Source organism: Oncorhynchus clarkii, chromosome 16, assembly GCF_045791955.1.
Source record: "Oncorhynchus clarkii lewisi isolate Uvic-CL-2024 chromosome 16, UVic_Ocla_1.0, whole genome shotgun sequence".
Lineage (NCBI taxonomy): Eukaryota > Metazoa > Chordata > Actinopteri > Salmoniformes > Salmonidae > Oncorhynchus > Oncorhynchus clarkii.
This window is the reverse complement of record NC_092162.1, coordinates 12,904,569-12,976,240: the sequence shown is the minus strand read 5'-3', so window position 1 is coordinate 12,976,240 and position 71,672 is coordinate 12,904,569. Positions and strand designations below refer to the sequence as shown.

At 42.2% G+C, this 71,672-nt stretch overlaps 3 protein-coding genes, 1 long non-coding RNA gene and 1 pseudogene across 8 annotated transcripts in view; 2 read left to right on the top strand and 3 right to left on the bottom strand.

Annotated features, from left to right (window-relative positions):
• Positions 1–16,120, bottom strand: part of LOC139367986 (polycomb group RING finger protein 5-B) — a 17,130-nt gene extending 1,010 nt beyond the window's left edge. The window contains exons 1-9 of one of the 3 annotated variants that reach the window (XM_071106439.1): positions 15,976–16,120; positions 14,607–14,935; positions 11,365–11,461; positions 10,924–10,979; positions 10,723–10,782; positions 9,995–10,140; positions 7,354–7,452; positions 6,318–6,407; positions 1–3,434 (exon numbers count right to left, since the gene is read on the bottom strand). The exon at positions 1–3,434 is cut by the window's left edge and continues 1,010 nt beyond it. In XM_071106439.1, coding sequence (XP_070962540.1) covers positions 3,387–3,434; positions 6,318–6,407; positions 7,354–7,452; positions 9,995–10,140; positions 10,723–10,782; positions 10,924–10,979; positions 11,365–11,461; positions 14,607–14,718 — 708 coding nt within the window. In that variant the 5' untranslated portion in view covers positions 14,719–14,935; positions 15,976–16,120 and the 3' untranslated portion in view covers positions 1–3,386. Of the gene's footprint in view, positions 3,435–6,317; positions 6,408–7,353; positions 7,453–9,994; positions 10,141–10,722; positions 10,783–10,923; positions 10,980–11,364; positions 11,462–14,606; positions 14,936–15,907 lie in introns of all 3 variants that reach the window. The other 2 variants (XM_071106440.1, XM_071106441.1) reach the window with 2 other exon arrangements.
• Positions 16,121–25,896: 9,776 nt separating this feature from the next.
• Positions 25,897–46,011, top strand: LOC139367983 (ankyrin repeat domain-containing protein 1-like). 3 transcript variants are annotated; one of them, XM_071106437.1, is made up of 9 exons: positions 25,897–25,991; positions 40,048–40,188; positions 40,466–40,594; positions 41,104–41,211; positions 41,328–41,426; positions 41,606–41,704; positions 42,099–42,197; positions 42,611–42,709; positions 42,951–46,011. In XM_071106437.1, the coding sequence occupies exons 1-9, from the start codon at positions 25,989–25,991 to the stop codon at positions 43,068–43,070; spliced, it is 897 nt and encodes a 298-aa protein (XP_070962538.1). In that variant the 5' UTR covers positions 25,897–25,988; the 3' UTR covers positions 43,071–46,011. The 3 variants fall into 3 exon arrangements, with proteins under 3 accessions (XP_070962538.1, XP_070962536.1, XP_070962537.1); XM_071106435.1 differs by lacking the exon at positions 25,897–25,991 and adding an exon at positions 37,133–37,156 and having other exon boundaries at positions 42,951–43,300; XM_071106436.1 differs by lacking the exon at positions 25,897–25,991 and adding an exon at positions 39,486–39,550 and having other exon boundaries at positions 42,951–43,300.
• On the bottom strand, positions 43,969–46,470 carry LOC139367984 (ribonuclease P protein subunit p30-like; annotated as a pseudogene).
• A 1,274-nt stretch (positions 46,471–47,744) lies between these two features.
• LOC139367985 (uncharacterized) lies at positions 47,745–48,514 on the bottom strand. Its single transcript, XR_011626907.1, has 3 exons — positions 48,063–48,514; positions 47,918–47,972; positions 47,745–47,810 (listed from the first exon to the last, which is right to left on the bottom strand). It is a non-coding gene; the product is annotated as an uncharacterized lncRNA (long non-coding RNA).
• A 116-nt stretch (positions 48,515–48,630) lies between these two features.
• On the top strand, positions 48,631–60,783 carry LOC139367458 (kinesin-like protein KIF20B). Its single transcript, XM_071105671.1, has 27 exons — positions 48,631–48,712; positions 48,983–49,097; positions 49,219–49,308; positions 49,403–49,540; positions 49,645–49,783; positions 49,968–50,152; positions 50,254–50,308; positions 50,455–50,664; positions 50,754–50,937; positions 51,027–51,173; positions 51,276–51,438; positions 51,534–51,752; positions 51,892–52,010; positions 52,106–52,235; positions 52,369–52,573; positions 52,660–52,721; positions 52,826–52,945; positions 53,090–53,240; positions 53,370–54,503; positions 54,623–54,756; positions 54,875–55,036; positions 55,932–56,087; positions 56,847–57,020; positions 59,503–59,568; positions 59,680–59,815; positions 59,923–60,056; positions 60,650–60,783. The coding sequence occupies exons 2-27, from the start codon at positions 48,987–48,989 to the stop codon at positions 60,755–60,757; spliced, it is 4,632 nt and encodes a 1,543-aa protein (XP_070961772.1). The 5' UTR covers positions 48,631–48,712; positions 48,983–48,986; the 3' UTR covers positions 60,758–60,783.
• The last annotated feature ends 10,889 nt before the right edge of the window (positions 60,784–71,672 follow it).

The window sequence follows — 71,672 nt, the reverse complement described above, 5'->3', positions numbered from 1 at the left end:
ATACATGGTATGTGAAGGGGAAAAAGCCTTTAAAACGTTTGTCTAATGATCCATCATCAGAAAGAAATGGTGAGGGTTATGGCGGGACCCTTTCACGCCAGCCTGGACAGTTTTTATAGGGCAGTGATAATACATTCATGTTAAGTCATCCAGTAGGACTTCCAGTATAGTAGTAAACAGTCTAAACAAATCTCCACTATGTACAAGTGAACCATAATGCCCAATACGTTTTACATAGTGCACAAAACAGACAGCTACACATTTCAGACAGTGTTGGCAATACTCCGCTTTTTCTAACCTTCTTCCAGCAAATCTAGTCTTACAGTACTCATATTGCATTATATGTGGTAATAACATCAAAATGGAATTGAAAGGAAGAATATAACTCATGTTTAGATAGGGATATGGTAGGCAGCCATAGCTTCCTTGTCCTTGTATATGGGCGATTCTACAGAAGTGGTGCAAATTGAAGTCCCATCCCCCAAAATATATTTTTTAAACAGTTAGGTCTCCAAACCTAGGACATTTATTTACATCATGATATGTTCTAATTCAATCCAAGGCAAAACAATTTAGTACAGTCATTGTTTAACCAGCTATTTCTATTGAGATGTGTTGTCCCAAACCCTGACTCCTCAACTCCATCTTTGAAAATAAAGCACATTTTTTATGCTACAATTTGAATAGAACATCGAGTTATTATATTATTACATTAAAAGATACTGATCTAATTAGTAGTTTTGTTTAATTTAACATTTCTTGTTCAAATAAATGCTGTCCCTCCTGTTGATGGCACTACTGAAACACACACATTTAACGACTGTAGAATGAATGTGCCTTAAACCACACCCTTACAAATATCACCAGGTGATGGGATTATTTTTACATTTGTAATTTCATATTTTTTTTTGCTTTATTTAACTAGGCAAGTCAGTTAAGAACAAGTTATTATTTACAATGATGGCCTACCCCGGCCAAACCCTGACGACGCTGGGCCAATTGTGCACCGCCCTACGGGATTCCCAATTACGGCCGGATGTGATGCAGCCTGGATTCGAACCAGCTACTGCAGTGACGCCTCTTGTATTGAAATGCAGTGTCTTAGCCCATCCCTCTCCAGCATGACCACATGGTGAGTAGTCTGTCCGCACACATTTTAGAGAAAACGAGTGAGCAAGTAAGTCATGTATTTTTAAGCAGTGTCACTGCCGAACATCTAGTGTAATCAATTAATATGTAAAGCACGGTTCTGCGATGTACATCTGCCCAAATGAAAGATAGCCAGCTATATGTTAGCTATGGCGATTCTTTAAAGTCCAAAATGTGTCAAAATTGTCCAAACCAAAACGGTTACGACCAAAATAATTGACACCATAAAGATATATAGAGTTCTCATCTTTGTATCTGTGCCATTATGGTATCTGTGACAGCCTCACTGGTGCTATCTCCATGTAAAGGTTTTATGCGTCATGTTCTACCAACTGAGGAAGAGAGGACCACCATGTGGGTAGTGGACATGTGCACACTTCAAGAAAAAGCGTAAAGTATTAAGATGCATAGCCAGGAGGGGGGCTCCAACCCCCCAAGAGCCAAAACACTGACATTTGGCCAAAACATAGACACCTTTAATGTGCTATACTGTATCCTACTATACTGTGTTATACTATAATGTACTGTGCTCTACTATACTGTACTCAAATTCATCCTACTTGAGTTTCTTACAATTCATTAAAGGGCTCATGAACTCAAAACCACATCAATTCAGGGTTATAGCCACCTAGTGTGTTCGCTCCATAGATCTCTATGATTGACACTTGACACAGAAACACCTGGTATTTTGCCAAAATAAAGATAGGTAAAGTGATCATTTAAACAACTAAAAACACAATTAAATTAGATGCAGGAAGTAATTCAATCAATCAACATTTCACAGAGAACAAACGAGATGATATTTATGTTTTTACTATTTTGTTATGCAAATTTAATCTGTAGTACGTTAATCAAATTGATCACTACTGTGCACGGTTCTCCCTTTACCGCAACTTGTTCACTAGGTTTCCATAGTTACATATTTAGTAGGGTGGTAAGGAATACAGGTCAAATATGCAATACAAAGTGTGCAAGTAGCATATACAGTATGTCTACCTGACATATGTTGGAAGACAAGTTTGGGGAAAAAAAATAGGATACAAATTCTTACAAAAATTCAGCCCCCGATTTGCACGTTTTCTGTAGAATGACCCATATAAGCTATAACATGGTGCTTTTGACTCCGCTAGGCTGAATGGGGCGGCAAAGTAGCCAAGTGGTTAGAGCGTTGTACTAGGAACCGGAAGGTTGCAAGTTCAAACCCCGAGCTGACGAGGTACAAATCTGTCGTTCTGCCCCTGAACAGGCAGTTAACCCACTGTTCCTATTTGTTCTTAACTGACCTGCCTAGTTAAATAAAGGTAAAATATAAATAAAGTACAAGGAATTTGAAATGAAGAGCAGTTTGGATTTTGCACTCCACTGAAAGAGAGACATGTGGGGAAAGGCACTACCATAGTTAAAGCAGCAATCATTAGTAGACAGTAACAATAACAAACCCTATTCCCCCTGTCCCTATTTCAGTAAAAGCTAAGGATGGGGCTGGAGAAATGCAACCACTCAAATTTATAGACAGAGCTATGGATGCAAGAACTGACCATCCATGATATTACAATTATAGTTTTAACCATGTTTTGAGGATATATACGGTTTGTTTACATTTACATTGGAGTAAAGCTTATATTTTGGGTTCAGATTGGGTACGACAGTTGAACTAAGCTCGTGAGGCATTTATAAGTTATATTCTTCAAGAATCAATGGGTATAGATGGTTAATTTATATGGCCAAAAATGGACGTTGCAACTGCTGATTGCCCCTTTAATGATTAAAAACAGAAGTAAGGGGAGAGGTCATGTAAGACACTAAATCCAGCATAGATAGGAGATAGAGGGAAATATTATGGGCCGTTTGCCAGTGTACAACTTTGTCTTGGAATATCTTTCTTGTGTTGCGTAACAGTGGATTACTAGTCATTTCACTTTGTATTATTCTGAACACTTTTGAGTGATGTGGACCAACAGGTCTTCACCCTTCAGTCAATTACATTTTGGTACTTTTCCAAGCATTAATACGCCATGATAGGCATGCATGTTCTTAAACCCTTGTTGCGCTTTAGAAAGATATCTGTGAAACTGGAAGATAACATACAAGAACAGAATGAGATTAGAGGCAATAACGGACTACTGCATGCAGATGATAGGAAGACGTGGTCCTTGTCTCTTGTGCCAGGCACATCCATTCATTGTGTAGTCTGTCAATGGGCTGTTAGTGCAGGAGTAGTCCCACGTCTCTCTCCGTCAACCAAAGTCTATCCGTGGACGATATTCTAGTACCATTGGGTAGGCCTGGAAGAGAGAGATGACATTGGTCACCCTTGGACAGAATCCACTACAATGGAGACAATCAGAGAGTAAGTAACGTAGACCTTCTAACATTGTAACAGCGGTGGGAAAAGTACCCAATTGTCATACTTGAGTAAAAACATTTTTTTTTTTTACAAATGAAGCATTGTGTTTAGTCAGTCCGCCAGATATGATGCAGTAGGGATGACCAGAGATTTTCCCTTTAAGAGCGTGAATTGGACAATTTTCTTGTCCAACCAGGCATTCAAAATGTAACAAGTACTTCTGGGTATCAGGGAAAATGTATGGAGTAAAGTACATTAATGTCTTTAGGAATGTAGTGAAGTAAAATTTCTCAAATATAAATAGTAAAGTACAGATACCCCAAAAAACGACTTAAGTAGTACTTTAAAGTATTTTTACTTAAGTACTTTACAACACTGCATTGTAAGAATAGCATATGAACAGTAGGCTTGCAGGGGGCCTTTCTACCTAGAACACAAAAACAACACAATCTGACGTGCCGCTTCATCTATATGGATTGTAGCTTCGTAGCCAGGATATGCTGCAGTGGAAGGAAAGGTATGAGAGCAGAGCAGAGGGAGCGTGATAAGGAGAGAAAAGTCTGATGCCAAAACAGGTGAAAGAGAAAGACACTCCACAGACACATCATATCAAGCCGGTCTATTTTTAGACAGGTCGGTAGACATGCAGCAGCGGTAGGCAGGAGACACCTACGTACAATCACTAAGAGAAGGGAAATTAGTCGGCCCACACTGACCCACTTTCTGGTCATTTGGTCCAGCGGAGGACAGGGATTCATTCTAGGCACAGAACTATCACCTATTCTACACAGTGGGACAATCTGCCCCAGATGCCAAATTTGGTCATGTGAGGTCAGTAATACTGTCATCTGATTTTTTTTTGGGGGGGGGGGGGGGGGGGGGTTCAACGTTGATCACTACATTAAATATTGTTCTTATAAGCTAGAGGACTTTACTGCTGCCTTCCTTGGATTCTGTTCTTGGAATCAGAACATTCTGCGTAAGGACTGAGGAGTGAAGACGAGGGTATTTTAAGCTTGCCAGAACCTGTCTTTAACACAAGCCTAAATTAGCAGAGTATCATTCAAAACAGGGAAATCAATTGAATGATTAAAACTGTACAGTTTACTTGGCCTTAGGGGTGTTGTATGTTGTAACTAAACCAGGGCTTAGTGCTGAATGATTAACCAAAATGTTGCTTTTTTTTTTTAAACAGATTGTCCCACTTTGACGGTTCATTTATTTTAATTTCACTTCGTTCTACTTTTTCATGTGAGCTCAATGCACAGTTTCTCTAGAGAGAAATCAGATCAAGCCCAAACTGTGCAATGTTGTAGGGAGTTGTAGTTTCCAACAGGCCAATATTCTACATAGTAGAAAACATGGTAATTAACTTAATGACCATAATCCATTGCGTGCCTACTTGTCCGGTCTGTGTATGGCAGACAGAGCGGGAGAGAGAAGAGGCGGAAGAAGAACGTGCGATGGAGAGGATAGAGAGCAGTTGTTTCGGGAAGTATCTCTACCTGAAAATACATGATCTTGGTGATTGATAGTAGGTATTCAGCAGTCATAAAAGTATGCCTTATTTACTACTAAAATATTGATTTTGTCAGACAGCATAGGCAGCAGCTCTATAGAGATGATCAATTGGAATGAAATAATGTCATCAAATAAAACCAATGTAAAATACACAACTAAAATACTTAATTGAAGTAATGTGAATAAATTATGGCTAATAATTACTACCATCATGGAACTTTTATTAATAGTTTTATTTTGTGTAGTTAGAGCATTCAACCCACATAATGCATAGTGCATTTCTTGTTTAAAATGATAGAATCCGAAAATCGGTGAATATTTTTTTAGAATTGAACTGAAACCGAACCGACCTCAAAAAGCACTAATCGCTCAGCACTATTAAAAGACCCCTCTATTGAGCCAGTGGTGATAAACTGGCTGTGGAAGGGTAGAGTGTCAGGCGATGAGCCCAGGAACAGGCACCCTGCTGGGGCAGCTGTCAGGGGCCTTCACTGCTTTCCTCACCTGTCTTCTTGGACGAATAGAGCGATTCATGACCTAACCCTGTGCTGCCGGAGCCCAGACCTGCCTATCTAAAAGTGACAATCTTGAGCAATGGAATGAGCAGCCAAGGCGCCCGGCTAGCAAAAGTGCTTATCAGGTCAAGCTGAAGTGTGTTAGTTAGTTAGCGTGTTAGTTAGCCTAGCACACATTGCAGTAGACTTGGGGGCGCTTGGTTAAGTTTAAGCATGGTTGACTGAAGTTCAAGTGAGGATATAGTGACCACAACATAGGCCTATCTTTTGTGAGGTGAACAAGAGGAAAGTGGATTAATTGAGGAAGAGAAGCAGCTATATTTCAACTGCATTTTACCATGACCTAGCAATACCTTACTAGCCTTGCAAATGTCTCCAATAGTGTATAGTACCATTACGACGCACTGTGAAACAACAACTTAATTCACCATTCCACTTTGCAGCCTTCTTTATTTCACGGAAGAGGCATCCAAACATGCTTTGATGTGAACCTATAGTACCAGACACATCTTACTGCTGGCCTGTAATAAGCTCTGCTAACCATGCCACTACTATTTCCTGCTTGATGTATCAGTTCACACAGTAGAGTGATGGTGGCATTTTAGACGGCTAACCAGCTAATCGGCTTAAAGCCAAGCACCGACTCTCATGGAGACTAGTATGACTACAGCACCGTCATTCAGCGGCCACAGCTTATCCCCTGGCGAGAACGGTATGGGGTTTAGCATCTTTATAAACGAGGGAAATGGGGGCGGGGGCATTGATATCACTGGGGGTTTACTTACGGTTTCACCGCGAAGTCTCCACCGCGTCATGTAGATGAACTCCATGGTGTGGTCTTTTCCCATGATCTCCCCGTTGCATAGGACGTCAAGCTGCAAGGGGACACGGAGGCTGGTGACTAAGAATTAGACTACTATGGGATGACAGTCAGCACAGGCTGCTAGAGAAGAGGACTAGAGTTATACATATCTCCCTTTCTCATACTGTTCAAACAAAAGAACAAGGACTCAAATATCTCAATGGAGAGAATGTGACAGACATTGTACATAGAGAAAGCTGGGTAACATTTTATAATAGCTTTCATTATTTATCCATTAGAAATGTGTATGAATGCTTTTAAATGCCTGCAAATGTTTATAAATGCTAGAAGGCAAATATACAGTTACTACTTCTAAATAGTTAGTGAAAGTGTTACTGTGTGTATGGCATCTATGCAATCTTAGTGCTCTGGAACCCACACTCTTAGAAAACAAAAAGGGTTCCAAAAGGGGTTTTCCCCATAGGAAATCAAGAGTTCTACCTGGATCCAAAAATGTTCTACCTGGATCCAAAAATGTTCTACCTGAATCCAAAAATGTTCTACCTGGATCCAAAAATGTTCTACCTGAATCCAAAAATGTTCTACCTGGATCCAAAAATGTTCTACCTGGATCCAAAAATGTTCTACCTGGATCCAAAAAGGGTTCTTCAAAAGGTTATCCTATGGGACAGCCGAAGAAGCCTTTTAGGTTTTAGAGCGTAGGTCTTTCCCAAAGAGCGCGGGTCTTTCCCAAAGAGCGCGGGTCTTTCCCAAAGAGCGCGGGTCTTTTCCAAAGAGTGCAGGTCTTTTTCTAAGAGTTTAGCGAGAGTAAGTACTGCTTGCCTGCGAACAAGGCCAGCCCTTTCCCCCTCAACACTAAAGACACAGGAGAGGCTGCTGGAGACTGCTTTATGTGAGGCCCACACAAAACGAATATTCAATAGCATGGGCTTAATATCGGTCATACAGTAGATACATATAAAAGGGAATAGAGCACGTACAAAAGCTTCGTTTGTTACCTCATAAGAACTTGGAAGCTTTAACTTCAAGCTGAGAAACTTCTTGATTGTTCCGACTGTCACTCGGGTCGAGCACCGTATAAATTTCTTCATTAAACCCTAGAGTGGAGGTTCAGAAGATGAATTCAATGATTCAGGCACATTTATTCAGAATTATGTGAAGAGCATGCAAAGCCATACATTTCAAAGAGCCATTTTCTGGTTAATTTATTTTTTATATTTATGAATGCATAATTAAGTTCAGTTAGTGCATTTAATACTAATAGCATCCCTTTGGCACAGAGAATCATTCTATATTATACCTCAATATGAAACCATTATGATCCTCGCTCCTCTCTACCCCCTGCTCTGCCCTCCTCTCCTCTCTCCCCCTGCTCTGCTCTCCTCTCCTCTCCTCTCTCTCTCCTCCCTCCTGCTCTCCAAACCACATATTTGCTGACCAGCTTTCAATGACAGCCCAGGAAATAAAGGATAACCACACAAAAAAAAAAATCACGTGAAAGAAACATGTGGTTTTCAGACACATGTGAACAAATCAGAAATATATATATATATATACACACGTGGTTTTCAGACAAGTCTGAAGTTTCACAGGTACATTGTTTTACGCTCATGTGAAGAAAAAAAATCCCCACGTGACATTTGTTTCCCACACGTTTATTTTTCACGTTTCATTTTCACCACTTCCAGCTACATCTGGTCTCCCATCCAGAGACCGACCCTGCTTATCTTCAGAGGCAACCCAGCACTGGGATGCAGGGTGCTATGCTGCTGGAATGAATGTGCCAAAACTTGCAACTGGAAAAAAAGACAGCGAAAGCAAAGGCCAGGGTAACATAACCAAAGATAGGGAACATTTCTGGGAAAAGGGAGACATTTTATTTAATCACATTGTCAGTTATTTTATTTTTTTATCACTGAAAAAAACTTTTTTTGCATCAATTTACAATTAATTTTGTTCTTGCATTTCAAAATGATTTCCTTGCAATATTTAGTTTTGCTGTCAACTTTGGGTTCCTGTTTTTCTTTAGATGTCATTCTTTTTTGTTTGAAATCCTAAGAATTTTTGTTCTGGACTTCAGTAGTTTTCCTTGATCTTATTGGCACAAAAGTAACTCACTCACTAGAGGATTGCACCATATAATAACACTATTACCCCCTGCCACAGTTTCAGTAAAAACCTGAGGGATGGGGCTGGAGAAATGAGACCACTCAAATCCATTGACTGCGCTATGGATGCAAGGACTGACCATCCGTGATATCAACATTATGGTTATAACCAGGTTTTTAGCCTTTACAGCGGTTGTTTACATTTACTTTGTTTACAAACAATGGAGTAAAACAAGTGTATATTTTGGGTTCTGGTGGGTACGACAGTTGAACTAAGCTCATGAGGCATTTATACATTTTATATTTAAGAATCAATGGGTTCGTATCATTAACTTAGAAGTCCAAAAATGTATGTGGCAACTAAGGATTGCCCCTTTAGCAAGCAGTGACCTTCATACAGCAGAACTATGTCTTCGTTTCAACGTGATCCATTAACCTGCCTACAAAACATTTATTCTGTCCACTGTTCTGTCAATGTCTTGCAAAATCATTCCCTTGTCCTGCATTTGGGCTGTTTAGATGTTCCAGATTCAGGGTTTTCCATTCATATTTCAAGGTAGCACGTTAGTAGGTGGGGTGCACCGATCGGTATCACCTCATTAGTAAGTACGTCTTACACCAGTGCTGGCTTGCCCATCTCGTTAGTCAGAAGGTGCTAGCCCAGGTGGTATTTAAGAGTGGCTGGGCCAGTGCTCCGGTGGTCCTTGAGAGAGTGGGAATGAGAGATGTTGGAAGTGCTTGAATGCGGAATAGCACTTCCTCTTTGAGTGTGATAAAAACAAAGCCTTTTATCATGTGTTCTCCCCTTTGGTTTGCTTAACTTGCCTTTAGCTCCATATTATAACTTGGTGTGGGTTTTTATTTTGGTTAGCCTTTTCTTGGACAAATTTAGTGGGCATAGTCAACGTTGCTAGTCAACGTTCAGTGGACAACCCCCGTGAGATTCTTTGAGAACCCCTACAGAAACCCTGTATCCGTTTTTTGTTTTGGTTGTCAGTGATTTGCTTTGTTAATTCCCTTTGTTGTGAGCGACATTTTGAGTTTGTATGGAGAATAACATTATTTCAACCCCACATGTGAAAGTGAGTTTTTCACCAGCATTTTACATGTGAAACTGCAAATGTGATTTTCATGTGAATGTTTTTCAGATGTAAAACTGCATATCCAATTTTCTTATGAGGTGAAAACATGTTATTCTCCTCACACGTGAAAAAGGTGGCGTTAACATGTGAAATCTAAATTGAATACAGTAAATACGGTTTCACGTGAGAAATTTAAGCTCAATGTGAAAAACAGCTATTTCACATGTGAAACTACACATTTAACATGTGCTTTCTTTGTTGTTGTAAGGGCACAGCATCATTGTCTATCTATATTCTATTCAACTCACATTCTGAGATGTTAGACAGTTAGAAGGACATAGTTAAAAGGACATCAACCTAAAAAAGTGGGAGGAATAATGTTAGGGAGACAGGGAAGAAAAAAAAAGAACAGAGCAGCAGGGAAGAGATACCTCTCCACCATGACTTACCTTAACAACGTTCTCTCCCACCAGGCTGCTGTTGCGTAGACAGTCAAGACAGATGGCTATCTGTGGGTCACTCCTGTGGTAGTCTCCATCCCCACCACCATCATCCTCGTCATCCAGCCTGGATCTCTTCGATCGGGGGCCGTCTTCTATGACAAAATAAATGGATAAGTATGTTACGTGTGAGCAAGAGAATATACAAGTTGAGCTTGTTTTCCTTGAATTCATATAAAACTGTGAAAAGACCATTCACAAAGGGCGGTTTTGATTGATACCGATGTCTTTTGCTTTTCACCTAGAAATGCAATATCATAAAAGGCCTTTGGGACAAACTGTCGATCGTCATATTGCCATGGGGATGGCATTTGTGTCTGGTGGACCGAATCCATCCATCTTTTTAGTCATTCTGTTGTTTCCATGTGATTTGTACATCATAAACAGGGGGATCTCATCAATGCCTTGTAGAGAGTGCTGTTAAAACGTCCCCCTTCCTCCTCCCCTTCTCTCCCTCTCTCAGCCTCACAGCCACCTACAGTCACTGCAACAATGCAACCTGAGTCACAACTCCTCTCTGTCTTTGTCTGCTCACTGATCTCTCCCCACATAGAGCCTCCTTACCCATCGCCTCAATAACCAATCACAGCCCACCTCTGCCCACCCGAGTGGGTTCATTCTGGTCCCTCCTGAGGAGGGTCTTGGTCTTCATGGATACACTAACACAGATCATTTACCTTCTCCATTCTCCTTCCACTTTCGACTCCTCCAGAACTCGATCTCCTGCTGTTGTTCTTCTAGTCAATAAACAAAAAGAGAATATATGAATACACAGGGTAGGGGTTATATCATTCAGGTCAAGTAGAAAACAGCTTGGCCTATGATCAAATGCAAGATTTATATCTGATGTTGGTGGATACTAAAATGACATCACTCACTTTCTCTCAGCCCAGGAACGAGTTTGAAAATTATTTCCTCTAAAGTGTTGTCCAACCTGGTGATAGAATGAGACGTAAAGGAAGAATACAAGTACACACACACTTATTCCCAGACATTGCATCTGTGGGCTGGGCACTGGGTGAGGTCTTCAGCTGTAACCTTGGCTCCAGAATGGTGTCCAGCTGTTGCCTGGATCTCACTCCATCGTCCCCCAGCCCAGCCCACACCAGTCTTACCATCTCACTAGTCGGGTGGACAACTAAAGGGTGTAAACTCAGATCTGCCAAATTCCGGCGCCAGTTCAGTAGTGCAAAGGCCAGCATGTTTTTACTTTACTGATGGTAATCTATTCAGTAGCATTCATTATCATCCTGTGATTCTCAATAGGGAAAATATAAATGCAGATGAGATTCTGTTAGATGTAAAATTGGGTGTATTACCTTAACATCTCCCGAGGGTTGGTTTCATGGACTTGGATGCCACATTTGGGGCAGTCGTTGCTGTCTTCAAAGTGTTGGACAATACAACTTTTACAAACTGTTGACAGATGAAAGGAGAGAGAGACAAAGAATAGGTCTGTATTTGGAGAAAATCAACCAAAGTAACTATGGATTTTTATCACACCATTCAGGTGGCAAAGAAATGCCAAGATGACTGCAGTTTCTCTTTTCACATCCATTTCTCTCAGATAACCTTCACAATAAAAGGATTATATGTTGAAAACCAGAAGGAATAGCATTATAATATCTAATTTCTAAAGTTTGAACTTGATACGCATCAGAGTATCTGTTGAGCCTCGAAGCATGACTAAAAACTCAGTCCTGCAGTTGAAATTGAAACTGTTGACTAGCAGGGAGATAAGGAAGTAGTGGGCATAGCCTGGCCGGTTCTAGATGCATCCATCACACTGTAGCCAATACGACAGAACACACAGACACACAGCAACAGCGGTGAATACCACAACACACACACTATAATGTATAGCTTTATCTTTCTTTGAAGAACACCTAATCCGATTCCATGCAATACTGAGCGGAGGATTAGGCCTATATCCTATGATGTGACGTCACCAAACAGAAAAAATTAATTCTAAAAAAATCAGATCAGCAATATCTGTCACAAGAGCAGAAATATAGGTCAGTCTGCACTCTAGCAATTTCCATGTAAACAGTATATGCTTATTCACTATGCACTGGCCTATAGCCTAGATCAACGTATAGTATTATACAGAGCCATGATTACGTTCCATCTCAAAAAACAGATAAAGCAACACGTTACGGCGACACTCCCCCATGTGACCTACTTGTTGTGTGTATATAATGACATGTATGTGTAACTGATAGATGCGCACACACACGTTACATGTTAATGTTTTTAAATGTACGTACAGTGACTATTTAGAGCCATTGACTTTTTTCCACATTTAGTTACATTACAGTCTTATTATTTTTACCCCTTTTCTCCCAAATTTCATGATATCCAAATTGGTAGTTAGTCTTGTCGAGAGCTTAATCCAGAAGCCAGCCTGTGTCGGAGGAAACCCCATACACCTGGCGACCGTGTCAGCGTGCATTGCACCCGGCCCGCCACAGGGGTCGCTAGTTCATGATATGACAAGAACATAGAGCTGGCCGCCTGGCCAAACTGAGCAATCAGGGGAGAAGGGCCTTGGTCAGGGAGGTGACCAAGAACCCGATGGTCACTCCGATAGAGGTCTAGAGCTTGTCTGTGGGGATGAGGGGATGAGAGAAACTTCCAGAAGGTCAATGATCTCTGCAGCACTCCACCAATCAGGCCAGACGGAAGCCACTCCTCAGTAAAAAGGTACATAACAGCCTGCTTGGAGTTTGCCTAAAGTCACCTAAAGACTTTCAGACCATGAGAAACAAGATTCTCTGGTTTGATGAAACCAAGATTGAACTCTCTGGCCTGAATGCCAGGAAACCTTCACTACGGTGAAGCATGGTGGTGGTAGCAGCATCATGCTGTGGGGGATGTTTTTCAGCGGCAGGGACTGGGAGACTAGTCAGCAGCGAGGTAAAGATGAATGGAGAAAAGTACAGAGAGATCCTTGATGAAAACCTGCTCCAGAGTGCTCAGGAACTCAGACTGGGGCGAAGGTTCACCTTCCAACAGGACAACAACCCTAAGCACACAGCAAAGACAACGCAGATGTGGCTTCAGGACAAGTCTCTGAATGTCCTTGAGTGGCCCAGCCAGAGCCCGGACTTGAACCCGATCGAACATCTCTGGAGAGAACAGAAAATAGCTGTGCAGCGATGCTCCCCATCCAACCTGACAGAGCTTGAGAGGATCTGCAGAGATGAATGGGAGAAACTGTCGCCATTGGCGTCAGCTAATGGGCATCCTAATAAAGTCAACAACAACAAATAAACAATCCTCACATACATCCATCTGCTGTCTTAATCAACCAATAGTATGTCAGAACAACATGTCACATGTTCTTTCAATAGCCAGCACACCGCCGCACACACCTTTGTTTCCATTAAAGTCCATTTAGGGACAAGTGTTGAAAATGTATGTGAGCTACAAACACTAGAGTGGAATGCATTGCATTCCCCATGAAATGTGTCAAAGTGGTTATACTTGTCCCATATAAACTAAACTAATGTAAAGCTGTTTAATTGCATTCTGACTACTGTATTTTTTTATTTATTTAAAATTGAACCATTATTTATTTAACTAGGCAAGTCAGTTAAGAACAAATTCTTATTTACAATGACAGCCTGCACCGGCCAAACCCTAACCCGGATGACACTGGGCCAATTGTGTGCCGCCCTATGGGACTCCCAATCACGTCCGGTTGTGATACAGCCTGGAATCTATTCTGGCTATGTAGTGACGCCTCTAGCACTGGGGTACAGTGCCTTAGACCGCTGCGCCACTCTGGAGGTTACAATGAAATAGCGTAGACGAATATCAAAGACATGTTTTGCTGGGGATCTCCGAAATATACTGACATACACAGGGAAAGCAATCATAAAAACAGCCAAACCATGCTGTACTAAGCAGCTGCTGATATTTTTCATTAGGGCTAGGGTTCAATCTGACTTCTATGACAGTAAAGAAGTGACTTTGGCTTCAAACAAACTGGACCCAAACTGCTCATCCTGTGTGGAGGATATTTGTTGTCATGGTGACTGAACCTACTGATCACTTGAGATGTGTCATTCCTGGAAGTGAGCTTTTGCATCTGCCGTTCTCTTCCAATAAAACATTCAGTTCAGATGGAGAGGGCAGAAATGGAGAAGGAGACCATGTAATATGATATGTAAATCATGCAGGATGACACAGAGGAGATGGACAGAGCGCGCTCTTGACATTCATAGCACTGTGACTGTGCAAGGCCATTGTATAAAACAACAAATAACACAGCCAACTGATTCTGTGAGCTCTAAATCCCAGCCACTTTTTAGTGGTGCCATAGATGCCATTTGACATTTTATTAAATGTCCGTACTACACCAAAATAAACAAGAATTTCTAGTAGGGGATGTTCGTTGTAATGTATATCTAATAGAATACACAAATATGCCTGGATATACTGTAACCTATCCAATAGTGAAATTGTGTTTTTCTGGTATAGCCTACATTACATGATGACATGATGATTGTGGCACCTGAGAGAGAGAGAGAGAGAGAGAGAAAGGGGCTGGTCTTACAGGTATGCAGGCACTCTGTCACCGTGGTGGGCTTGATCAGGTATCCTTTGCACACGTAGCATGTGATAAAGTGGTTGAAATCCTTGACCAGGTGCTTTCTCGGTGAGGTCATCTTGGACCAGAGCAGGAGTGGTGATGAATGGGAGTGTTGTGTATTTGAGGGAAAGGAATGATGGGAGGATGAGGGCTGGAGGTCAGTGTTCACAGGACTTTCTGCAATGCTCCACACTGTTGGGTTTTCCCCTTCAGTCGCTTCATCTTAATTCAGGTTTCCCCTCCAGGGAGATATCAAGTGTGCTGCATTTTCATCTGTGTGGTGCTGTGGGTGTCTGTGAATTAAAGTAGAAAGCAGTGTTATTTGGGTATATCCCATGCTACACGTATGACATGGTTATGTCAGAAATATATCAACTTGATTGCAAAGTTGCATTAGTTTAATGAAATTGAATAAACATGTACCAAGACATCACTTCATCTTCTACATATTTGACCAAAACAAATGGATACGGGTGCATACGTGCGTTTCACCTTTATGCCCCGCCCCCTCGATGTTTTCTTAGAATTGGAAGCAACTTCAGTTCCTTCCAAAGATTGTTATGATGTAAGTGTTTAATCCCTTAATAGTAACAGTAATATAATGGAAATAGTATTTTGGAATCCAACGGTTGGAGACTACTTTGGTTAGCCTATTCAAGCGGAATGACACAATGTATCGAGAACAATATGTACCCATTGGACTTGCAAGATATTTTCGCTGCAGGATCATTATGCTTAGTTGCATGATCCCAACGTTGTTTACAATAACAGTTTAGAGTTCAGGCATTGACTAGCTTGGGTAGGCTATGACTAGAATATCCTGAGAGGAAATGTCATATGATAGAATTGTCACAGATTTGATAGCAAAAAAATCGTCAACACGCAGCAAGGAAATACATCGAGGATGGTCCCCTTTACAGTGACACAATTGTGTCTTATGTCCCTCTCATCATCACCAGGAAATCATACGCGTCATTCTTTGCGTCACCCACGATATTGCGCGAACAACATTATGGATGGTGAGTTTGACATAGTAGGCTACATACCCTGAAAAACTGACTTAAGATTTAAGTTGCTGCCATTTAAGTCGTGTAGGCAAATTGTTGGGACCGTACACCGTTACGTCGATCACTAAGACATAAAATAAACTAACGCCACGGCACACACTTGACTAAGATCAAAAAGCACATGTCCATAACTTGATAGCCCATATGACACATGATCGCATTCCCAACCCACCCAAACTTTACTATCACAGCACTTACCGGAAAAGGATACGAACAAGCATCGCTTGCTCGGCTTCTGAGTATCGAGTAGTAAACGCATTGCTTACCTTCCAGTTCAAGGCTCCATGGTCGAGATGGTGTGATCTTATCCGATAATTATACAACCTACACGCTGTATGGTGTGCGCACCGACGTTACATTAAAGTAGCGCTGAATACGGAACTGGTTTCAGAATATAGGCTAGATGATAGGAGAGAGCGGCGGAGGAGGATCCAGCGCTTGTTTACGCATTGCTGCTTTATTTTCATTCCACGACAGATACATTCTGATTGGACACAAACTAGGACGCAGCCTTCAATTAACAACTTCTGTAGTCCAGTAAAATGTTGTCTATAATATGATTAACACAACCCACTGGGCACACATCTTTAATTCAACGCGGAAATGTTGGTAATATTAGGTTGAGAAGTTGATCAATGAGATTTCCGCCTTTATTCACGACTCAACAACAGCCAGCAGTTTGTTGTATTCCCAATGTGTTATCACTATGCTTTCAAGAATCTAAAAGCACAACCAAATTCCAAACAATGTCTGATTTTTGGTTTAGTTGTCATATAAATGTGTTAGCACTGCGCTTTCAACCTTTTAAACGAACAAGAAAGTCCTAATCGGAATTAAATGTCAGATATTTTGTATTTATACTAAAACTCAATGAGTTGTTACAGTGTTTCATATAATAGAACAACCAACCAAATGGCCTGGATTGCAGTTGAGATTACATTAAAAGTACACAGTGCAAGGGTGCGACCTTTGCATGTCATCTGGAATATGCAAGCGTTCTATGATGACATAAGAAGACATTTATAGTTAAGGTAACCTCAAAATGTGGCCATGGATATGTTACTCATTTAAAGGTTGAATAAATACTGTTACGTTAGTTTGTAAGATAGCCTTAACTTTAGGCTATTTATTGTATTACAAAAGTAATATTGAATTGTGTTTGGTTGTCAATACAACCAAATATCAACATTTAGAGGACATGTAGATCTAATGCTTGGATAGTTTCATCTGAGACGTTTCTTTTAACTTTTATTTTTGGTTTAGTTTGACATGTGAATCCAACATATCATTTGTTAACTTTTCGTAAAGTTAATAGGCTATTTACTGTATTGCAAAAGTGATATTGAATTGTGTTTGGTTGCCAACGCAACCAGATATCAATATTTGAAGGACATGTATCTTTTGTGCCACTGACAAAGTCTGGCTTTAATTCCATCTAGAAATTAGTAATTGATATGTTGGATTCATGTCTCTATTGCAACAAAATCTAAGTAATTTAAAGTTTTGTTTGATTTAGTCATATTCTTTCATTTAGATTTTTGGGTTGAGAAGGAGAATGTGAATCCAACATAGAAATTTTTAATTTGTAGGCAAATTGTAATTAAAGCCAGACTTAAGTCAGTGGCACAAAATATACATCTCCTTCAAATGTTGATATCTGGTTGCGTTGACAACCAACACAACTCAACATCCAGTTTGTCTACAAATTAACAATTGATGTTGGATTCACGTATCCATCTCAACCATAAATCTATGCAGAAATCACTCCGCCATTTCCTGGTTGCATAAATTCTAATAGTTTGCCTAATTTCAGGTTTTGTGACAACAAGCAAGTACAGTGTAGATAATCATTGTACCATTTAACCACTGTGGAATATATTTTCAATAACCAACAATATTGTAATTTCAGCTGTTTGAAGCTGGTGTACAAAAGTAAAAGATGCAAGAACGAAACTTAAGAATGGGGAGCATAGAAATAGTGCACATAGAACAGATGTACTGCTTCTTAGACTTGGTTTCAATGAGAATGGCAGATCTATAACACACATCTCTATGGGAATTTGGCCAGGTTGCCCAAAAAGTTACATACAGTATTGTGGCTTTAATAGGACTAAATCAAATCAACTTAGGTTTTTGGTTGAGATGGAGACGTGAATTCAACATATGAATTATTAACTTGATGATTACATTTGAAATCAACCAAACCTTGAAATCATAGGCCTATATGTTTTGTATATTTTTTGTTGAACTCTGGGTTGAATAGAAACAATAGATGTTGATGACTTCACAAAAGGATGCTACAGTATATAGGCCTAAATAGTCTCATTGATGATATATTATAGGTATGGTCCCATTTCATTTGCTCTGTTTAACCTACCCTTTGGAATGACTTCGGTAGCAACAGTGAGTCTATTTAGTTATTAAGAGATGCCTCAATAATCATTCTCACAATAGCAAATTGGTAGTAGTCAATGACTAATATCAAAGCAGGGCTTGGTTAAAACCCTGGATGGGAGACCAAAGGGATAGCTGTAGATAGATCAACTCTCCAGTAGGAGGTGCTGTCCAGCCTGTTGTATTTTTTTCTGATAGTGGATATAACGTTGAAGATCTTAAGTTGTTTCGAAGGTACAAATTCCACATATTTTATACAACGTTTGTCTATGTTGAAAATTGGTTACCATGATGACATAATACATTTCACCCTCAAAACTACAGTTTTGTTGGTTACTTTTTGCAAATCCAATGTGTTTTTCACCGTATGGTGACAAGTTATGTTTAAACAACGTTAATTCAACCAGTTTCAGCCTTGGGTTCATCAACCGAGCATCAACCGAGAGATACTTCCGGCGCCGACAGAGATGGCCGCCTCGCTTCGCGTTCCTAGGAAACTATGCAGTATTTTGTTTTTTTTACATGTTATTTCTTACATTGGTACCCCAGGTAATCTTAGGTTTCATTACATACAGTCGGGAGGAACTACTGAATATAAGAGCAACGTCAACTCACCATCATTACGACCAGGAATACGACTTACCCGAAGTGGATCCTGTGTTTTGCCTTCCACCCAGGACAATGGATCGGATCCCAGCCGGCGAACCTAAACAACGTCGCTGTAAAAGGGGCAAACAAAGCATACTTCTGTTCAGGCTCCGGAGACGGGCACATCGCACACCACTCCCTAGGATACTACTTGCCAATGTCCAGTCTCTTGACAACAAGGTTGATGAAATCCGAGCAAGGGTAGCATTCCAGAGAGACATCAGAGACTGTAACGTTCTTTGCTTCACGGAAACATGTCTCACTCGAGAGACGCTATCGGAGTCGGTGCAGCCAGCTGGTTTCTTCACGCATCGCGCCGACAGAAACAAGCATCTTTCTGGTAAGAAGAGGGGCGGGGGGGTATGCCTTATGATTAACGAGATGTGGTGTGATCACAACAACAGACAGGAACTCAAGTTCTTCTGTTCACCTGACTTAGAATTCATCACAATCAAATGTCGACCGCATTATCTACCAAGGGAATTCTCTTTTCGATTATAATCACAGCCGTATATATTTCCCCCCAAGCAGACACATCGATGGCCCTGAACAAACTTTATTTGACTCTATGTAAACTGGAAACCACATATCCTGAGGCTGCATTCATTGTAGCTGTGGATTTTAACAAGGCTAATTTGAAAACAAGACCCCCTAAATTCTATCAGCATATCGATTGTGCAACCAGGGCTGGTAAAACCCTGGATCATTGTTATTCTAACTTCCACGGCGCATATAAGGCCCTCCCCCGCCCTCCTTTCGGAAAAGCTGACCACGACTCCATTTTGTTGCTTCCAACCTACAGACAGAATCTGACCAATCTGATTCCACGCTTCAAGACTGCTTCGATCACGTGGATTGGGATATGTTCCGCATTGCGTCCAACAACAACATTGACGAATACGCTGATTCGGTGAGCGAGTTCATTATAAAGTGCATCGGCGATGTAGTACCCACAGCAACTATTAAAACATTCCCAAACCAGAAACCATAGATTGATGGCAGCATTCGCACAAAACTGAAAGCGCGAACCACTGCTTTTAACCTGGGCAAGGTGACCGGAAACATGATTGAATACAACAGTGTAGCTATTCCCTCCGCAAGGCAATCAAACAAGCTAAGCGTCAGTATAGAGACAAAGTAGAGTTGCAATTCAACGGCTCAGACACAAGAGGTATGTGGCAGGGTCTACAGTCAATCACGTATTACAAAAAGAAAACCAGCCCCGTCGCGGACCAGGATGTCTTGCTCCCAGACAGACTAAATAACTTCTTTGCTCGCTTTGAGGTCAATACAGTGCCACTGACACGGCCCGCTACCAAAACCTGCGGACTCTCCTTCACTGCAGCCGACGTGAGTAAAACATTTAAACGTGCTAACCCTTGCAAGGCTGCAGGCCCAGACGGCATCCCCAGCCGCATCCTCAGAGCATGCGCAGACCAACTGGCTGGTGTGTTTACGGACATATTCAATCAATCCTTATCCCAGTCTGCTGTTCCCACATGCTTCAAGAGGGTCGCCATTGTTCCTGTTCCCAAGAAAGCTAAGGTAACTGAGCTAAACGACTACCGCCCCATAGCACTCACTTCTGTCATCATGAAGTGCTTTGAGAGACAAGTCAAGGACCATATAACCTCCACCCTACCTGACACCCTAGACCCACTCCAATTTTCTTACAGCCCCAATTGGTCCACAGACGACGCAATCGCAACCACACTGCACACTGCCCTAACCCATCTGGACAAGAGGAATACCTATGTGAGAATGCTGTTCATCGACTACAGCTCAGCATTTAACACCATAGTACCCTCCAAACTCGTCATCAAGCTCGAGGCCCTGGGTCTCGACCCCGCCCTGTGCAACTGGGTCCTGGACTTCCTGACGGGCCGCCCCCAGGTGGTGAGGGTAAGAAACAACATCTCCACTCCATTGATCCTCAACACTGGGGCCCCACAAGGGTGCGTTCTCAGCCCTCTCCTGTACTCCCTGTTCACCCACGACTGCGTGTCCATGCACGCCTCCAACTCAATCATCAAGTTTGCGGACGACACTACAGTGGTAGGCTTGATTACCAACAACGACGAGACAGCCTACAGGGAGGAGGTGAGGGCCCTTGGAGTGTGGTGTCAGCAAAATAACCACACACTCAACGTCAACAAAACAAAGGAGATGATCGTGGACTTCAGGAAACAGCAGAGGGAGCACCCCCCTATCCACATCGCCTGGACAGTAGTGGAGAGGGTAGTATGTTGTAAGTTCCTCTGCGTACACATCACGGACGGACAAACTGAATTGGTCCACCCACACAGACAGCGTTGTGAAGAAGGCGCAGCAGCGCCTCTTCAACCTCAGGAGGCTGAAGAAATTTGGCTTGTCACCAAAAGCACTCACAAATTTCTACAGATGCACAATCAAGAGCATGCTGTCGGGCTGTATCATCACCTGGTACGGCAACTGCTCCGCCCACAACCGTAAGGCTCTCCAAAGGGTAGTGAGGTCTGCACAACGCATCACCGGGGGAAAGCTACCTGCCCTCCAGGACACCTACACCACCCGATGTCACAGGAAGTCCATAAAGATCATCAATGACAACAACCACCCGAGCCACTGCCTGTTCACCCCGCTATCATCCAGAAGGCGAGGTCAGTACAGGTGCATCAAAGCAGGGACAGAGAGACTGAAAAACAGCTTCTATCTCAAGGCCAGCAGACTGTTAAACAGCCACCACTAACATTGAGTGGCTGCTGCCAACATACTGACTCAACTCCAGCTCACTTTAATAATGGAAATTGATGGAAAAATGTATCACAAGCCACTTTAAACAATGCCACTTAATATAATGTTTACATACCCTACATTACTCATCTCATATGTATATGTATATACTGTACTCCATATCATCTACTGCATCTTGCCATCTTTATGTAATACATGTATCACTAGCCACTTTAAACTATGCCACTTTTATCTTTACATACCCTACATTACTCATCTCATATGTATATACTGTACTCAATACCATCCTCTGCATCTTGCCTATGCCGCTCTGTACCATCACTCAATCATATATCTTTATGTACATATTCTTTATCCCTTTACACTTGTGTGTATAAGGTAGTAGTTGTGGAATTGTTAGGTTAGATTACTCGTTGGTTATTACTGCATTGTCGGAACTAGAAGCACAAGCATTTCGCTACACTCGCATTAACATCTGCTAACCATGTGTATGTGACAAATAAAATTTGATTTGATACTGATTTGATTTGGTATGGTATTGGTTGAGGGACCTGTGGACCTATGGATCTGAAGTAGCCTAGAGTGGCTACTTCAGAGTGATGCAGCGGTCTAAGGCACTGCATCTCAGTGCATGAGGCGTCACTGGTTCAAATCCAGGCAGTATCACATCCGGCTGCGATTGGGAGTCCCATAGAGCGGCGCACAATTGGCCCAGCGTCGTCCGGTTTTGGCCGTTGTAGGCCGTCATTGCAAATAAGAATTTGTCCTTAACTGACTTGCCTAGTTAAATAAAGGTAAAAATATATATATATTAAAATAAAAGCCTATGCCCTCAGCTACCTAGCCTATAAAAATAAAACAAATATCTTATTCACCAACACATCAAAACAAATTTAGCCTACATAACCAGTTGTCTTCATATCTTCAAACAGTGTTGGTGTGATAAGTAGCCTGTTATTAGCATGTTATTACATAGCTTTAGTCCGCTATGAAGTAGGAGTATCCAGCTATTCAACACACATGTAAATAGAAACTCAATGAACATACATTTAGCTATATTTCAGGAGTAACTCTTATTCCAATGCAATTTATTATTGTATGTATCAATCAATAACTTTATGTCCCAGCCACCTTTCAGCCGTTTACGTCAGTCTTTGACAGGAAATGCCCTCAATTATGTCCAGGGCTGTGTTAAATCAAATCAAATGTTATTTGTCACATGCTTTGTACACAACAGGTGTAGACTAACAGTGAAATGCTTACTTATATGCCCTTCCCAACAATGCAGAGAGAAATACAATAGTGAAATTATAGAAAAGTAAAACACCTTTTATAATAAAAGTAATTATAAATACACATGAGTAACAACAACTTGGCTATGTACGCGGGGGTACCAGTACCATGCCAAATCTCTTCAGCCTTCACAACTGTGTGTGTGTGTGTGACCATGTAATTCCTTAGAGATGTGAACACCGAGGAACTTGAAGCTCTCGACCCACTCCACAACAGCCCCGTCAATGTAAATAGGGGCTCTCCTTTTCCTGTAGTCCACGATCAGCTCTTTTGTCTTACTGATGTTGAGGGAGAGGTAGTTGTCCTGGCACCACACTGCCAGGTCTCTGACCTCCTCCCTATAGGCTGTCTCATCGTCGTCGGTGATCAGGCCTACCACTGTTGTGTCATCTGCAAACTTTATTGACATGGTAGTCTACCAGGGGTGGACTGGATATCTGGCATTTTGGACAAATGTCAGATGGGCTGGTCCATGATTAAAACAACAATGATACATATGTACTTGGGAATTCAAAAATGGATTTAAAGACATTACACAACACTATTCAGTGTACTTGATGCTGTATTGATCATACAGATGGATCAGTGACTTCATTTGGACTCTGAGCCACTTGGTATTGACAGGTCCCAAGACTGATTAGGGCTGCAGCAAGTTCAAGTCACCGCTGTAGCTCATTTGAAGCAGAGAAAAAGGCCTGAGCCTTACAATCAATGGGTGGGAGTGAATCTGACACAAATATATTCCTTATACATTCGCCTGGTGCCCTGAAGATGTCTAGTGCTGTCCTCTGTGGGTAACGACCACTAACGGAGGTGCATTATACTCAGAGGAACCTTCAACTGTCATTATCCAAGGAGGTGAAGCGAAGTTGTTTGTGATAGGAATGTAGGAGTTTATTTGGTGCAAAAAGGAAAATAAATTGAGAATGTAAATACAGTTGAAGTTTACATACACTTAGGTTGGAGTCATTAAAACTCGTTTTTCAACCACTCCACAAATTTCTTGTGAACAAACTATAGTTTTGGAAAGTCAGTTAGGACATCTACTTGTGCATGACACAAGTCATTTTTCCAACAATTGTTTGCAAACAGAGTATTTCACTTATAATTCACTGAATCCCAATTCCAGTGGGTCAGAAGTTTACATACACTAAGTTGACTGTGCCTTTAAACAGTTTGGAAAATTCCAGAAAATTATGTCATGGCTTTAGAAGCTTCTGATAGGCTAATTGACATAATTTGAGTCAATTGGAGGTGTACCTGTGGATGTATTTCAAAGCCTACCTTCAAACTCAGTGCCTCTTTACTTGACATCATGGGAAAATCAAAAGAAATCAGCCAAGACCTCAGAAAATAAATTGTAGACCTCCACAAGTCTGGTTCAGCCTGAAGGTACCACGTTCATCTGTACAAACAATAGTACGCAAGTATAAACACCATGGGACCACGCAGCTGTCACACTGCTCAGAAAGGAGACGCGTTCTGTCTCCTAGAAATGAACGTACTTTGGTGAGAAAAGTGCAAATCAATCCAGAACAACAACAAAAAACCTTGTGAAGATGCTGGAGGAAACAGATACAAAAGTATCTATATACACAGTAAAACGAGTCCTATATCGACATAACCTGAAAGTCCAATCAGCAAGGAAGAAGCCACTGCTCCAAAACCGCCATAAAAAAGCCAGACTACGGTTTGCAGCTGCACATGGTGACAAAGATCGTACTTTTTGGAGAAAAATCCTCTGGTCTGATGAAACAAAAATAGAACTGTTTGGCCATAATGACCATCGTTATGTTTGGAGGAAAAAGGGGGAGGCATGCAAGCCGAAGAACCGCGAAGCACGGGGGTGGCAGCATCATGTTGTGGGGGTGATTTGCTGCATGAGGGACTGGTGCACTTCACATAATAGATGGCATCACGAGGGAAGAAAATTATATGGATATATTGAAGCAACATCTCAAGACATCAGTCAGGAAGTTAAAGCTTGGTCGCAAATGGGTCTTCCTAATAGACAATGACCCCAAGCATACTTCCAAAGTTGTGGCAAAATAGCTTAAGGACAACAAAGTCAAGGTATTGGAGTGGCCATCACAAAGCCCTGGCCTCAAACCTATAGAACATGTGTGGACAGAACTGAAAAAGCGTGTGCGAGCAAGGCCTACAAACCTGACTCAGTTACACCAGCTCTGTCAGGAGGAATGGGCCAAAATTCACCCAACTTATTGTGGGAAGCTTGTTGAAGGCTACCCGAAACGTTTGACCCAAGTTAAACAATTTAAAGGCAATGCTACCAAATACTAATTGAGTGTATGTAAACTTCTGGGGCAAGCTGGGGCCAGTTGTACTGTTAGAGGGGCCAGTTACATTAGATGTCATTGTTGTCATCGTTTTCTTCACTGCATTGCAGGCATTAGCAGGCAAAAGACCATGTTCATAATCATCATCGTTGCCACTGTCTAATAACCGATGTAAAAAAAGAATGATAGTAAAAATTTGTTATGTAAAAATGATTTCATACTCCACATTTAGGGGGGCCACAAGGGGGTCCAAAATTGTTGTCACAGGGGCACTGCCCCCTGGTTGTGCTTTTGGATGGTTGAAAGCATAGTGATAACACAATGGGAATTCAACAAACTTCTGCCTGTCTTTTTGAGTGGGTGAATAAAGGTTGAAAACTCATTGATTAACGTCTCAACCAAATATTACCCACTTTTCCACGTTGGAATGACGTGGTATGCCCAGTAGATTGCCTCACATTCCTGTCCATTGCACATTCAGCACGTCTAGCCTGCTTGTTTAGTTACCATGTCATGTAAGAGGACACACATAAACATCTCCATTCTGTTAGGGTATATTATGAAAGCTTCACATAGGAAGATAGTCCATGATCATTAGATAGTATGCAACACCACGTTGACCAAAGAGAGATCAACCACACTTGTGAGGCTTTGCATTTTTGCAAGGTAATTGGCTGGCTGCATTGACAATGTTCCTGTTTCCCATTGTTTTTTTTCCCACCAACCAAATACCAAATGGCCACCTGGAAAATGTCTCCCTCCCAGGATTCCTAACAATAATCTTCATTTTAACGAGTTATGTGTCCTTTTATCTAGGATCCGACATTTCTGTGATTAAGCTGCCTGCCCTCTGGGACACCCTGTCCCTGTTTGATGATGAGGAGGAAGAGTTTGAGGAGGCGAATGGTGTTTTTATGGTAAGAACATGTCAAACAGTAAATGACATAATATGCACATTTGTTATTTTCTTTAAATTACTGAGTGACAATTAGTTGTGGCTGGTCCTGTATTAATTTATATCACCAAACAATTTTCTATCTCATGTGACTATACCTCTGTTTTTGACACATCTATAACTGTCCACACTTACCCTATAACCCCATCCCCATGTGATGTATCAATATTTGACATGAGGCGAGTCTTTCCATCACATTTGACAGGCATCACCTGCTGCTTCTACAGTATTGCATGCATAACCCTCTATTTCACACACACACACACACACACACACACACACACACACACACACACACACACACACACACACACACACACACACACACACACAGGGTGTTCTGCATATTTCCTCTGTGTGTTGCTGTCTTTACACAGCGCAGCAGCAGTCTAGGGTCACATGATTCTCACCCACTCTCTTTGACACAATGCATGCCTTAAGTTACACACAAATCAAATCAAATTTGTCACATGCACCAAATACAACAGGTGTAGTAGACCTTACAGTGAAATGCTTACTTACAAGCCCTTAGCCCTTAACCAAAAATAGTGCAAATAGTCTGGGTAGCCATTTGATTAGATGTTCAGGAGCCTTATGGCTTGGAGGTAGAAGCTGTTTAGATGCCTCTTGGATCTAGACTTGGCGCTCCGGGTACCGCTTGCCGTGCGATAGCAGAGAGAACACTCTATGACTAGGGTGGCTGGAGTCGTTGACAATTTTGGGGCCTTCCTCTGACACCGCCTGGTATAGAGGTCCTGGATGGCAGGAAGCTTGGCCCCAGTGATGTACTGGGCAATACCCACTACTTTCTGTAGTGCCTTGCGGTCGGAGGCCGAGCAGTTGCCATACCAGGCAGTGATGCAACCCGTCAGGATGCTCTCGATGGTGCAGCTGTAGAACCTTTTGAGGATCTGAGGACCCATGACAAATCTTTTCAGTTTCCTGAGGGGGAATAGGTTTTGTCGTACCATCTTCACGACTGTCTTGGTGTGTTTAGACCATGATAGTTCGTTGGTGATATGGACACCAAGGAACTTGAAATTCTCGACCCGTTCCACTACAGCCCCGCTGATGTTAATGGGGGTCTGTTCGGCCCACCTTTTCCTGTAGTCCATGATCATCTCCTTTGTCTTGCTCACATTGAGGGAGAGGTTGTTGTCCTGGCACCACACTGCCAGTTCTCTGACCTCCTCCCTATTTGTCGGTGTTCAGGTCTACCACGGTTGTGTTGTCAGCAAACTTAATGATGGTGTTGGAGTCGTGCTTGGCCCCACAGTCGTGGGTGAACAGGGAGTACAGAAGGGAACTAAGTACACACCCCTGAGGGGCCCCAGTGTTGAGGATCAGCATGGCAGACATGTTGCTACCTACCCTCACCACCTGGTGGCGGCCCATCAGGAAGTCCAGGATCCAGTTTGCAGAGGGAGGTGTTTTGTCCCAGGGTCCTTAGCTTAGCTTCGTGAGCACTATGAGCTTCGTGAGCACTATGGTGTTGGACGCTACCGCCATGAGTGCTACGGGTCTGTAATCATTTAGGCAGGTTACCTTCGCTTCCTTGGGCACAGGGACTATGGTGGTCTGATTGAAACATGTAGGTATTACAGACTCAGTCAGGGAGAGATTGAAAATGTCAGTGAAGACACATGCCAGTTGGTCTGCACATGCTTTGAGTACACATCCTGGTAATCCATGTGTACTCAAATCCCTGCGGCTTTGTGAATGTTGACCTGTTTAAAGGTCTTGCTCACATCGGCTACTGAGAGCGTTATCACACAGTCCTTCAGAACAGCTGGTGCTCTCGTGTATGCTTCAGTGTTGCTTGCCTCGAAGCGAGTATAAAAGGCATTTAGCTCATCTGGTAGGCTCGCGTCACTGGGCAGCTCACGTCTGGGTATCCGTTTGTAGTCTGTAATAGTTATCAACCCTGCCACATCCGACGAGCTTCAGAGCCGGTGTAGTAGTATTCAATCTAAATCTTGTATTGATGCTTTGCTTGTTTGATGGTTCGTCCCAGGGCACAGTGGGATTTCTTATAGGCCGGATTAGTGTCCCGCTCCTTGAAAGCAGCAGCTCTAGCCTTTATCTCAATGCGGATGTACTTAAGCTCACTGTGGGGACGACGTCGTCAATGCACTTATTGATGAAGCCGATGACTGAGGTGGTATACTCCTCAATGCCATTGGATGAATCCCGGAACATGTTCCAGTCTGCTCGCAAACAGTCCTTTAGCGTAGCATCCGTGTCATCTGACCACTTCCGTATTGAACGAGTCACTGGTACTTCCTGCTTTAGTTTTTGCTTGTAAGCAGGAATCAGGAGGATATAATTATGGTCAGATTTGCTAAATGGAGGGCGGGGGAGAGCTTTGTATGCATCTCTGTGTTGAGTAAAGGTGGTCTAGAGTTTTTTCCCTCTGGTTGCACATGTGACATCCTGGTAAAAATTTGGTAAAAGTGATTTAAGTTTGCCTGCATTCATGTCCCCGACCACTAGGAGCACCGCTTCTGGGTCAGTATTTTCATGTTTTCTTATGGCCTTATAGAGTTGGTTGAGTGCAGTCTTAGTTCCAGAATCGGTAAGTGGTGGTAAATAGACGGCTACAAATAATATAGATGAGAACTCTCTGGGTAGATAGTGTGGTGTACAGCTTATCATATCGATGTCTAATATTACATCGCGCACCAGCTGTTATTGACAAAAAGACACACACCCCCACCCCTCGTCTTACCAGACGTAGATTCTCTGTTCTGCCTGTGCATTGAAAATCCCTCCAGCTCTATATTATCTGTGTCGTCGTTCAGCCACGACTCGGTGAAACATAAGATCAAATCAAATCAAATCAAATTTTATTTGTCACATACACATGGTTAGCAGATGTTAATGCGAGTGTAGCGAAATGCTTGTGCTTCTAGTTCCGACAATGCAGTAATAACAAGTAATCTAACTAACAATTCCAAAACTACTGTCTTGTACACAGTGTAAGGGGATAAAGAATATGTACATAAGGATATATGAATGAGTGATGGTACAGAGCAGCATAGGCAAGATACAGTAGATGGTATCGGGTACAGTATGTACAAATGAGATGAGTATGTAAACAAAGTGGCATAGTATAGTATAAAGTGGCTAGTGATACATGTATTACATAAGGATACCGTCGATGATATAGAGTACAGTATATACGTATGCGTATGAGATGAATAATGTAGGGTAAGTAACATGTATATAAGGTAGCATTGTTTAAAGTGGCTAGTGATATATTTACATCATTTCCCATCAATTCCCATTATTAAAGTGGCTGGAGTTGAGTCAGTGTCAGTGTGTTGGCAGCAGCCACTCAGTGTTAGTGGTGGCTGTTTAACAGTCTGATGGCCTTGAGATAGAAGCTGTTTTTCAGTCTCTCGGTCCCAGCTTTGATGCACCTGTACTGACCTCGCCTTCTGGATGATAGCGGGGTGAACAGGCAGTGGCTCGGGTGGTTGATGTCCTTGATGATCTTTATGGCCTTCCTGTGACATCGGGTGGTGTAGGTGTCCTGGAGGGCAGGTAGTTTGCCCCCGGTGATGCGTTGTGCAGACCTCACTACCCTCTGGAGAGCCTTACGGTTGAGGGCGGTGCAGTTGCCATACCAGGCGGTGATACAGCCCGCCAGGATGCTCTCGATTGTGCATCTGTAGAAGTTTGTGAGTGCTTTTGGTGACAAGCCGAATTTCTTCAGCCTCCTGAGGTTGAAGAGGCGCTGCTGCGCCTTCTTCACGATGCTGTCTGTGTGAGTGGACCAATTCAGTTTGTCTGTGATGTGTATGCCGAGGAACTTAAAACTTGCTACCCTCTCCACTACTGTTCCATCGATGTGGATAGGGGGGTGTTCCCTCTGCTGTTTCCTGAAGTCCACAATCATCTCCTTAGTTTTGTTGACGTTGAGTGTGAGGTTGTTTTCCAGACACCACACTCCGAGGGCCCTCACCTCCTCCCTGTAGGCCGTCTCATCGTTGTTGGTAATCAAGCCTACCACTGTTGTGTCGTCCGCAAACTTGATGATTGAGTTGGAGGCGTGCGTGGCCACGCAGTCGTGGGTGAACAGGGAGTACAGGAGAGGGCTCAGAACGCAACCTTGTGGGGCCCCAGTGTTGAGGATCAGCGGGGAGGAGATGTTGTTGCCTACCCTCACCACCTGGGGGCGGCCCGTCAGGAAGTCCAGTACCCAGTTGCACAGGGCGGGGTCGAGACCCAGGGTCTCGAGCTTGATGACGAGCTTGGAGGGTACTATGGTGTTGAATGCCGAGCTGTAGTCGATGAACAGCATTCTCACATAGGTATTCCTCTTGTCCAGATGGGTTAGGGCAGTGTGCAGTGTGGTTGAGATTGCATCGTCTGTGGACCTATTTGGGCGGTAAGCAAATTGGAGTGGGTCTAGGGTGTCAGGTAGGGTGGAGGTGATATGGTCCTTGACTAGTCTCTCAAAGCACTTCATGATGACGGATGTGAGTGCTACGGGGCGGTAGTCATTTAGCTCAGTTACCTTAGCTTTCTTGGGAACAGGAACAATGGTGGCCCTCTTGAAGCATGTGGGAACAGCAGACTGGTATAGGGATTGATTGAATATGTCCGTAAACACACCGGCCAGCTGGTCTGCGCATGCTCTGAGGGCGCGGCTGGGGATGCCATCTGGGCCTGCAGCCTTGCGAGGGTTAACACGTTTAAATGTCTTACTCACCTCGGCTGCAGTGAAGGAGAGACCGCATGTTTTCGTTGCAGGCCGTGTCAGTGGCACTGTATTGTCCTCAAAGCGGGCAAAAAAGTTATTTAGTCTGCCTGGGAGCAAGACATCCTGGTCCGTGACTGGGCTGGGTTTCTTCCTGTAGTCCGTGATTGACTGTAGACCCTGCCACATGCCTCTCGTGTCTGAGCCGTTGAATTGAGATTCTACTTTGTCTCTGTACTGGCGCTTAGCTTGTTTGATAGCCTTGCGGAGGGAATAGCTGCACTGTTTGTATTCGGTCATGTTACCAGACACCTTGCCCTGATTAAAAGCAGTGGTTCGCGCTTTCAGTTTCACACGAATGCTGCCATCAATCCACGGTTTCTGGTTAGGGAATGTTTTAATCGTTGCTATGGGAACGACATCTTCAACGCACGTTCTAATGAACTCGCACACCGAATCAGCGTATTCGTCAATGTTGTTATCTGACGCAATACGAAACATCTCCCAGTCCACGTGATGGAAGCAGTCTTGGAGTGTGGAGTCAGCTTGGTCGGACCAGCGTTGGACAGACCTCAGCGTGGGAGCCTCTTGTTTTAGTTTCTGTCTGTAGGCAGGGATCAACAAAATGGAGTCGTGGTCAGCTTTTCCGAAAGGGGGGCGGGGCAGGGCCTTATATGCGTCGCGGAAGTTAGAGTAACAATGGTCCAAGGTCTTTCCTCCCCTGGTTGCGCAATCGATATGCTGATAAAATTTGGGGAGTCTTGTTTTCAGATTAGCCTTGTTAAAATCCCCAGCTACAATGAATGCAGCCTCCGGATAAATTGTTTCCAGTTTGCAGAGAGTTAAATAAAGTTCGTTCAGAGCCATCGATGTGTCTGCTTGGGGGGGGATATATACGGCTGTGATTATAATCGAAGAGAATTCTCTTGGTAGATAATGCGGTCTACATTTGATTGTGAGGAATTCTAAATCAGGTGAACAGAAGATATTACAGTTCTTAATGTCCCTTTGGTAGGATAATCGTAATCGTAGGTCATCAGTTTTATTTTCCAATGATTGCATCTTAGCAAGTAGAATTGATGGCAATGGGAGTTTACTTGCTCACCTACGGATTCTCAAAGGCAGCCCGATCCGTGTCCTCTTTTACTCTGTATTTTCTTCACGCAAATGACGTGGATCTGGGCCTGTTCCCGGTGAGAGCAGTATATCTTTCTCGTCGGACTCTTAAAGGAAAAAGCTTCTTCCAGTGCGTGGTGAGTAATCCTAGTTCTGATGTCCATAAGTTATGTTCAGTCATAAGAGACGGTAGCAGCAACATTATGTACAAAATAAATAAATAAATAAGTTACAAACAACGCAAAAAAACACACAAAATAGCACATTTTGTTACGGACATGTAAAACGGTCATGTAAAAGGTCAGCAATCCTCTTCGGCGTCATCTTTTTTATTTTTATTTTTTTTCATTTTACCCCTTTTTCTCCCCAATTTCGTGATATCCAATTGTTGTAGTAGCTACTATCTTGTCTCATTGCTACAACTCCCGTACGGGCTCGGGAGAGACGAAGGCTGAATGTCATGCGTCCTCCGATACACAACCCAACCAGCCGTACTGCTTCTTAACACAGCGCGCATCCAACCCGGAAGCCAGCCGCACCAATGTGTCGGAGGCTACACCGTGCCGCTGGCAACCTTGGCTAGCGCGCACTGCGCCCGGCCCGCCACAGGAGTCGCTGGTGCGCAATGAGACAAGGAGATCCCTACCGACCAATCCCTCCCTAACCCGGACGATGCTAGGCCAATTGTGCGTCGCCCCACGGACCTCCTGGTCGCGGCCGGTTACGACAGAGCCTGGGCGCGAACCCAGGGACTCTGATGGCACAGCTGGCGCTGCAGTACAGCGCCCTTAACCACTTAACCCGGGAGGCCCTTCGGCGTCATCTTAAAAGGCAGGTTACCTTAGTGTTCTTGGGCACAGGGACTATGGTGGTCTGCTTGAAATATGTTGGTATTACAGACTCAGACAGGGAGAGGCTGAAAATGTCAGTGAAGACACTTTCCAGTTGGTCAGCGCATGCTTGGAGTACACATCCTGGTAATCTGTCTGGTCCTGCGGCCTTGTCAATGTCGACCTGTTTAAAGGTCTTACTCACATCGGCTGCGGAGAGCATGATCACACAGTCGTCCAGAACAGCTGATGCTCTCATGCATGTTTCAGTGTTACTTGCCTCGAAGCAAGCATATAAGTTATTTAGCTCGTGTAGTAGGCTTGTGTCACTGTGTATGGAGTAAAGGTGGTCTACCGTTTTTTTCCTTCTGGTTGCACATTTAACATGCTGGTAGAAATGAGGTCAAATTGATTTAAGTTTCCCTGCATTAAAGTCCCCGGCCACTAGGAGCGCCGCCTCTGAATGAGCGTTTTCCTGTTTGCTTATGTTGGTATACAGCTCATTGAGTGCCGTCTTAGTGCCAGCATCGGTCTGTGGTGGTATGTAGACAACTACAAAAAATACAGATGAAAACTCTCTAGGTAGATAGTGTGGTCTACAGTTTATCATGAGATACTCTACCTCAGGCGAGCAAAACTTTGAGACTTCCTTAGATATCGTGCACCAGCTGTTGTTTACAAATATACAGTGCCTTGCGAAAGTATTCGGCCCCCTTGAACTTTGCGACCTTTTGCCACATTTCAGGCTTCAAACATAAAGATATAAAACTGTATTTTTTTGTGAAGAATCAACAACAAGTGGGACACAATCATGAAGTGGAACAACATTTATTGGATATTTCAAACTTTTTTAACAAATCAAAAACTGAAAAATTGGGCGTGCAAAATTATTCAGCCCCCTTAAGTTAATACTCTGTAGCGCCACCTTTTGCTGCGATTACAGCTGTAAGTCGCTTGGGGTATGTCTCTATCAGTTTTGCACATCGAGAGACTGAAATTTTTTCCCATTCCTCCTTGCAAAACAGCTCGAGCTCAGTGAGGTTGGATGGAGAGCATTTGTGAACAGCAGTTTTCAGTTCTTTCCACAGATTCTCGATTGGATTCAGGTCTGGACTTTGACTTGGCCATTCTAACACCTGGATATGTTTATTTTTGAACCATTCCATTGTAGATTTTGCTTTATGTTTTGGATCATTGTCTTGTTGGAAGACAAATCTCCGTCCCAGTCTCAGGTCTTTTGCAGACTCCATCAGGTTTTCTTCCAGAATGGTCCTGTATTTGGCTCCATCCATCTTCCCATCAATTTTAACCATCTTCCCTGTCCCTGCTGAAGAAAAGCAGGCCGAAACCATGATGCTGCCACCACCATGTTTGACAGTGGGGATGGTGTGTTCAGCTGTGTTGCTTTTACGCCAAACATAACGTTTTGCATTGTTGCCAAAAAGTTCAATTTTGGTTTCATCTGACCAGAGCACCTTCTTCCACATGTTTGGTGTGTCTCCCAGGTGGCTTGTGGCAAACTTTAAACAACACTTTTTATGGATATCTTTAAGAAATGGCTTTCTTCTTGCCACTCTTCCATAGATTTGTGCAATATACGACTGATTGTTGTCCTATGGACAGAGTCTCCCACCTCAGCTGTAGATCTCTGCAGTTCATCCAGAGTGATCATGGGCCTCTTGGCTGCATCTCTGATCAGTCTTCTCCTTGTATGAGCTGAAAGTTTAGAGGGACGGCCAGGTCTTGGTAGATTTGCAGTGGTCTGATACTCCCTCCATTTCAATATTATCGCTTGCACAGTGCTCCTTGGGATGTTTAAAGCTTGGGAAATATTTTTGTATCCAAATCCGGCTTTAAACTTCTTCACAACAGTATCTCGGACCTGCCTGGTGTGTTCCTTGTTCTTCATGATGCTCTCTGCGCTTTTAACGGACCTCTGAGACTATCACAGTGCAGGTGCATTTATACGGAGACTTGATTACACACAGGTGGATTGTATTTATCATCATTAGTCATTTAGGTCAACATTGGATCATTCAGAGATCCTCACTGAACTTCTGGAGAGAGTTTGCTGCACTGAAAGTAAAGGGGCTGAATAATTTTGCACGCCCAATTTTTCAGTTTTTGATTTGTTAAAAAAGTTTGAAATATCCAATAAATGTCGTTCCACTTCATGATTGTGTCCCACTTGTTGTTGATTCTTCACAAAAAAATACAGTTTTATATCTTTATGTTTGAAGCCTGAAATGTGGCAAAAGGTCGCAAAGTTCAAGGGGGCCGAATACTTTCGCAAGGCACTGTACATAGACCGTCACCCATTGTCGTACCAAAGGCTGCTGTTCTATCCTGCAGATACAGTGTATAACCCACCAGCTGAATGTTATTCATGTCGTCGTTCAGCCACGACTTGGTGAAACATAAGATATTATAGTTTTTAATGTCCCATTGGTGGGATATACGTGCTTTTAGTTTGTCCAATTTATTATCCAGCGATTGTACGTTGGCCAATAGGACCGATGGCAAAGGCAGATTAGCCACTTGTCGGTGGATCCTCAGCAAGGCACCCCAATCTCCTTCCGCGATACCTCTTCCGTCTCTTTCTCCTGCAAATGACCGGGATGAGGGCCTGTTTGGGTGTCTGGAGTACATCCCTTTCATTAAATTATTTGTCGAATTTAAGGTGAGTAATCGCTGTTCTGATGTCCAAAAGCTCTTTTCGGTCATACGAGACGGTAGCAGCAACATTATGTACAAAGCCAATTACAAACAATTCGAAAAAACAAACAAAATAGCATGGTTGGTTAAGAGCCAATAAAATGGCAGCCATCCTCTCCGGCGCCATTAAAACAACATGCATTTCTTAAGTTACACACAACATACAACACAACTCCATGGCATCATCAAACCACATTCACATGTCCAGACTCCAGAGTAATTTAAAATGTGTGCTGTGCCTCAGATCAAACACAACTGAATCTCAGTGCTTTCCTCAATCATTGTTTGAATTCTAAGATGTGCAATCAATCCTACTTATTCAACCGTCCCTGAAATTTGATGAAGATAGCACGGAACAAACTCTGTTTTATGTCAAGGTGGGTGGTGGGTGATCTGACACACCTGGCCCTCTCTAAAGGCACAGAGCAGATGGTATAACCAGTTAAAGGGTCAAGGAATGAGAGGTATTGATATGCAAAGAGACTGGCCCTTCAGCTGTGTTGCATTACAGATTTAGTTTTACAAGAATCCACATGACACTCTGAGGGGAGGAAAGATGGTCAAGGAGGCAGAACTTCACCCCTGATCCCTGTGCTGGTGGTCTTTTTATGTCTGCCATATTATTTATAGTTTTATTGTCCTATTCAACATTCCCTATCCAAAAAGTATGCCAACCATGCCAGAGATAGGATTGCCACTTCAGTTAGAGTTTAAAGAACATTACCTCATGATAAAGTAATATTTATTGGACAATGTCTGACTTTTCATGTCTGAAAACCTACTTCTGGACTAAAACCTTTTTCAATGGAGATTTTATATTTAAAGTGCTTTTTAGTCCATGTCGAGTAGACTTCATCTGAGTCTGGGGAACCAGCCCTGTCATTCTAAATCCCATTACCACTATGCTGTACGTGTTTAAACTGGAAAACAGAGCACAGTCTTTATTGATTTAAAAACAACCAAACCTTTAAAATAATTCATTAAATAATTCATAAAATTGCTAACTTTTTAAAAACTTTTTTACTACTTTACTCTGTTTGCTGCAGTCTCCGAGCAAGAGACCTAACAAACTATCCTGCATAAATAGGTTTAATATTTATTATTTTTTTTTTTTTAGCTTTCGGGTCAAGGGTTTTGTTTCTGTTCTGCTTGCTTGTTATTCCACTCATGCCGTGGCTCATGACTTACAACACTTTTACAACTTGACAACATGAAAATATCTTGTTCACTTGTATGTTGTTCTGAAACTGTATCTCAGTCCTTATGTACGTCGATGTCCTGTCACCCATTTATGTTGATAGCTCACTCTTGCCTGGTTTACATCTTCAACTACCATCAGATAAACATTTTCAAGGAGTGACTTTTTCCTGTAACAAAAGAAAGTATGACACTGTTTTAAAAAAAATTAAGAAAATAAACAAAAACACTTAGTGGAGATTAAAGATGAGAAATGCAAAAAAAAACATATCTTGCCAAATGAGGATGGAGGTAAGCTGGAGTGACGTATCTCCCGGTTGTTCCAACGTTAGGGGTAAGTGATGAGGGTGGGATGTGATTGGCTGGATGTAGCAGACAGGCTGTAAAGCAATGTTTTCAAGAGGGCCAACCTCCCCACAGGAGTAAGATTTTGATCTGACGGCACAAGAGATCATATCCCCCTCACCTGTCAATACAGGGCTGAACTGAGAAACTATACTTGCAGGTAGAGGGAGACCCTTGCAGGGACAACTTGAGGCCATGGATCCTGCCACTGCAGAAAATGTAAATATACGGTATTCATATAATCAAACAACTTAATCAAACAACTTAAACTTTGACAATAATGATGTGCAATGTTGGTTGATGATACAATGACAAAATGTTGCTTTATAGCCTGTCAAATCAACCAGCATTGCTGTAAAGGTTCTCAACAGTAGCTGTGAGGGGTTTGGTACAAACATGGATTATAATATCTACTGTAATCAAATATGTATACTGATTATATCCATGGCACTACTTGAATGTTGATCTTTAAGCTTTTGGATGTTTTTATATTTGGCTTTCAGTGTTTGTGGGTCTTATGTTTTTCTTTCTAGCCTGGTCAAATTGAATGGTGAACTCCGAGAACAGGCTGGTTTCACCAGGCTAGTTTTATTTTCATCTGCACTTGTTTAATTATACTACAAATACTGCGCAAATATTTGTGAAGTTATTATTATAATAGTAATCACATTGGTTTGTGTTACATATTTAAAGTTTTCATTGTGATGTATGGTAGGATTAATGATCACTTGATCAGAGAGCAATTGAGGTGCAACCATGTCCACCCACTGCCCTGTAAACACATGTGCAGTTCATGGTATTACATCAACAGGGTAGACTATTCAAGTTCCAATCGATGTGAATCAATCAGGCACTTAGATACAAAACAAGAACAGGTGGAGATTCTAAAATGTTCCCAATCATGGAATCTCACTTCAGTGAAAAGTTAAATAACTATTAGGCCTACTGCACAACGTTTTAAGAAAGAAAACTGAGAGTATCTTTGGGAGCAGGTATCGCAACTATTTTTTTTAAAAAGAGGATAAAGTGCTGTTTGTCCTTTAGAATGAATATGATCTTTAAGAGGCATGCTAGCACCTGGTATGGTCTTTCCAGACATCGTCAAAGTCCTAATAAAGTAGTCTCTTCTATGTCAGGGCAAGAGACACATTTTAAATGTAGATGTAATGGTTACATCTTAATGTTCTGTGTCACTGAGACATATTCTTAGTATAATTAAGACATGCCTGAATACTGCGCCACCCACATTGCTAAAGATAACATTTATGGTGCTATTTGTCAATTGGACATGGGAATAAGGTAATTGTGACAGGCTGGATTAGTCCGGTGTAACCATTAAAAATTAGCTATGTTTCACTTGTTCATTTTGAGCTCTACAGATTAGTGTGTGCTTGTAAAAATACGACAGCTGTTAAACACCTAGCCCATCCATGTGACTCAGTAGAAAGATGTACAAATGACCTCGACTAACCTGTACCCCCTTCACATTGACTCGGTACCGGTACCCCCTGTATATAGCTTCGTTATTGTTATTTTATTGTGTTACTTATATATTTTTATTACTTTAGTTTATTTAGTAAGTATTTTCTTAACTCTATTTTCTTAAATCTGCGATGTTGGTTAAGGGCTTGTAAGTAAGCATTTCACGGTAAGGATGTATCCGGAGCATGTGACAAATAAAATTTGATTTATCACCGGCTCCAATAAAAATAGTTTAAGGGCAGGAGGCTGCTGAGGGGAGGACTCATAATAATGGCCGGAACTGAGCAAATGGAATGGAATCAACCACATGGAAATCATCTATTTGATACCATTCCATCTATTCCACTCCAGTCATTACCACAAGCCCATTGTCCCCAATTAAGGTGCCATCAACCTCCTGTGAGTTTCAGGTAGTAATAATTGTATTGACCAGTGTAAGTAATGCAATGGTACAGAAATCCAATACGATAAAAACGACACAGAAAATGCAGTCCGTCCGTCCGTCAGTCAGTAGACCCACTGAGAAACAAACAACTACTCATATCAGTCTGTACATAATAAGTCACGGGGTAGTAGAACACAAAACACAAGTCATTGATTTGTATAAATAGATGTTTGGATGCTGTAACCCTACTAAGTCATCTCTTCCTGTCCTGTCTGTGTCGTAGCTGAGGGTTGTAGTTACAGTATGTTCTATGTGGCAGAGGCTACTGGGCCCGGGGCCAGCTGTTGGTGGGAACTACTGTTTGAGGGGGGAGTGGAAGGCCATTACATGACTGGAGCCTTTGGTCACCGTGCATGGCGGCATGTAGTCATAGAGTTGGTTCCGCAATTCAGGTTTCACTTCCATTCCTGGTACTGACTGATAGAGGCGATGGCAGCCAAAGGCATCCGACTCAGTCCCATGGCTTTCTCAGCTCACCTCTTCCTTCTCCCAAACGTGCCAGCCGGGCCGTGACAGGAAACCTTGCCCTGTGGCGGAGCCAGGCGAGAATCCCGGGTTAGAACATGATCTCATTGCTTGCCAGCTTCAAATACATATAAGACGTTGAACTGAGGCCTGCAACCGTAGAACACAGACAGTTGACACTGACCATTGACTGGGGATTTGAGCTGATGGGTATTCAAAGAGTGGGTCTTTATGTCTTTTTCAAATCAAATCAAATTTTATTCGTCACATACACATATTTAGCAGATGTTATTGCGGGTGTAGCGAAATGCTTGTGTTCCTAGCTCCGACAGTGGAGTGGTATGTAACAATTTCTCTGGCAATTTTTCGAAAGCTATCTGCTTTCGTTCCACTAGATTTTTATTGTGATCCACAGAATGACCACAGTAGCAAAGAATTTAGGGTTAGAGTCTGCAATTAGGATTTTGGATGTTGGACTGTGTTCATGATGCTGAGCTGCAACCTCAACAACTCTGAGATGAATATTAACTCCTACAGTAACAGTTTGAGAACGATAATCACATGAAGACCGAAATTCTCTGTGAAAAGCCTTCTTACACCTGCTGTTGGGTGTATTCTACTCACTCCCTCTATCACAGATGCCAATGGGCATGGGGTCACAGGACACAGGATTGTCTCAGTTGCTCACATATTCCTAATACAGTGTTTTGTATTCAAGGTTACCGCCAAAAAATGCGAGCCTGGAGAAGCGGACTATTCAGAGGGAGAATACGAGATATCAGTTAACCAGGAGAAACAAGATGACCTGCGATCTCACAAGGACAGCCTGGCTAACACGGATGTCCCCTTGAATTTAAATGTAAGTCGAATACTATCGTAGCATCCTTAGTGCAATGCCAGCGATCTTGTTAAGAGGTTCAGCCCTAATGAGGTATGTTTATGTGTTGAATTGACAGACATAAGGTTGCGGTTTGAATCTTGGTTGGGAAACCCTGTGAATTTGCTGCAGTAGTTTTGGCACAAAAAGAGTAATCATAAAGATCATGGTACCAAGTATTAAATCCCCAGTTGCGAAGCAACTTTATAGGAGGGAAAGATGTATAGCATCTCTCTACTTGAAATGTTTGATTCTGCAGGTAGACAAATCTGGACATCTGAGGTTAGAGACAATTGATGACCTCCAGAATATTCTGCAACTGAGGAAGTCAAGAAAGAGAGCGAGAAGAGTACAAGTTCGCAAGCCACCACCCCCACCTGAGACTGTGGTAAGACAGGCCTAGTAGTTGAGTAGGATGACTTTAACCATTTGCACATTGTTACAACATTGTATATATACATTACATTTGTAATGTCTTTATTCTTTCTGAACTTCTGTCAGTGTAATGTTTGCTGTTAATTTTTGTTTATTTCACTTTTGTATATTATCTACTTCACGCCAATAAAGCCCCTTGAATTGAATTGATAAAGAATCGAATTTGAGATTTAAGAATAGAGGCAATTAATAAGATTTGACCCAGCATAAGAAGACTGATAACTACTAAGTAACTGCTACGTTCAGGGGTGGACAGGGACCAGAAATTGGCCCTGGCATTTATAACACACTGGACAATTTTTTCCTTGAGGCACCCATTATTAGTGAAATTATTATTATTTTGCGTAAACCCCCCCCAACAAGTCAGACAGGCCCACTGGGCTAAAAATGGACTAGCCCATCTGGCATTTCTGACAGTCCGCCCCTGGCTACATTCAGCTGAATCACCATCTCTCTTTGCAGCCTTATTATGTGAATGAGGAAGATTTCTTCAAGGCCTGCGAGGAGAACAAACTGCCATTGATCGAAAGGTATCTGGAAAAATCGGGAGATATCAACGCTTGTGACAATGTGAGTGTTTAGACAACACCGACCAAGCTGAAGTTTGCCAATGCATGTCAGCTCAGCTGTGTCATCGTGTGTAATGTAGGTTGTAATGCAATGTCCTCCTTCCTATGCCTTTACAGTTCAGACGCACAGGCCTGCACAGAGCTTGCACACAGGGACACGTGGATGTTGTGAAGAGGCTACTGGAGGCTGGAGCTTCAATTGAGTACAAAGACAAGGTACTTTAATGGAAAAGCTCAAAAATAACTGCAGGTCCACGGGAGGCAAGCTCTTGGCAATATATTGCAGTCTTTGATCCTTTACTGTAAAATCAGTTGGTGTTGATGAGAGAAAGGAACAGAGAAAAACAAGGTGGATTTTTGTATAATGTATAATCCCATTGGTTGCCTTCATTTAGCTGGATGCTACTGCTGTCCACTCTGCCTGCCGAGGAGGAAGCACGTCTGTGTTAGAACTGCTGCTCAACAAAGACGGCAGCTTCTCTGCCAGGGATAAGGTAAGACTACAGAACACAACGCTAACATGCCACTGTGGGTCAGAACACACACAAATATGACTAAATGCATCAGGGCCAATGTAATCTCTCATGACAAACCTGGAACTGAGATTAGGTTCAATGTGATTTATCCTTACAGATCTTAATTTGAGCCAGTTTGTTACAGCTGGGAAATAATGTGGATTATAATTCATTTACATTTTTTGTAGGGGTTGATACATTTTCCGGAAGAGAGAATGAAGTTTGTCAAAGTGGAAAATACAAACTTCAGAAGCCTCTAAACCTTAAACACACTACAAGTTTGACATTTCCAAGATTGCAGGAAAGTTATCCTGCAACAGGGTGATCAAATGAAGATCTTACATCTGTAAATGTTTCTTTGTTCATTCATTAGCTCCGCAGCACTCCCCTTCATGTTGCAGTGAGAACCGGTCACTATGAATGTGCTGAACAACTAGTCCACTGTGGAGCTGACGTCAATGCCAAAGACAGGGTGAGTTATTCTCATTCAGTGTGGGAATTAATTTGCTCCGATATATATACCTTAGAATCTAATCAGAATTTTAAACTGGGTGGTTCAAGCCATGAATGCTGATTGGCTGACAGCCATGGTATAGCTGACCGACCGTATACCATGGGTATGACACAAAAATGTGTACTGTTCTAATTACATTGGTAACAAGTTTATAATAGCAATAAGGCACCTTCGGGGTTTGTGGTATATTGCCAATATACCACGGGTAAGGGCTGTATCCAGGCACTCTGTGTTGTACATAAGAACATCCCTTAGCTGTGGTATATCGGTAATATACCACACCTCCCCGGGCCTTATTGCTTAACTAAGTATGAAACACCAATGTAATGGGTCTTTAACTATGGTTTTGTTTATTTATTTATTTTACACAGGAAGGAGACACTCCCATGCACGATGCAGTGAGACTGAACAGATTCAAAATCATCCAACTACTCCTGCTTCATGGAGCCAATCCAAAACTCAAGAATTGTGTAAGTATTTTACTAACTTACATGCATCATGTAGTCAGAGAATCATACTAGTGATAGCAAAAGGTGACAGGATTTATCCATGAACACGGTGCCATCTTGTGGTGATGAGTAAGATTTTATCTGAGATCAGAAGAAATACACCCAATATTTAATCACAAGAAAACATCAGTCAAAGGTTATTGCTGTAACATACCACTAACTACTATTGAGATAAATGCATCTTTGTTTTTCTCCAACACAGGTGGGAAAGTCAGCATTGGATAGCACTCTGGAGTGGCAGAGTGGGGCTAAATCGATTCTCAGCAACTTCAAGGATGATGCAAAAACTCCTGTCAAGTCAAGTAAAGTCCTGTTCAATTAAATTGCATTTTATACAGGTCGGAACTCACTCAGAATGAGTAGATAACAGCGAAAGATAGCCCAGTTCCTTTGTGCAGAGTAGTTGTCAAAGTGATTATTTATCTGTTGATTAAAGACATACAGCCTCCAAGGTTTCATCATAGATGAAGAGGCGAAGGGAGAGGATGTACTCAGCCCAAAATCTGTCCACGGGAGATAAGCCCGTCACACGACTGTCTTGTCAATAGATAATCTTTGGTGTAATTTACGCTAGGCTGACTTCAAGGACCGGAGTCAATTTTTGTGAACTAGCAGAGGTTTGGTCTGGAACTTTGAGCTAACTGCATTTGCTCCCAGGGATGTTTGTTTCTTTATAGGCAGCTTATTGGAAGTCTGAAATGCTAAAGGTTGACAAATGAACTATGAGGGGGGAAAGAGAAAGTGCAACATTTGGAAAATGTGACTTGCCTTATGACATCAGCATGACTATAGTATACAGTCACATTTTTAGAAAGAAATGACTGAATTAATACATTCTTAATTTCTCTTTAATATAAAAAGATAGTCACAAAACAATACTGTTCCGCAGAAAGCAAGCCTGTGGCTTCAACCTGGTTTTGTGGTAGTCAGTGAGAATACAGGATTTGAAAATGCTTGTGTAGTATTAATACACTTCCTGAAGTAACTGCAATGTTTCCACTACATGTTTATCTGTAAATGTATTAAATAGACAGCATTGCCTTTGCTATCTGAATTTGATTCCTTTGTCTAAAAGGAACAAGCATCATCATAGTTGCTAATCCATGACAAACTATATAACCACTGACCATTAGAAAACAGTCACATTAACACAAAGATATTCATAAAAGGGCATTTACATAAACACATTCTCTATTCATCCGAAAGTATTTTACTTTCTACTATGCAGTCTCAATCTTAGCCCTCTGAGGCTGGAACATCCTCCTGTCTCTCAATGGCTGCTCTTTCTTCATAGTGTGTACAATACCCAAGGCAGTCTTTCTTGTTTCTGGAATGACAACACAGTACATTAATTGGTTCCCTTGTGCCACAAATTCTGCTTTGAGACTGATCAACATGTAGTAAATATAGTTTAATGACTGTGTTATTTGATAAATTACAAAAACATAACATTCCATAGATGGTTAAACGGGACAGTGAGTAGCCCAAGTGAAGATAACATTTGTGATTTGACACAACGTATTCAATTGATTGACCAATAAACAGCAGCCTATTCACCTCCATGTAAGTGGACAGCGCGACAGTTGGAGGAGATTGCAGATTTGCCAGGCCAAAAAGTAGGCCTCTGGACCTCATTCAGGACAACAGCACGGACACAGGTTGGCCTCATCACACCTGCATAAGTCTGCACTCTATTCTAGTAGCCTACATCAAGTACTGTAGAAGGTAATGTAAGGATACAAGTTGCCAATGTCGTAGGGTCCCCTCAACTCAAGGGACTGAACAAGGAGGAGGGACACAAGACACATTTACATTAGTAAAGTTCATTTCAGGATGATGTTAACGTGCTCAAGGTTCATATGATAGTCTTACCCTCTTAGATGACAATCTCATTTCGATCGTACCTTTTCTGCCCCGCTCGTCACAGTTACATTCTAATTGAAAGAAAACATTGCGGTTACACGCACCGTTTGAAAATGGCAGGTGGATTAACAGGTGAACAATGAACCGCGATGGGGTGTATTTGTTTACCTTTCCTTTGCACATCTCCACGAGACTGATGGAATTTGCGATGGTGTATCTTCTCATGGTGGAGTCTCGGATTGCAGGTGCGTAACTTATTTCAAAGAACACACCTCTTTCAACAAGAATAAGTTACATCACTTTTACTATATAAAAAAAAAGGTATCCACTCCAACCAAAAGAAATAAGACGCAAGTGAGTCACCAAATAAGTTGTTAATTCAAATACTGACAAGTGCCTTGAAAAACTATTCAGACCCCTTGGATACACAAAATACTCTAATGTCAAAGTGGAAGAAAAATTATATTTAGTATATGATATAACTAAAATATAGTTGTTGCATAAGTATTCAGCTCCTCTGAGTCCATACATGTTAGAAACACTTTTGGCATCGATTACAGCTGTGTCTTCTTGGGTAAGTCTATAAGAACTTTTCACACCTGGACTGTGCAATATTTGTCCATAATTATTTTCATAATTCTTCAAGCTCTGTCAAGATGTTAGGGATCATGGCTACACAGCCATTTTAAATGTCTCGCCATAGATTTTCAAGCAGATAAGTCAAAACTGTAACTTGGGCAGTCAGGAACATTATTTGGCCTTGTGTTGTAGGTTATAGTTCTGCTGAAAGGTGAATTCAACTCTCAGTCTCTGGTGTAAAGTAGACTGAACCAGGTTTTCCTCTAGGATTTTGCTTGTCCTTAACACCACCCTGTTTCTTTTTATCCTATAAAAACTCCCCAATAGTTGCCAATGTCATGCATACCCATACCATGATGCAGCCACCACCATGCTTGAAAATGAGGCAGTTACTCAGTGATGTGTTGGATTTTCCCCAAACATAAGGCCTTGCATTCAGGCCAAAAAGTGTAATCCTTTGCAATATAACCTTAGTGCCCTTCTTCATGAGGCTTTTGAAAAGCTTCCTGGTCTTTGTAGTTGAATCTGTGATTGAAATGCAATACTTGACTGAGGGATATTACAAATGTATTTATGGGGGACAGAGGAAGGGTTAGTCATTCAAAAATCATGTCAACCCCTATTATTTCGCACATAGTCCATGTAACTTAATGTGATTTTTTTAAGCCACATTTTTATTCCTGAACTAATTTAGGCTAGCCAAAACAAAGGTGATGAATACTGATGCAATGACTATATTGTAGTTATGAATTTATCTAAAAAAAAAATTAACAAAATAATTCCACTGACAGTACTTTGTGTGTAGATTGTTGACAAAAAAACCCCATCAATTTTAATCCCACTGTAAAAATAAAATGTGAAGAAAACCAAATGGTGTGAATACTTTTGCAAGGCACTGTATACATACTTACCCCATTTACTGGAGAAGGGTTGTTTTTCTGTCACTGCTACACAGATGATGTCAACATCGAATGTCATGCAAGCCGCCTATTGAAACAAGTAGAACACCAAAATGAGCAGAAGGTTATCCTAACATACATTGTCAGTAGTGGATAATGATGCTGAAAAATGTACTTACACGAAACAACTTCTCTGTTTTAGGATAGACAGCCACTAAGTCATAGGCTTTTGTACTCTGCAGTTGGTCTCTGGGAAGGGACAGATGTTATTTGAAAAATCATGCAATATGAATATAGCAAATGTTTAAACTTCTACTGCACACAGAGTATCCAAAACCTTAGGAACACTTGCTCATTCCATGACAGACTGACCAGCTGAAAGACATGATCCCTTATTGATGTCACCTGTTAAATTCACTTAAAATTGGTGTAGATGGAAGGAAACAGGTCAAAAAATGATTTTTAAGCCTTGAGACATGGGTTGTATGTGTGCCATTCAGAGGGTGTATGGGCAAGAAAAGATATGTGCCTTTGAATGGGGTATGGTAGTAACGTAAACTCACTCACTTTTGTACATCGCCTTGGTCCATACAATTGACCTTATTTTAGCGCCCCAAAAACATAATACTTCCAGATCAATTGTAATGTTAATACCATAGTAAAGCACAATTTCTCCCCTTTCCAACAAAATAAATGACATGACCTTCACGCTGCCCGTTTCTGCATAATTCAAGAAGGCAATGAGCCCCATCGGGTCTTTTTAAAAATGGCGGGTGGGGAAGCGAAACTAATGCGTGATAGTGAGAAGGAGATCACCTGTGGGAAAACGGCCTTTTGTCACTCGATCTGTCCAATTTATCACCTTATCGCCTCTAAAATGTAAATAAAACACTATAAAGAGTTAATATAATGGGTCATTACATACCTATTTGAATGTTTGTGTCGAATTTGAAATCGGGTTTTTAGGGCGTTGCTAAAGTGATCTTCAGAAGTAAACATTGTCTTTTGAGAGTAATGATCGCTTACAGGGACGACGCAAAAAATGACTAGGTATCCCCCTTACCCTGTCCCTTTCTTGTTTTTAAACGATGAAAGAAGTGCTACACCTGGTGGAGAGATTGTAAGACAGAAATAGTTGCTTTACACGTGCTGTACGTTACGACATGACACGTCACGTTGTAACGGAGGGTCAGTTCTCAACTTTTCTCCAATACTATAGAGCCATTACCATGTCGATCAACGCCTGAATAGAAACGTAGTTCACACCCCAGATTTTGAAGTCAACAGTCGCTACAGTCCCATTAGTTTTCTTTGCAGCTTCTTTTGAATGTCGTGGTTGCACACATTTATACGGAACGGGGTGAGTTTACGTTAGGTGTCAGACACACCGGTTTGAGTGTCACGAATTGAAATGATTCTGGGTTTCACACAACAGTTTCCCGTGTGTATCAAGAATGGTTCACCACCCAAATCCAGCCAATTTGACAACTGTGGGAAGCATTGGAGTCAACATTGGCCAGCATTCCTGTGGAACGCTTGACACCTTGTGTAAGAGTCCATGCTCTGACTAATTGAGGCTGCTCTATGGGCAAAAGAGGTCAACTCAATATTACAAAAGGTGTTCCTAATGGTTTTGTACAGTGTATATTGGACTCAAAGTGTGATGGGTCTGAGGCCACAACTGTCAGTCGGTTTAAAACCTTGATTGTTCTGGATTTACCCTGTGCAAAAAACAATATATTTAGTTATTATCCCACTGCATGGAGAAATGTGATAGCTATCATCGTGAAAAAGTATTACCTTATACATCAACATTACTCCACATTACCTGCACTACGGGAAATGTATCATACAGCTCAGACACATTTTGGTTGGCCAATTCCCTGTAAACATAAGCAAACAAATGTTATTAACAAAGGGGAGGACAGCTCTCTTGACTTGGCGAGTTATAAAACAGGGAACACCGAGCCTACCTGTTTCTTTTGTTGCAAATTAACCACATAATTGATGGCAACTGTGCAGTATCCAACTAAAACATGAAAACGTTCCAGTACTTGATTAGCAAATCAATCAAGACATCTTTCAGCTAGTTCTGGTCCATCGTACGACGACATATTGAGGGTTGCCTCAAGCGATGAACTAGCGCGTAGACGTTAGCAAAGACGAATCTGAAGTTAGTGTTAGCTTAAGTTTTGCAAATGAGAACAAGATAAAAACATAGCTAGTTACGGTGAGCTGCTAGCTAACATAACGTTATCCAGGCAGCCATGGTCTGCTTTATGCATAAAGGTTTGTGCTAGTTAAACAGTTATGCAAATGGTTCAAACATAGTTACTGTGCTGCTGTTGCAATAACATTCTGAAGTCGTTTTTTATCGGTTGTGTAGCTAATATTCGAATCCATAAACACAGCCATGTTTCCATGTGTATAATTTTAAACTTGCATGTCGACAGTGAGTTAATTGAAATGCTTTATGGGATATGTCGTTTTTTATATTTCCGCATCCGGTTGTTGCTTGCAGCATGCTGTCTGATTGGTCCAGTTTGAAAATTATACCGGCCAGGTTGTTTGGAACCAGATCGAGAGGACTGCAGATCAATGTTTGTGTGAATAAAAATACACAGTATGTCAGTTATTATAGTATTTCAACGTTTTTATAAGTATAGTTACAAAAGATAGGTGCATAACCTTTGGACTCTCTAAGCCAACGCGTTATGTCGTCTTTCCAGTGACGCAACGTTAGTTAGCTAGTTTAGCTAACGGCTAGCCTTTAGCTAGCTTATTCAAATTTTATTTGTCACATACACGTTCAGCAGGTGTTATTGCGGGTGTAGCGAAATTATTGTATCTGAGTAAAGGACATCATAAGCAATGTAAAATGTCTGTCTTTTAGAGTGATGGATACGTGTTTGGACAAGAAACCAGCGAAAGTGGGACCGATTGTAGTTGAGGATTTGAGAGAGAATTTGTTTGCTGATTGTTGTGCAATTCCATCTGCTATGCCACAGGTTGGTTTCTTGATGTGTCGAGTTAACTTGTTATGCTATATAGCTAGATGTAGGAATTTGTTTCATAGCTTCATCTTTTAACTAAATCCCAATAAAATGCTGTCTACTTATCTGCCTACAGGATTCTGTATCATTTGAGAAAGAGCATCTGCGGGCCTACCTCAGGATACGTCCCTTTACCGCAGAAGAGAATGAAAGTGGTGAATCTCAGGTATTTTCCCATGACACACATTCAGTATACTAAGGAGCATTATGATTGATCCGAATGCTGTGGTACATATTCCTTTTCCTCCGTTTGAATCTAGGAATGTGTCTCCATGGAGCCACCAGACACCGTTTTACTCAGGGCACCTAGGACCTCTTTATCAACCAGACGACAAACCAGTCACTCAGACGGTGACAAACCAGTCTCTCAGACAGCCCAACGATTTCAGTTCACCCAGGTAAGGCCTTCGCTGGCTGTTTGATTAGTAGCTATTTGTAAAGATGTACTTTTTCTAAGAAATTAGTGTGGACATTTTTCTTTATCCCCCCCCATCCATGCCAGGTGTATGGCCCTGACACTACACAGAGGCAGATGTTTGATGGCACAGTGAAACGTCTGGTAAGGGATGTTCTAGAAGGAGGGAATTCTGTTGTCTTCACATATGGAGTCACCAACGCTGGGAAGACATTCACATTACTCGGTCAGAATCTATTGAAAAATTATTATTATTATTTTTTGTTGTTGCATGTTTCCAATGTGCACTTTGACCTCTGTTTCATACCCGTCGCTCACCACAATAAAACAATTGTGTGACAGATACAGCTTCATGTTAAACACTTTTGGCATTGTGCCTTTTTAACCCATAATCTATTTTTTACTTCCAGGCCCTGAGAGTGATGGTGGAATTTTGCCAAGGTCGTTGAACGTGATCTTCAACAGCATTGAGGGCAGAGTCTACACGCGGAACGACGTCAAACCACATCGATGCAGAGACTTCACCAGGCTCACAAAGTTCCAGCAGGATGAAGAGACTACAAATAAGCTAAACCTCTTGAGACTGTCAAAGGAGGTGAGGTTTACCAGTAAAACCTCAAGCAGAATGCCCACTTTGCTTTCTCTCTGAAATGTACATGAGTCTGACTACTTTCTTTCCATCTTTCTTTTCTTCAGAGTGGTTTTCTGAAAAGTACGATGAGCTCCACTTGCAGGTCAACAATACTGGAGGGTAAGAAACTTTTTTCCAGGCTTTTAATATTTTAAGTACAGCAGCTATGTATTTTGAGAATTTCTTGATACTCAATTTGACACCATATAAACACTTTAATTGACACTGTTGTTATATCAATGTAAGATTTGTTGTCTGATTGACAGGTTCTTCCTTAAGCGATGTCAGTGATCAGGGGGAAGGAGACAGGTTCTGCCTGGATGTGGACTCCCGCACTAAATACTCTGTGTGGGTGTCCTTCTGTGAAATCTACAATGAGAATATCCACGACCTACTGGAGCCCATTCCTAATGGCTCACATAGGAGAACCGTCCTTCGGCTGTCCCAGGACATCAATGGCAACACCTTTGTGAAAGGTAATATCCCTTTGATTCAATATGTGAGGTATTAGTCTAGATGCTATGGGATTTCAGTTCATACAGAACATACATGGTTTCTCTTGTAGCTCTAAAGTGGGTTCAAGTAAACAATTTCGAGGAGGCGTACAAAATCATGAAGATCGGAAAGAAGAACCAGAGTTTCTCCTGCACGAAGCTCAACAACGTCTCCAGCAGAAGCCATAGCATATTCTCCATTCGGATCTTGCGTATTGAAGATGTTGGTGTACCCAGAGTCCACACAATTAGCGAGTATGTGACCAAGTTATTCAGTGTTTTTTTCCCCCTTGCTCTTCTCCAGTTTGTCCTGTTTTTATTCATGGTTGTGTGTTATGTCTAAGGTTGTCGTTGTGTGATCTGGCTGGATCGGAGAGATGTGGAAGGACTCAGAATAAAGGAGTGCAACTAAAAGAGGCTGGCAACATCAACACCTCATTGCTGATTCTGGGCAAATGCATCAACACTCTGAGGCTCAACCAACAAGCCAAGTGAGTATTTGACCTGTAGAGATTAATGCTTTTACACACACTGACTGTGTGTTTGTTTCTAATAAACCAATATAATGCTAATTTTATGTACATATCTTCCAGGTTCCGACAACATGTGCCCTTCAGAGAGAGCAAGCTCACACACTACCTCCAGGGCTTTTTCTCTGGTAGAGGGAAAGCCTGCATGATCGTCAACATCAACCAATGCGCCTCCATGTACGACGAGATGCTCAACGTCCTCAAGTTCTCTGCTGTCGCCCAAAAGGTCAGTCGGTGGAGCTTTATAAGGAAGCGTAAGCTTGTGGTTGGTAATATAGGTGGGAAAAAATGCTCATTTATCTTATTTCTTTATGGCCTCAGGTGGTGGTCCTCAATATCAAACCAGTCCTTGCCATTGCCCCGAAGATATCTGCCAGGGAGGTGTCCCTCATCATCAACAATGCTGACTGCAAAGACCTATGGAGTAGGAGGAAGAGCTCCATGGTGGCTTGGGAAACCACTCTGGAGGATTTGCAGGAAGATGAGGATGATGAAGAGGAAAGTTGTGATGAGGGAATGGCAGAGGAAACCATTCTTGAGGTGAGAGAAGAGGACAAGATGGCACTTGAGGACTTCAGCAATGTATGTTTTGTCCATATTCAATATGTTGTGATACTAATTCATTTTCACTGACTGTTAAATATTGATTTTGTTGTGTATTTTAATTGCTCTGGTGGAGGAACTAAAGGAGAAGCTTCTGACGGAGGAAGCTGAGAAATTGGCTTTGGAGTCTCACATCCGTGGAGAGGTCACCATCGAGTTCATGGAGCTATTCTCCAAAATGGAAAGTGATTACAAGTAAGGAGTCAATGCATTTCCCTCTCTTTAAAAGAGCTGTCAATCTTAGCTGTTGTCTGTAGATGCATTGACTGAACAATGTTTTTGTCTTGCAGCGAGCGTCTTGCGAAAGAGAGGGAGATCACCGAGGACCGAGTGGACAAGAGGTTGGAAATCCTGAAAAATTTAGTCGGCAAGAGTGTCAGCGAGTGTGCAAGTGTCTCTTGTGACAAGGAAACAACAAGGGTAAGTCTCATTCAGATCACAGGTCATAATATCAGATCTGGCAGAAAATACAACTTCACCACTAACATCCTTACCTGTTCTTGTTTGAATAGCATGATTACTTTAGTTCTGATATCTTTGTTTTCCATCACAGGAGGATAAGGTAGGGCTCTTGGAGGGGATCGTTGACACTATGCGAGACGACCTGGCTAGAATCAGGAGGGATGCGGAGGCTGCACAGACCTGCCTGGTGGACCTGCCTGAGTCTCCTGGCACTGTGGCCAGCCTGATGAAGCAAGTGGACGACTTATCAGAGGAGCTCTTCAAGACCCAACAGCAACTCAAACTCAAAACCAATGGTATGTATAATGTGTCTCACTTAGTGGGATTTGATCATGATAAATATTCTGTATTTAGCTCAAGTGTGTTTTCCTTCTGTTTACAGAAATGGCCGAAATGAGCATTGAAATGAAAACATTGTGCGGACAGCTAGAGGAAGCGAAGGAGGTAAGCCTGGCTTGATATTGATGCCTGATGTTTTTGTTGCATATGAGCACTGAATGAAAGGTTGGGTTAGACTTGATGGTTTTCCATATTTTGATTGCGTGCAGAATTTGGAATCTCAGACACAGAATTTTGAGGCCTTAATGGAAACCTGCCATGAGAAAGACAATGTGATAACCAAGCTGCAGGAAGCAATGGGCCAGAATAGTGATGCTTCAACTAGGGATGTAAGTAAATTATTTCATACTTGCACCTGCATTAATGGCATATGTGGGGTTGCTTTGTTATCAGTTGAAGTGTATGTAGTATGATCCATCACAGAACCTCTGTATATGATAATATGCATTCCCTTTCACTGTTTTTGTCAACAGAGGGCCTTGGTTGACTCCATCAAGGAGGAGATCCTGAGCTTGAAACAGAATTGTAAATGTATGAGCCGGGACAGTCCCAGTTCTGAGGAGGGCAGAAAACGCCATGCAGATGTCCTGGAAGACCTTGATGATCAGCCTGCGCTGAAGAAAGGTAGTCCCCCCCCACCCCCCCACCCAAACACATGAAAGGGTTTCTTCTTGTATCAGGCTAATAGTCCTTATGTTTCCATTTACTTATAGAGTTCTGTATCTGTTTGACCTTCTCCTTTACCCTCTCCAGGGAGTCTTGAGGTCGAGCGTCTCATTCTGGCAGACGAGTTGGAGAAACTCCAGGTGGTATGTCGCCAAAAAGACATGACCATTTCACAGTTAAAAGAAGAAAACGAGGCGACGGTTCAGAAGTTGGAGACGGTCAAAGGAGAGATAAAGAATGACGTCGCTGAAGAGCTCAAACGTGAGAGGGTTTCATTCGAACAGACTGTCCAGAAGCTCAGCGATGATCTGGAGGAGCAGACTGATTGTTGTGAAGCTGTTATGGCCTCGCTGGAGAAAGAGAGGAAAGAGACAGCCAGGCTCTCCAAAGACAACAAAGCTCTTGTCAACGGCATCTTCCAGCTCCAGCAGACATCATTGAAAGTGGAGTCTTCGGTGAAAACTCTCCAAACAGAACTAACCGAACAGACTGAGAGGTCCGCCAAGCTTCCAGAGGAGCTAGAAGCAGCCAGAGCACTCTCGAAGGGTCTTAAAGACAAATCCAACCAAAAATACCAAACCATTGAATCCTTGACTTTGGAAACAGAACGACTCCGGAAGGATGCGGAGGAACTGAAGGTCTCTTCTGCACAGAGGAACAACTCCAAGTTCCATGACACCATAGATGCCATGAAGAGGCAGTGTGAGATCGTGGTGGAGAAGTCGGTTCAGAAGAGCCAGCGGATAGCTGACCTGGAGCAGGAGCTCAACCAGGTCAGAGAGCAGCTCTCTGGACAGGAGGAACTCTGCAACCAGCTAGAGACACAGTGGTCGGAGGCCCAATTTAACCTACGGGGCTATGAATTAGAGAACGGGGCTTCAAACGAAATTATGAAGAGTTACGCCGACCTCAAAAAGGTGGCAGGCCACCAGAAGGAGCAGATCGTGGACCTGGAGGTGCAGGTGCAGGCCTCTGGAGGCAGCTCTGAGAGGATTGCAGAGTTGGAGAAGCAGCTGGCTGAGATGGAGGCCCAGTGCAGAGCTCTGCAAGAGAGACTAGAAGAGGCTCAACAGAAACTGGAGGAGGTGGAGAGTCATGGAAAGTCCAAGGAAAAGGTGATTGAAGACATGCGTCTTGCACTGACAGAGCAGGAGAGGACACAGACCGAACAAGAGCAGATTCTGGAAGCCAAGATGAAAGAGATTGAGGCTTTAAGTGAGGGTGAGTGGTCACACACTTTTGTAGAATCCCACCCCCCCCCCCCCCATTGATTGCAACATGTATCTTCATTCAGAAACATTAAGTGGATTTGTCTGGAATGTCCCAATTTTGGATTTAAGAGCTGACAAGTTTGAAGGGTGGCTGCCTACAGAAAAACACAAACGGTGCCAAGTCCTCTCATGTCCTCAACGACTGTCCCGGCCAGTGCGAGAACGTGAAGTGGGAATGTCAACGGACCGAAGAGCGCTTGAGGGTAAGATCACTACTTGACGTCCCTCCTGAAACTCCAGCCATTTACTTTTCTGTCTGAGATGGGACGGTGTTCGCACACGTGGTGAGGAAAGTAACCATTCCTTTTGATATCCTCCTAGCTGTCTAATGAACAGTATGAGTCGGAGAGGTGGCTTGAAGAGAAGGCCATTCTGATGAAGGTAGCCAATGGGCCAGAGGAGGAGAAGAGTCCGTGCCTGGCCCTGGAGTTCTTGAGAGGGTGTTCAGAAGAGCTCCACTGTAGGCAGCTGCAGACTGAAGAGGTAAATGGGATCATTCTGACTCTGAATAATGAACGCATTCAAACTGCTGGGCTTGTAATGGTGTCTCTGGGTCAAAGGCAGTACTTAACAGAGTTTGAGTGCGTAGGCAGTGAATGTGCAGCGGGAACTTCCTTTGATGAAATGAGTACAGAATAAGGTCACAGAAATAGCATTTTGGAGTTTCTGTGACAGTCTAGTTTTTTTTTGGAAACCTTTTACCTCATCACTTATATTCAAGTCGCTTTTTTGTAGTTTTTTTAATCCTCAATTTAGTGTTATCCAATTGGTGGTTAGTCTTGTCCCATCGCTGCAACTCTTGTACGGTACGGACTTGGGAGAGGCGAAGGTCGAGAGCCGTGCGTCCTCCGAAACACAACCCACTGCTTCTTGACACAACGCACGTTTAGCCCGGTGGCCAGCTGCACCAATGTGTCGGAGGAAACACCGTACACTTGGCGACTGTGTCAGCGTGCATTCGCCCGGCCTGCCACGGAGTTCGCTAGAGTGCGATGGGACAAGGACATGCTTGCCGGCCAAACCCTCCCCTAACCCGGGCGACTCTGGGCCAATTGTGCGTCGCCTCATGGGTCTCCTGGTGGCGGCCGGCTGCGACACAGCCTGGTATCGAGCCAGGATCTGTAGTAACACAGCTTGCACTGCGATGCCTTAGACCGCTGCACCACTCTGGGAGGCCCTAGTCGCATGATCTTTGATCCATCTGATGTAGTGTAGAGACCTCTTCAGCAGAATATTACCAGCCTATGTCTTATCACATTCTTCCAATGAAATGATATGTAGTTGCAGGGAAAGCTGGTGCAAGTTCAGACAGGCGGAATTGACAGTATGTCTCACCATAAGGACTGTCCGCCTCTAATGCTAATGGTTCTGTTTTCAGGAGACCTTGCCAACGCAGCCCTCTGAGAAAGAAGAGAGCAGGGAGGAGAGTGGCTCTCTGGTCGAGGCCCTCAAATTAGAGATGCAGAAACTACAGGAGAGGAAAGCAGACAAAGAGAGAGAACTCAGGGAGCTCGCCAACTTCCAAACACAAGAGGTCAGTATAGATCAGAGAATCATTGGGCTGCTTCCCATTCTTAGTGGTTGACTGTTTCCTTGTCATTTTTCAGCCACAACATCAGGGATAGACTCATCCAGGGCCTAAATTTAACTTTTTGGCCCACCAGCCACTTTGGCAGGTAGATTTTCTTTGTTTTACCTTACTGTGAAATGCTGACTGAAAAAAATGTAATCTGAAAGTAACAGAAAAAATATTTACACAACAATAACGCGGCTATATACAGGGGGTGCCGGTACCGAGTCAATGTGCGTGGGTAGAGGTTAGTCGAGGTAATTTATAAAGTGACTATGAATAGTTAATAAACGACGAGTAGCAGCAGTGTAAAAACACTGGGGGGGGGGGGTCAATGTAAATAGTCCAGGTGGCCTTTTGATTAATTGTTCCTTTAGTCCTAGTCTCAGCACTTCACGTGCGTAAGCACAGCCCCCAGCCAGGCAGTGTTGCAGCACAGAAAGACTTTGAAAACAGCTACTGCAGCATTTAATTTGCTATAAATGTGATCATACTTGACTTTTTATTCACATATGCGAGTGAAATGCTCACAATGTGGAGCCCTGACCACCCACCAACATGGCTGGTGAAGTAGACATCTTACCTGATAATTCAAAAATCTCCCAGCATTTGGCAGGTGTTCATTTTAGCCCCTGGAGTCATCCCATTATGGGTGTAAAAAGAACATTCCTATTTTATATTTTGTGGTCTGTGTGTATAATGTTGGCCTGTCTGTCTGGGCAGGAACTGGACTTCTCGGAGGTGTCCACAGACGGCAGCCGAGAGCATTGTTTCCCCAAACCAGAGCTGGAGATCCAATTCACCACTCTGCAACCCAACAAGCTGAACATCCGGAGGCAGGGAGAGGACAAAATCAGCCGCTCAGCCAGGAAGAGAAAAAGCAACGAGATGGAGAAGGTACAGATCAGATCAAAGTGTGTGTTTGATAACAGATAGAATATCTGAAAATAAGGTCCAGTAGATCTCAAGTTCATTTGACTGAAAACCATAACATTGCATATCTCTTGAATCTCATTACACTTCCTCAAAATGTTAGACATGGAAAGCCTGGGGTTGACCTGCATTTTTTTATTTTGCTTGTGCATGTATGTGAGAGGATGAGAACATCTCAACAGACTGGGTATTACCCAGCAGAACCCAGCCCTTCCAGAGAGCAAGCAGCATATGCATAACAAACACGACAGTGACCACGTTTACATGCACACAGTATTCCAGATAGTTGCTCATTTCCTGGTTAATGTCTTATTCAGGATAAGGTGTTAACGTGCACCTACTCTTACAGCATCTACTCTTCCTGGTTTCCAAACAGGTTTATAACAACAACAACTTAACCACCTACATCAGGGGTGTCGAACGTATAGCAAGACCTGGCCCGTGCGGGGGTCCAATCCACCCCGTGGGTAGTTTGAGAAAAAAATGACAAGAACCAAACTGAAACTGTGTAGGAATGATAATGGACCTGCATTCGTACAGTTTTTTTTGTCCAGCTCGCTAATAATCACTGAAACAAAAGCTACAAAAACAAACGTTTTGATGGATAGGAAATATAACCAATTTTCCATGCGGCCCTCCGGACCTCGTTGAAGAACGAATGTGGGCCTCCCTCGACAAAATTAGTTTGACACCCCTGGCCTACATCATAAACAAAACAACGCATCATACAATAACTTATTACATCACTACGCTGTCACTACAAATCTACAATATAAAATGTACAGTATTACAATGTGTTTGTGGTTTTACAGTCCGCGTTGTGCCATGAGGTGTTTTATCAGTGTTTATAAATCTGATTTTACTGCTAGCTTGAGTTACTTGATGTGAAAGAGTTCCATGTAGTCTATAGTTAGAAACATGCAGTTTCCCTTGTCATTACTTGATGATCTAGAATACAAAATAAAGCCTTGCTCACCAGAATGATGTCATAAATCAATAGAATGAATGCATCAACCATCTAGTTGACATCGGTAAAGTTGTCTTTCATTTCTGTTTCTCTCGCAGAGCGAAAACGTTTCGGTACCGGGGAGATGTTTCCGTGCAAAAATGTTGAAATGACATCAGTTTGTTTTAAGGAAATGAAAAGCTGTGAACTATTTGGGATGTTTCTGGTAGTATTTCAGTTCGTCTTCGACTCTGTGGTTGAAAGTTTTTTATTTTATTTTTTAAGTCAGCTTTTATGACGGTAAAAAAAAATTGGCCTATACAATACAGTCCCTAAGCGTACATTTGCATTTTCTCACGGTATTTCTCAAATTAAGTTTTTCTCAAATTAACATTTGGTCTCTAATTTTACTGCAAGAAGCACTTCATTCTGCAGGAGTTAATATTATCAGAGGCATACAGTCCGTTCCACATTAGTTACTATTCCAACTATTACTCTTTCTATCTGAACTTCAAAAGGTGGTACTATGTGATACTTAGACTGCTGAAAAAAAGCGAACTGGATAAGATGTTCACATGCCACAGTACCCCGTCGAAGATCAGCATTTCCCAAGCATCTTATTCGGGTTTCTCAAAATCAGGATACAAGCTTATTTGGGTTATTTTAAACAGGATATGATGTTTATATGCGTTGACTCAAACAGAATACTTGCGTATCCTGAATAATAATGGGATATTGGTGTGCATGTAAACCTGGTCAATGTCACTCCTCTCTCGCTAAACTGAGAAACTACCTAAAAAGCACCCTTCTCTGTTCAGCAGGATTGAGTTGTGCCAAAGAAACAAGAGTAATGCCAACAGATAATGGGTTTATAAACAGTTGTGAGAACCTGGAAAACTACAGGCGCAATCCCTTGAGTCCCTTCACATTCCGGTCTCGTGACAGATTGGATAGTATTTCAAGGTCCTGGTTGCAATTCCTCCTTTTTTTAAGTTATTTTGGAAAAAACTAGCTTAATTCCACGGTAACTGAATGATGCTGAGACTTTTCACTTTAAAATGTAAAAAAATTAAATAATGTTTTACCTTTCTTTAACTAGGCAAGTCAGTTAAGAACATATTCTTATTTACAATGACGGCCTACACCGGCCAAACTCGAACGACGCTGGGCCAATTGTGCGCCGCCCTATGGGAATCCCAATCACGGCCGGTTGTGATACAGCCTGGATTCAAACCAGGTTTTCTGCACTGAGATGCAGTGTCTTAGACCACTGTGCCACTTGGGAGCCCAAGTGTGGGTCAAATGTATGTCAAACAATGGAATTGCCCATAACACAGATTTAACCAGATCCCTTTGAATGTAAGATCTCAATTATGCTATACATTCATCAAAGGACTGCATCATTCTGACTTGATTGCCTGACGATTGAGCCCTTCATTGTAATGCAACAATGTGTGTGTGTCCTCTCACAAATTCTAAAATGGTCTCTCTGTGCCTCAGGACCCTGTGGAAAGTGAAAACAAAAATAATATAAAGTTGAGGAGGGACAACAGAGTGAACATACAGGTAAGAAGAGAATCTAGACAAACATTTAAATATGTTACAACTTTGATCTTTCTCATAACTCATTTGAAAGCCACTAGTAAAGGTTATCCTGTGTGTACGTCATGTCAACAGTCGCCGACCGTGCTCTGTGTAAAAGCAGACCAGAAGAAGCAACAGACCCCAGCAAGTCTGAAATGCAAAAAGGATGGAACCCTCCAGAAGATTGGAGACTTCATCCAGAGTTCCCCAAGTCTGCTCGGAAGCAAAGGTTAGCAAGACTTGGCTGTTCTCCTTCACTGTTGTCAGTGTACTGCACACACATCAGTCATTCTGCCAAAATGTTATTCTATTTTAGAACGGTCTTTCTCTCCATAGCGAAGACAGTTATGGGGATTGTAAGTGGAAGACCTACAGAGCGAAAGAAAGACACAGCAGTGAAACCGAAGAGGACCAAGAGGAAACTGTACAAGACCGACATCTCCTCCCCTTTGGACATCCCGTCTCATCTGGTGAGTGACAACTGAGTGGGACTTGGCCTCCGAAGCTCAGGCTTTTCACGTTCTGTTTGAAAGCCTGGGAAAGTTCTCCTCAGACGACGATAAAAGGGACTAGAATATGGTGGAGTGTAGATGGGAACTAGTGACATGTAGCCGCTTAATAAATATTTAATGTAGGTAGAGCACCAAACGGAGGTTGTGCTTAAAAAAATATTCCCCACTTGCAAACAGCTAGCTAGCATAAGATACAAATAAGTAACACTGCATCGGCTTCTAAAACTCTGCCTGACATGGTAGGAAAAACAAGGAAATGCCTCTCCCGAGGGGAAATGTAATAGCGAATCAAATGCGAGCATTAACAGCCAGGGTTTCCATTCAAATGCAAAATACACGTTTTCCATACTTCTAATATTCGTGTCAACAAGACAAGATTTGGAAGGATGGCCTCGCGAGACTAGGTAGAACTTGGATAGTTTGCTCTTTTATTGTGAAAATATTAAAAAGATTAATTGGACATGGATCGTGTCAAATCTTTATCTAATTAGGTGGTATTAACAAACCACTGGTGTGAGCTAACATTGGGTTGTCTTGTTCTTATGTTGCAGATCCTTGGTCTTGATCAAGATGAGAGAAAGCAACCGTCTCATTCTCAAGAGGCATCTACAGTCGAGAACAGCAAGGAAATTATTACAAACTTGGTCCAAAGTGTCTGAGAGTTTATTTCTTACTCTCTCATACATACATACGTACGTATGTATGTATGTATGTATGTATGTGTGGGTGTGGGTAGGTAGGTACATACATACATACATACAGTGGGGCAAAAAAGTATTTAGTCAGCCACCAATTGTGCAAGTTATCCCACTTAAAAATATGAGAGAGGCCTGTAATTTTCATCATAGGTACACTTCAACTATGACAGACAAAATTAGAAAAAAAATCCAGAAAATCACATTGTAGGATTATGGTGGAAAATTAGTATTTGGTCAATAACAAAAGTTTATCTCAATACTTTGTTATATACCCTTTGTTGACAATGAGAGAGGTCAAACGTTTTCTGTAAGTCTTCACACACTGTTGCTGGTATTTTGGCCCATTCCTTCATACAGATCTCCTCTAGAGCAGTGATGTTTTGGGGCTGTTTCTGGGCAACATGGACTTTCAACTCCCTCCAAAGATGTTCTATGGGGTTGAGATCTGGAGACTGGCTAGGCCACTCCATGACCTTGAAATGCTTCTTACGAAGCCACTCCTTCGTTGCCCGGGCGGTGTGTTTGGGATCATTGTCATGCTGAAAGACCCAGCCACGTTTCATCTTCAATGCCCTTGCTGATGGAACGAGGTTTTCACTCAAAATCTCACAATACATGGCCCCATTCATTCTTTCCTTTACACGGATCAGTCATCCTGGTCCTTTTGCAGAAAACAGCCCCAAAGCATGATGTTTCCACCCCCATGCTTCACAGTAGGTATGGTGTTCTTTGGGTGCAACTCAGCATTCTTTGTCCTCCAAACACTACGAGTTGAGTTTTTACCAAAAAGTTATATTTTGGTTTCATCTGACCATATGACATTCTCCCAATCTTCTTCTGGATCATCCAAATGCTCTCTAGCAAACTTCAGACGGGCCTGGACATGTACTGGCTTAAGCAGGGGGGACACGTCTGGCACGCCAGTCCCTGGCGGCGTAGTGTGTTACTGATGGTAGGCTTTGTTACTTTGGTCCCAGCTCTCTGCAGGTCATTCACTAGGTCCCCCCGTGTGGTTCTGGGATTTTTGCTCACCGTTCTTGTGATCATTTTGAGATCTTGCGTGGAGCCCCAGATCGAGGGAGATTATCAGTGGTCTTGTATGTCTTCCATTTCCTAATAATTGCTCCCACAGTTGATTTCTTCAAACCAAGCTGCTTACATATTGCAGATTCAGTCTTCCCAGCCTGGTGCAGGTCTACAATTTTGTTTCTGGTGTCCTTTGACAGCTCTTTGGTCTTGGCCATAGCGGAGTTTGGACTATGACTGTTTGAGGTTGTGGACAGTTGTCTTTTATACTGATAACAAGTTCAAACAGGTGCCATTAATACAGGTAACGAGTGGAGGACAGAGGGGCCTCTTAAAGAAGAAGTTACAGGTCTGAGAGCCAGAAATCTTGCTTGTTTGTAGGTGACCAAATACTAATTTTCCACCATAATTTGCAAATAAATTCATTAAAAATCCTACAATGTGATTTTCTGGATTTTTTTTGTCATTTTGTCTGTCATAGACGAAGTGTACCTATGATGAAAATTACAGGCCTCTCTCATATTTTAAGTCGGAGAACTTGCACAATTGGTGGCTGACTAAATGCTTTTTTGCCCCACTGTATAGTCATGTATAAAAAAATAGTTTTGACTTCTTTTGGAAATCAGTGTCTTGGTTTTCTAACAACCTATGTATGTGAATATTGTCATTTTGTTTCTCATTTTCCGTTATGTTTGAGAGAAAAAAACTGAATTGTGCTTTTTAGAAGAAATTATTTTTATATTGACAAAAAAAGTGTACACACTACAGGGAACATGGCAAATGCCATATGTTTTTGTCAATGTACATTGGCGATGCAGCCCGTGATCAGAGAGCAGTACACATGGGACACATTGGAGGATAGAGTAGGCGTGGTTTAATCCTGCTCGACTGGGGCCAAGTGTATGTCACGGTCATTTATTCTCAGTGGCACCCAGGTGTTGTGGCTGTCATCTAAGGAGAGTGATACATTTCAACTCTCACCCCTCGCCCCCTCTCTGTGGTGGGCCCCTGACAGGTCCCACTCACAGCTAGTCGGGTTCAGCCTCCGGTGGGCAATTAATGGGACATTGGCCAGTGTTTGTGTCTGTCATTGCTGTTGTCATTGAAAACATGTTTCCAATGATTACATGCTTTTTGTTCTCTGCAATACTTGGCTGTTGTTTTTTGTCGGCTTGTCCCCTTGCATGTTGGGTTTGATGTGCTTCTCGAAGTCTAGAGCCTCCTTGGCAGTGGAAAACGTTTGTGTTGTGTTCTGGAAGGTTAAGGTGAGCTTTGATGGGTGGATGAAGCCGCAGCTCAGGTTTAGCTTGCATAGTTGGGATCTCACCATGTTGTAGGTCACCTTCTGTTTTGGCACTCAGGTCTGGGTATATGCGGCTCCTCTTCCCTGCATATTTTGTAGGTCAGACCTCCAGATTCCGCTGCAAGGCAAACAATTCGTCTCTTGACTTCAAAGCTCTGGATCCATACAATCATACAGCCAGAGCCATTGCAGATTTGACCGGTGCGGTGCGCAATGTTAATCAGCGGCATGGGAACCAGCTTCTCCAGCCGAACAGTTCATAGAAAAGATTGCTCATGAAGGAAGTTGAGTTGCCTGCTTCCACACCAATTTCAAGTCCTGTGACCCGCACATTGAATTTACAGGAATTATTTTAGAGCGATTCTGTTTTTTAGGAGTTTATTATCCTTTCCAACTTAGCTTGTGGTGTTTCCAGGTCATGGAGTCGCACCTCTGTTGGATTGGCTCTCTCCAGACTTTCCACTTTGGTTGAATAGGGATCAACCAATAATCAATTTACCGGTTTTAATTGTAAATTGAGGGCAGAGATAATCAATCTCCTTGCCAACTATCTCAGATAGTAGCGGCCAGCTCTTTCTGTTGCCGGGTATTGAGAGTCGCCATGTTCCCACAGTTGAATTGTGGACAGACAAATTCTACCTGCTGGAGCCTAAAAAGACCTGCTAGTTATTGCTTGTCACGAAATGAATGTCCTACACCTTAATATGATGTTTAGTATTGACAAGTTTTAGGAAATAAGTCATTTAATTCATAGTAATTTCCAAAAGAAAAGACACGAATAGGCCACCCATTTCAATACATGCCGCCGGAACCAGAAATGAATTGTACACCTCTGTTTGTAAATCCTCACCAAGCCAGATTGAGTCCTTTTGAAAAGATATAAGAACTCTTCTCTCAACTGAGGAAGCCAGCGTACCAAAATCTCTCTCCATGAACTCAAAAGGGTATTGTATAACATGAATAAAGGCAAATGGCTCCTGAGGTATATTTTAAACATTTTGGAACCAATTGGGTCCACTGAACTGAAATAATGAACACAGCCGTTCATTTGGACTGTATGTAAATGCAGCACTAATTCAGCTTTTATTAACTAAACATAAGGATGCCACCCAGTGCTCTCACTATCGTCCACTATCTTTGGTATACACAGATATTAAACCATTTTCCAAAATTCTGCCATCCCACCTTGAAACTTACTTACCCAAATTGGTACATTTGTACCAAAGCAGGTTTGTTAAGCTATTATCCTCAGATAACCTCCGTCTATTACATATCTTATATGCTTCATCAGAAGCCAAAACTCCAATCTCTCGTCGCATAAAAAGCTTTTGATAGACTAGAGTGGTAATGTCTTTGGTCGGTTTTGGAACATATGGGACTTGGCTCCAATTTCATTAATATGATTCAAATATTACAGAATTGGTTTTGTTCCCCACAAAGGGGCTTTATTACAGACACAAATACTCCAGTTTCATCAGCTGTCCTGGTGGCTGGTCTCAGATGATCCCGCAGGTGAAGCCGGATGTGAACATTCAATTCTCTGGCGACAGCTCTGGTGGACATTCCTGCAGTCACCATGCCAATTGCACGCTCCCTCAACTTGAGACATCTGTAGCATTGTGTTGTGACAAAACTGCACATATTACAGTGGCCTTTTATTGTCCCCAGCACACGGTGCACTTGTGTAATGATCATCCTGTTGAATCAGCTTCTTGATATGCCACACCTGTCAGGTGGATGGATTATCTTGGCAAAAGAAAAAATACCCATTAACAGGGATGTAAACAAATTTGTGCACAAAATTTGAGTGAAATGAGTGAAACCAGAAAGGTTTTTGGAACCTTTCTGGGATCTCTTTTTTTTTTTAGCTCATGAAACATGGGACCAACACTTTACCTGTTGCGTTTATATTTTTGTTCAGTATACACTACCAATCAAAAGTATTAGAACACCTACTTATTCAAGGGTTTTTCTCTATTTTTACCATTTTCTACATGTGGAAACTCCTTCAAGGCCAGCATCCCAGAGTCACCTCTTCACTGTTGATGTTGAGACTGGTGTTTTGCGGGTACTATTTAATAAAGCTGCCAGTTGAGGCCTTGTGAGGTGTCCGTTTCTCAAACTAGACGCTCTAATGTACTTGTCCTCTTGCTCAGTTGTGCACTGGGGCCTCCCACTCCTCTTTCTATTCTGGTTAGAGTCAGTTTGCACTGTTCTGTGAAGGGAGTAATACACAGCGTTGTATGAAATCTAAAGTTTCTTTGTAATTTCTCGCATTGAATAGCCTTCATTTCTCAGAACAAGCATAGACTGACGAGTTTCAGAAGAAATATCTTTGTTTCTGGCCATTTTGAGCCTGTAATCGAACCCACAAATGCTGATTCTCCTAAAACTCAACTTGTCTAAAGAAGGCCAGTGTTATTGCTTTTTAACCAGAACAACAGTTTTCAGCTGTGCAAAAGTTGATAATTGCAAAAGGGTTTTCTAATGATCAATTAGTCTTTTAAAATTATAAACAAACCTGCCATTTGAACACAGGAGTGATGGTTGCTGATAATGGGCCTCTGTAAGCCTATGTAGATATTCCATAAAAAAATCAGCCGTTTCCAGCTACAACAGTCATTTACAAAATTAATAATGTCTCCACTGTATATCCGATCAATTTAATGTTATTTTAATGGACAAAAAAGGTGCTTTTCTTTCAAAAACAAGGACATTTCTAAGACACCCCAAACATACCCATATATACAGTTGAAGTCAAAGTTTACCGACACTTATGTTGGAGTCATTAAAACTTGTTTTTCAACCACTCTGCAAATTTCTTGTTAAACTTTGGCAAGATGGTTAGGACATCTACTTTGTGCATGACACAAGTAATGTTTTCAACAATTATTTACATATAGATTATTTCACTTATAATTCACTGTATCACAATTCCAGTGGGTCACGCGTTTACATACACTAAGTTGACTGTGTCATTAAAGAGCTTGGAAAATTCCAGAAAATGATGTCATGGCTTAAGAAGCTTCTGAAAGGCTATTTGACATAATTTGAGTCAATTGGAGGTGTACCTGTGGATGTATTTCAAGGCCTACCTTCAAACTCAGTGCCTCTTTACTTGACATCATGGGAAAATCAAAAGAAATCAGCCAAGACCTCAGAAAAACAATTGTAGACCTCCACAAGTCTGCTTCATCCTTGGGAGCAATTTCCAAATGCCTGAAGGTACCACGTTCATCTGTACAAACAATAGTACGCAAGTATAAACATCATGGGACCACGCAGCTGTCATACCGCTCAGGATGGAGACACGTTCTGTCTCCTAGAGATGAACATATTTTGGTGTGAAAAGTGCAATCCCAGAACAACAACAAAGGACCTTGTGAAGATGCTGGAGGACATAACCTGAAAGACCACTCAGCAAGGAAGAAGCCACTGATCCAAAACCTCCAGAAAAAAAGCCAGACCACGGTTTGCAGCTGCACATGGGGACAAAGATCGTACTTTTTGGAGAAATGTCCTCTGGTCCGATGAAACAAAAATATAACTTTTTGGTCATAATGACCATCATTCTGTTTGGAGGGAAAAGGGGTGCAAGCCGAAGAACATTATCCCAACCGTCAAGCACGGGGGGGGGGGCATCATGTTGGGTGCTCTACTGCAGGAGGGACTGGTGCACTTCACAAAATAGATGGCATCATGAGGTAGGAAAATTATGTGGATATATTGAAGCAACATCTCAAGACATCAGTCAGGAAGTTAAAGCTTGGTCGCAAATGGGTCTTCCAAATCGACAATGGCCCCAAGCATACTTCCAAAGTTGTGGAAAAATGGCTTAAGGACAGTAAAGTCAAGGTAGTGGCCATCACAAAGCCCTAACCTCAATCCTATAGTAAATTTGTGGGCAGAACTGAAAAAGTGTGTGCGAGCAAGGAGGCCTACAAACCAGACTCAGTTACACCATCTCTGTCAGGAGGAATGGGCCAAAATTCACCCAATTTATTGTGGGAAGCTTGTGGAAGGCTATCCGAAACGTTTGACCCAAGTTAAACAATTTAAAGGCAATGCTACCAAATACTAATTGAGTGTATGTAAACTTCTGACCCACTGGGAATGTAATGAAATAAATAAAAGCTGAAATAAATAATTCTCTCTACTATTATTCTGACATTTCACATTCTTAAAATAAAGTGGTGATCCTACCTGACCTAGGACAGGGTATTTTTACTCTGATTAAATGTCAGGAATTGTGAAAACATACACCTCAGTTAACTTCTGACTTCAGCTGTACATATACATTTTTTTTTTTGAATATACCTTTATTATTCCCCGCAAACCCTACCATCCCTAATAATAGTCCCACTAAGTGCAAACCAGATGGGATGGCATATTTCTGCAGAATGCTCCGGTAACAATGATGATTAAGTGTGCCTTGAATTCTAAATATGTCACAGAGTCACCAGCAAAGCACCATCACACTACCTCCTCCATGCTTCACGGTGGGAACCACACATGCGGAGATCATCCGTTCACCTACTCTGCATCTCACAAAGACACGGCGGTTGGAACCAAAAATCTCAAAGGACATATTTCTACTGGTCTAATGTCCATTGCTCGTGTTTCTTGGCCCAGGCAAGTCTCTTCTTCTTATTGGTGTCCTTTAGTAGTGGTTTATTTGCAGCAATTCGACCATGAAGGCCATGTGTAACTCTGTTGTTTTTGTCGCACTGCTTTGCTTTATCTTGGCCCGGTCGCAATTGTAAATGACAACTTGTTCTCAACTGGCCTATCTGGTAAAATAAAGGTGAAAAAATAAAAATGTACAGTCTCCTCTGAACGGTTGATTGTGAGATGTGTCTGTTACTTGAACTCTATGAAGCATTTATTTGAGGTGCAGTTAAATGCCGATTTCTGAGGCTGGTAACTCTAATTAACTTTTTGTTTGCAGCAGAGATAACTCCCTTCCTGTGGTGTTCCTCATGAGAGACAATTTTTGCCACTGCACTTGAAGAAACTTTCAAAGTTCTTCATTTTACGCATTGACACCTTCCTAGTGTCTTAAAGTAACGATGGACTGTTGTTTCTCTTTGCTTATTTGAGCTGTTCTTGCCATAATATGAACTATACTGTATACCACCCCTATCTTGTCACAACACAACTGATGGCTCAAATGCATTAGGGAAAAAAATTCCACAAATTAACTTTTAACAAGGCACACCTGTAAATTGAAATGCATTCCTACCTCATGAAGCTGGTTGAGAGAATGCAAAGAGTGTGCAAAGCTGTCATCAAGGCGATGGGTGGCTACGTAGATTTGTTTAACAGTTTTTTGGTTACAACGTGATTCCATGTGTGTTATTTTATAGTTTTGATATCTTCACTTTTATTCTACAATGTAGAAAATAGTAAAAATAAAGAACAACTTTTGATTGGTATATATATATATATATATATATATATATGTGTGTGTGTATATATACACTGTGTATATATATATGATATATATATCAAATCTAATCTGTATACTGTGTATATATATATATACTGTGTATATATATATATATATATATATATATATATATATATATATATATATATACTGTATATATATATATATAAAATATTTTAAAAAATGGGCCCACAAGGAAGGGGTGATATGGGGAGGGTTTTCAATGGTCACCGGAGCAGGAGGATGGATGTAAAAGCAACTTTGGATGTTGGGGGTGGGGTGGGAAGTAGATACTTAACACCCCGGCTATCCTACAATCTAAACTTGATGCCCTTAATCTCACACAAATTATCAATGAACCCACCAGGTACAACCCCAAATCCGTAAACGCTGGCACCCTCATAGATATCCTCCTAACCAACTTGCCCTCCAAATACACCTCTGCTGTTTTCAACCAAGATCTCAGCGATAACTGCCTCATTGCTTGCATCCGTAATGGGTCTGCGGGCAAACGACCACCCCTCATCACTGTCAAACGCTCCCTAAAACACTTCAGCGAGCAGGCCTTTCTAATCGACCTGGCCCTGGTGTCCTTGAATGATAATGACCTCATTCTGTCAGTAGTGGATGCCTGGTTATTCGTCAAAAGTGCCTTCCTCACCATCTTAAATAAGCAGGCCCCATTCAAAAAAAATGTAGAACCAGGAACAGATATAGCCATTGGTTCTCTGCCCTTGACTAGCCCAAAAACATCCTGTGGCGTTCTGCATTAGCATCGAACAGCCCCCGTGATATGCAACTTTTCAGGGAAGTTAGGAACAAATATACACAGGCAGTTAGGAATGCTAAGGCTAGCTTTTTCAAGCAGAAATTTGCATCCTGTAGCACAAACTCAAAAAAGTTCTGGGACACTGTAAAGTCCATGGAGAATAACAGCACCTCCTCCCAGCTGCCCACTGCACTGAGGCTAGGAAACACTGTCACCACCAATAAATCCACTATAATTGAGAATTTCAATAAACATTTTTCTACGGCTGGCCATGCTTTCCACATGGCTAGCCCTACCCCGATCAACAGCCCTCCACCCCCCACAGCAACTCGCCCAAGCTTCCCCCACTTCTCCTTCACCCACTTCTCCTTCACCCAAATCCAGATAGCTGATGTTCTGAAAGAGCTGCAAAATCTGGACCCCTACAAATCAGCCGGGCTAGACAATCTGGACACTCTCTTTCTAAAATTATCTGCAGAAATTGTTGCAACCCCTATTACTAGCCTGTTCAACCTCTTTCGTATCGTCTGAGATTCCCATAGATTCTAAAGTTGCCACGGTCATCCCCCTCTTCAAAGTGGGAGACACTCTAGTCCCAAACTGCTACAGACCTATATCTATTCTACCCTGCCTTTCTAAGGTCTTCGAAAGCCAAGTTAACAAACAGATTACCAACCATTTCGAATCCCACCGTACCTTCTCCGCTATGCAATCTCGTTTCAGAGCTGGTCATGGGTGCACCTCAGCCACGCTCAAGGTCCTAAACTATATTATAACCGCCATCAATAAGAGACATTACAGTGCAGACGTATTCATCGACCTGGCTAAGGCTTTCGACTCTGTCAATCACAACATTCTTATTGGCAGACTCAACAGCCTTGGTTTCTCAAAAGATTGCCTCGCCTGGTTCACCAACTACTTCTCTGATAGAGTTGATTGTGTCAAATCGAAGGGCCTGTTGTCCGGACCTCTGGCAGTCTCTATGGGGGTGTCACAGGGTTCAATTCTCAGTCAGACTCTCTTCTCTGTATATATTAATGATGTCACTTTTGCTGTTGGTGATTCTCTGATCCACCTCTACGCAGACAACACCATTCTGTATACCTCTGGCCCTTCTTTCGACACTGTGTTAACTATACAACTCTCCTTCCGTGGCCTCCAACTGCTCTTAAATGCAGTTAAAAGTAAATGCATGCTCTTCAACCGATGCCGTTGCCCGCACCTGCACGCCCATCCAGTATCACTACTCTGGACGGTTCTGACTTAGAATATGTGGACAACTACAAATACCTAGGTGTCTGGTTAGACGGTAAACTCTCCTTCCAGACTCACATGAAACATCTCCAATCCAAAATTAAATTTAGAATTGGCTTCCTATTTTGCAACAAAGCATCCTTCACTCATGCTGCCAAACATACCCTCGTAAAACTGACCATCTTACCGATCCTCGACTTCGGCGATATCATTTACAAAATAGCCTCCAACACTCTAATCAACAAATGGGATGCAGTCTATCACAGTGCCATCCATTTTGTCACCAAAGCCCCATATACTACCCCCCACTGCGACCTGTACGCTCTCGTTGGCTGGCCCTCGCTTCATACTCGTCGCCAAACCCACTGGCTCCAGGTCATCTACAAGTCTCTGCTAGGTAAAGCCCCGCCTTATCGCACCCATCCGTAGCATGCACTCCAGCAAGTATATCTCATTGGTCACCCCCAAAGCCAATTCTTCCTTTGGTCGCCTCTCCTTCCAGTTCTCTGCTGCCAATGACTGGAACGAACTGCAAAAATCACTGAAGCTGGAGACTCTTACCTCCCTCACTAGCTTGAAGCACCAGCTGTCAGAGCAGCTCACAGATAACTGCACCTGTACATAGTTCATCTGTAAATGGCCCATCCAATCTACCTCATCCCCATACTGTATTTAATTATTTTGCTCCTTTGCACCCCAGTATCTCTACTTGCACATTCTACCATTCCAGTGTTTAATTGCTATATTGTAATTACTTTGCCACCATGGCCTATTTATTGCCTTACCTCCCTTATCCTACCTCATTTGCACATGCTGTATATAGACTTTTCTACTGTATTATTGGTTGTATGTTTGTTTATTCCATGTGTAACTCTGTGTTGTTGTATGTGTCGAACTGCTTTGCTTTATCTTGGCCAGGTCACAGTTGTAAATGAGAACTTGTTCTCAACTAGCCTACCTGGTGAAATAAAGGTGAAATAAAATAATAAAAAATATATAGGTCTATATATGCTATGGATGTTGGCCCACCTCTTTCTTTTCCTTTAAATTGTATTATTACAAAATCCTGTGTGAT

Coding starts and splice junctions, on each gene's coding strand:
- LOC139367983 (XM_071106435.1), top strand. CDS start 37,133: ATGGATCCTGCCACTGCAGAAAAT. Junction 41,705..42,098: donor GCTTCTCTGCCAGGGATAAG/GTAAGACTACAG, acceptor TTCATTCATTAG/CTCCGCAGCACTCCCCTTCA. Junction 42,710..42,950: donor ATCCAAAACTCAAGAATTGT/GTAAGTATTTTA, acceptor TCTCCAACACAG/GTGGGAAAGTCAGCATTGGA.
- LOC139367458 (XM_071105671.1), top strand. CDS start 48,987: ATGGATACGTGTTTGGACAAGAAACCAGCGAAAGTGGGACCGATTGTA. Junction 49,098..49,218: donor TTCCATCTGCTATGCCACAG/GTTGGTTTCTTG, acceptor ATCTGCCTACAG/GATTCTGTATCATTTGAGAA. Junction 49,784..49,967: donor GAAGACATTCACATTACTCG/GTCAGAATCTAT, acceptor TTTTACTTCCAG/GCCCTGAGAGTGATGGTGGA.